Below are 60948 nucleotides of genomic sequence, written 5' to 3' on the forward strand. Positions count from 1 at the left end.
TGCACCACTTTAGGTGCAAATGCCAGAGGATTGCGAGTTTCGATTTGCTGCCGTGTTTCAAGAACTGTATTAACATGTTCGGGTCTGTTTAAACAGCCTTGGCAAGCACAAGGTTCAGCACAATATATCCCAGCAGCAAAGCAATCACAGTAACTGTGAGGCTGAGGAAACAAATTACCAAGATGTCCTGCAGAAGTTACAGAAAAAACTGAAAAATGCTTAATGTACTTACAGCTTTAAGCATTTGCTCTTCTTACAATTGCAGCGTTTACAACCATCACCATCACTGGATTCGTATATTTTTTTCCTAGAAAATAGCAAGAAGATTGATTCTTGTATAATTAAGCAGATTATAACACCAAAAAGACGCATAATAATCATAGGCTTGCCTTTTCTTCTTAGGGCTTGACTTGCTGAACTCTGCTTCAGCCCCATCATTTTCAGTGTTACACTTCCTTTTACTGCCGGGAATTGATCTATCAATTGAATCCAAGACAAGAGAGTTGTTTGAACATTTGACATTGTTATTAGACTGTGAAGATGAAGAACTAGCAAACACCGGTGCATGATTATCAATACTATATCATCAACATCTGCTGTAACACTTTCTGCCACAAGGTTCATCTAGGTACTGTGTTCCTCTCCAAGATGCTAAAATTACCCCTTGAAACTGATTTCACCTTTATTGTTGCACCAGATCCAGCATGTACAGAATTAAAAAGGCTATTTAGGTGCAAGCCAAAACCTGAACGCTTGGGAATTTTTACTGTAGAAATCAAACTACTTCTAGGACGCAAACCAGCCTGTATGGTACCAGCAGGTTTCTGACTGATGGAAGTTTGCGGTATCTCTAAATATAGTGATTCTGGCTTCTCATTATCTAAAGGAATCCGAGTAGGCCTTTTTGTTAACTTGAGCATAGCATCTTCAAACTGGAGACAGCGTCTGAGTATTCCACGGTGATGAAAAACCTACCCAATTTTAGCAAATACATGAGGAAAAGTTCAAACACAGGATAATAATTGAAATTTCTTAACATAATTTTTTAGTTCTAATAATTTATGAGAATGACCTCTTAACATAATTTTTTAATTCTAAGAATTTATGAGAAAATGACCGAAGGTCCAATGACAATCAACTTGAAGATTTTTCCAATGTGAAAAACTTAGTAAGTAGCAATTTTGGCATCCAAGCTATAAAAGTGGATGTCTCTAACCAGCACTGACCTCATTCATGGAATCTCCCTGATCTTTATTGGCAAGAGCATGATTCGCAGACGGCTCAAGTCCAATATGTAGACATTGCTCAGCTAATATACCTTCTTGCTTCACATCTGTTTCTACTGCATTTACATCAGCTGATTCTTCTAGTGTATGTACCTCCTCAGTTGTCCTAGTATTGGAAGAAGGTGCGGCAACAACTATTTCTTCATGTATGGTAGTATCATACTTGTATTCAGGTTTCACAGAATATTCTTCGCCTGCAACATTATCCGGTGATTGATGATTGCATTCAAATTTTTTTACGGGTGAATTGGAAGGATTATTTGGATCAACAGACTCCATGTTTAAGATTCCAGCCAAGAACTGGTCAGTATGTTATGTGAGACTCTCTATTCGATCATTCAAAGTGCTGTTACTATCTATGGATTTCTCGGTGGAAGCTACTAGGCTAGTGCTCATCCGGGATTCAAATCGCTAGAACCATCAGAAACAGTGATACTCTTCTTGCAAACTTCATCCTGCCCAGATATAGCTTTCCAGTTGATGCTTCAAGAAACTTTGTGCTGCTTCACATAAATCACCTCATATAGTAAACTACCATGATTAAAATAATCAAAAGGGAAACAAATATATTATTCAATGTAAAAGAACAAAAGCCAACCTTTTAAGAGAGGTCTGTTGGCCGTGGGGTTTGAGTTGGGGTGACGTGAATACAAGAGGAGGAGAACTGAGCCCCCGAAAGCCTTGTATAGTTGAAGATGCATTGAAAGGCTGTATGGGAGAAAGGTTGCAAATGAAACTAAAAATTGGCGATTCCTGAGATCCAAGGAAGCAACACGTTAAAAGGAAATTGTAAGAAATATCTCAAGATGCTAAAATAGCTTATTCATCATCATTAGTAACGCATTTCTCCGAAAGAGATGGAAACATGTAGTCGTCAAAAAAACATGTCACAAATTAATAAAAGAACTAGTTCTTCCTTTCGCATGCTTACAAAAGGATAATCCAAATATAGAAGAGACACGCAACATCTTACCAAAAATTCTGAACAAAGAATTGCCAACATGAGCAAGATATGAGCATTCATGATTGATCACATAAAAATGGAACAGTTGATCGAAAATATGCCTTTATTTCTAGGATATCTTTGAACATATGACTAAATATAAGTCAAAATACATGCATAGAAGGTCGTGTATCTAAAGGATAATGAATATAAGATTATTTTTCAAACTTTAATCAATGGGATAAGCCGTTAAGAATGAACCTCGACATTATCATCGGATCCTTTCAAGTAAAATCGATGTCCAAAAAAAAAAAAACACATACACACAGTAGGTCAACAAACGACTTTCCTGCAAAATCGCTTAACCAATAACCTCCACTTTAAATAACTACACCAAAACCACTGTTTATGAAATCTAACTTCTACAAACCCCTGAAACATTTTGTCACTCAATTGAAATCCAGGAAACCTAACTACCAACACCCACTAACCAACTCAAATTGCCGAAAAACGGACTCTAAAAACCTTGCCCATAATCCATCCCACTGGAAAAAACAAAGAAGCAGACAGATTTCTTCAGAAACACCAAATGAACTTCCATTCTCCCTGTATATATATATATTCAGTCAACGCAGATGTGAATTTAGCTGATTATGCTAACATAATAACTATATATAGCTATGCATTATTATCTAAACATGGAAATAAGACATAAATTTTTTGTCTGCCAATATGAAAATAGGAAAAAATAAAAAGAAAAAAGAGGGGTTGGAAATTGAGAGCTGTCTGAGCGAGAAAACGCTTATTATTTTTTGAGATTGATTAGGGCTATAACGAAATCGTGTTGGGCCGGAATATTGTATATGGATTAAGCCCATCAATATTATAAAAACATATGATTATTAGCATTTTGAGTTGACCCATTTAAAAGCCCACCATATGCTCAAAACATCTCGGAAAAGTTCATTTCTTATATTCTTTCTTTTTCGGTTATCTATCAACTACATGTTTAATGAAATTGTTGTAATCAAAATAAAAATTATTTGTGTTTCCGGTGTTGCATAAAGTTATAGATTTGTCTTGAGAAAACATGGGCTATGAAATAGCCGTGAGAAAATAGTCGGCATAAAATGAGTACGAAACTCATTTTTCAAACATCCGGAAGTGAGCACAGATCATTTGATGATCACGGGGATATTAGCCATGAGATACCAAAATAAAGAACAATTTGTTCAAAACCCTCATTTGTCTCAATTTTATGTGATAAAACCAGTGTTCTAATAAGTCCGTTTAAGCGCGCTTAAGTTTGAAGCTCGACAAAAACGCCCCGCTTCAGAGAAAAGCGGAAAAAACGGTTAAACTGTAGTTTGACGGAATTAAGTGCAATTAAGACATTTAATTAAGTGTGCTTAAGCACAATTAATCGAATCTATTTATTTTTAGTTTTTTTATTTTGAAGGTTTGTCTTTTTATTTTAAAATAATAAATTAGGTTTATAATTTAGATGTTTATTTTTAAATTTTAATTATGATTAAGCATGTTTGATAATGATTTGACAAATATTTAACAATTTTTAATGTGATCTAGTTGCAAAAACAAATAAAGATCGCAATTTTGAAAATTTTATGCTTTTATAAATATGAGAATTAATGCATCAGACTTAAATGTATCATATTTATTTATTACTTTATATATTTATTGGTTTGAGATAATTACAATTACAATAAAAATAAAAAACGCTTTTTCACACTTAAGCATGTGCTAATATAGCTTAAACTTGAAAATCTTGGAGCTCGGCATCCGCGGTTCGGGACGCTTCACACTTTTTAAAACCTCAGATAAAACTAAGTTAAATTAAAATATATGTATTTTCTCTCTTTAGTGGTACTAGGTCATGAGTCCCAAAATTTCCACACACAAAAAAAGAGAGCCTTACAAATGGCCCATGGGGCCAATTTCTGGGCCATTCTTCGTTCGGATTAGGGGTGTAAACGAACCGAACACGTTCACGAACTTTTCGAGCCGATTCGAATAATATTTAGTTCGAATTCGAAATTATCGAATTCGAGCCGAACTCGAACATGTTCGAATATTTTTCGAATCGAATTCGAGCTAAAATTATATTGTTCGATTGTTCGCGAACTTTAGCATTATATTTAAAAAATAAATAAAATATTATTAAGTATATATATATATATATAATATTATTAAGCATATATATATATAATATATAATATATTATATATAATATTATAATATATAATATATATAATATTATTCGAGTTCGAATCGAATTCGAACTTGAGCCTCAGTTCGAATCGAGTTCGAATCGAATTCGAACTTGAGCCTCAGTTCGAATCGAGTTCGAATCGAAAATAATAAAAGTTCGAGTTTCGAATCGAGGTTCGAATATGTTTATTCGAATTCGAGCTCGAGCTCGAATACTGAAAATTTCATAAAATTCGATTCGATTCGATTCGTTTAAAGCCCTAGTTCGGATGAATGTGGTGCGGCCCGTCTATTTCTTTAGTGGGCTTTCAATACAAAAATGTACGAGGACTCATCTTAAGAGTAATATAATCAGTAACAGAATTTATCGGACGACAATGTTATGTTATAAACATGACAAGTGTAATATCTCAAAAGTCTTATTTATCGAGTGGTTTATAAGAAGTTACTCTTTATTAGGTTTTAGTATTTGATATGAGACATTTATAACATGCATTGTAGACCTCTTGAGAAGTGGACGTTCGTACCGAACCACCTTATATGACTTTCGTACACTTTTTTAGTATTTAGTGCATGCATTATAATGCACCTTAATATAATCTATAATTTTATTTTTTTTACTTATCGAGAACGATCCGATGATAACATTTTTTCAGGATCTTTCACTCCATTACACCGATTCGCAAACAGAATACCGATGTTAGGTTATAAACCAAGAGGTGTGTCATTCCAAAATGTCTGTTTATTAGGTTGTATGACCTTTCTGGTTTATATGCTACTAGTTATTAGTTTTTAATATTTGATGTGTGAATTATGTAATTGGTGAGAAGTTAAACGAAAAGTAATTATTTTGTTGAGAAAACAAAAATTAATTAGATTTTACAAAATAAAAATACAGTTTTTTGTTTATTTTTATAGTTTTTTTAAAGTGAAGAAAAATGAACCTTGATTTTTGTGTGTTCTCTTAAAAGTATAAATTACACGTTCCAAAACATACTAAATAATAATTGATAATAGTTGTTCTAAATAACAGATATTATTTAGAGATGTGGAAAAATATCGAAAATAAATATTGTTTACGTACGTATTTAAAGAAATAAAAAGGCAATTGATTGGCCTGCATGGATGCGTTTTCCCAAAGATAATCGAATCAGTACCACTTTTTTTACGCAGTTTTCTTACACATCTCTTTTCCATTGCCCGATAAAATGGTGGGCATAATTTATAATGAAAATTTACAGGTGTGATGTCATAATTAACTAAATTTATATATATATATTTAGAGTTATGAATTATATATATATATACACACACACACATATATATATATATATATACATGCAATGAACCAAGATTGTTGAGGTCTCACCTACCATAATTAGGCCAATGAATACTTTGCTGATATCATAGACTTTGACATTAATTAGTTCACAAGGATGTTCTTTCATTATCTTTTTATTAGAATTTTTGAACTAATTAGAATCAAGATTTGTAATAATAGGCAGAGTCATATTTTTTTATACATCAAATTTAGTCTAATTCCTTGATAGCCCGGAGACTCAATTTCCAATACCAGCTCAACTTGAGTTTAAAAAATTATATTCTGGATAAAAATGAAAATCTGACTCCGGAATGTAATGGCATGAAAATTTCTAAAAGCTGAAAGTACTATCAGGAAAAGAGGACTTAGAGGAGCCACCACACCTATTTTCGGGTTGAGACTTCCTTAATATAGCTAGGAACACGCACAAGAATTTGTTAGTCATCAGATGCGTAGGTAGGATTTTGGTTTAGTGTAGGCAATAAAATATTATAATTAATAAAGCAAAATAAAAGAGCATTGGTTAATCGACAGTCAAAAATAATGTGTCATAAGATTTGAACACAAGCTATGCACAGTCAGTTGCATATAATAATTGATGGGAAAATGCCAAAAAAATGACGAATAACAGCGTGTACATAATCCGAAATCAAAACAAAATTTGATAGAAAATATAAATTATACATTCGAAAAATGAGCATGAATTCATTCTCGATTGCAAAAAAGATAGAAAATTTTAAAACAATTGAATGATCGACACACATTGAAGGTAAAACTAACCTAAAATTTGGTGAAATTTTGGATTTTGTAGAGAATATGAAAGATTAAACAGCAAGTAATATGAATTGAAATTATTGTTAATCAAAGCGTACGATGCTCGTGACTTGTGAAGAGAAAACATTATACAAAAGGTTAAACACTGTATACTTGGATAGTAATAACATTTAAAAAATTGAGCCTAAAAATCGATCATAAGATAAGAAAAACAAAGACAGGATAATTTTGATTGTATTGTGTAAGAAAAATGACCCATATCAAAGGGAGAATTATTAAACGTGTCGACAATAACGATGACCATTTTCTACATCTGTTGACAAAATATGCGTACGCTGCCTCAATTTTAGATAATTGAAACTCGTATGCTCATCCTTTTTTTGACAATCAAGCTCCCGCAATCACTCATTGATGGTATGAGAGGCCTATAAATACCAAGGATTGAGGTCCTTAAGCACACACATCATATGAACAAAAATACACCATCTACAGAGAGTTGAAATTATTAGAACGCTTCAACTGGAGGAAATCCAAAACTTACAAATTATTCGATGGCTAGAGCTAACCCTCGATCCGCTTCCGCATATTGTTTATCATGTTCATAGTTGTGTAGAAACATGATTTTGTTGAAAAACTATTAACATTTCGTATCAGAATCGTGATATCTCTGTCTTTAAAATATTTGTTTTCATTTTCTGAAAATCGAATATCCATGAAATTTCGGAAAATATTATTTATGGAAGTTTTGCGTAAGAAACTTGAAGTTTGAAGGTCGGACATAATAATATTAAGAAACTTACTTGAGAATTTCTTCTGAATATAATTAGTAGGAAAACTTATGTCTCGGATGAAGTTCTCTATTAAACCTTGAAGTCTTGAAGATGACAATATTCAGTTTTCTGCTTTTTCAAAATTTTTGAGAATTTTTTTTTCAAAACGAAGGTTTCTGAAAATTTATTATGAACACTTTCGGAGAGGTTGTAGACGATGTTCGATATAATGAAACAGACAAATAAGATGTTTTCATATTTGAAACATTTAATATGAATCTAACATATCACATGAAGTCAGAAGATAAATTAAATGGTTTGCAAAGTTTATATTATTTTAATATTTTTTTAAAAAAATGTTATTATAATAATATATGATTACAAAAAGAAAAATATGATATAGAACCCGAAAATTTCAATTATGAATGATGGCATATTTATGAATGTTTATGAGAGCCCAACCATAATATTGAGTATTTGGCCAGAATATTTCGTCAATAAATTTGGCTATATTTACGTTTTGTTCATATTAAATTATATAAAATTGTTTATAATTTTAAATGAATATATTAAGTAAAAATGTGAATATAAAATTATGTAATGAAAAGTTTTGGCTTATAAAGATTTACATAAATGTTGATAATTAAGTTAAATAATAATTATAAGGTGACGTAAGAAAACATGATTTGAAGGAGTTCTTTCTAGATCGGTTTAAACTGTCTTGACTTGTCACTGGTCTCCCTGAGAAACGTTGCTATCTCTAGAGTTAGGTATTTAGAGGGTCTTAGCCCTATCTATCATTCCTTGAAGCACTCTTGAAAAGTGTTGATTGTGTCACTAGATAATTATTATATAAAGCATTAAGTAAAACCAATTTTTTTCAACGAACAGTATAATTTTAAATTGTAATGTCCAAAATTCAATGCACGTAAACTTCATGCAAGCAAATATGTTAAATTGCTTAATTGTTTTATTTAATTGATTTTAAATACTGACTTGATGTATGTTTTATGATTATAGGTGATATTGCATGATTAAATGATTAGATTACATGATATAATGAGAATTGAATATTTTATCCGAATATTCAATAATAGACTGGGGAAAGGAGACCGGAGACGAACAAGATAAAATATTTTTTTCAATAAATATTTTCAAGGCTTATTAATATGATTAATTTTTTCTAAAAATAGTATAGTCGAAATTATTTTACGAGACGAGCTCGATTTTATCCGAGAAGCCGGTTTTGGACAAACGAGTGACTTTTAAAAGACCAAAAGTATTATTTTTAAAAACTAGTTTTTGTAAACTTTTATTTGTTATTGTAACGACCATGGACTATCCCGATCTTGGGCTCCCTCGGGGGCCTTGTCCCATCTAGGGTTTCCACTGGGGCCTTTTCCCTCACGGGCTTTCCACATGCGCCATTACTCATATTACTCTCCACACCAGGTTGGTGGAGTGATACCTCCCCAAGTCTCGAACCCATGACCTCCTGGCATAAGTACATAGTTCAAAGAGACTTGGTACCAGTTGGGCTTTAAATAGGCATTTTTGGGCCTAATTTACCTAAGATTAGAAGGCTCAATTATCCATAAACAAAAAGGTACAAAACTCAAGCCCATTAACATGCAAATTTTAAATATATAAAATAGAAACTCAGGGTCTTCATTAAGCTCATTCAGCCGAAAACACACACACAAAACACACTCCATATTTTCTAAATATTTGAGGAGGAAAAACAAGGAGTCTTCGTCGCCTGTTTGTCTCCCTTCACAACTTACGCCGACGATCGCTTATTCGAGCATTTTAAAATGCAAAGACACGCTTCTAAACTCTTTTGATGCACCATTCAAAACATAATATGCAAGTTTTATGTATTTTAGCATGAAAAATATTTGAATGCGAATGCTTAACGTTTTGATGATTATTTTCAAAGTTTTGATAATTTTATGCTTGTTTGAAACACGTTATAAATTCTAAGGACACGTCACCATTAGGAAGTGTCTAAGGACGGTAAACAGGGACGTTTATGGACTAGATGAAGGCTGGACGTGAACAAGAATGGCCGCACATGGTTAGGGTCAAAAAGCTAGGGTTTCATGGAGTTTTTGGAAAAAAATGGCTCGACTATGGGGGGAGGTGCACCAGGGCTCGGCAAAGGCTGGTTAGGGTCCTATGCGGGCTGGAACCAAGCGATCTAGAGGGCTGATGGTGGTTGGATGTGGTGGCAGCAAGGAGGGAAGAGTCCACAAGCCTTAGGACTCCTCCCATACACGCGAAGGGTTCGGTTTCTGAAGGAGTAGTGCACGGCTCAGTTAGAATGGTATATGCTAGCCCAATAGGGTCTAGGGGAGATGGCTCAGGGTCGAGGATTGGTCTGGTCCAGCCGTGGTCCATGGTGGCTCGGTGGGAGATAGGGGCCACGACCTATGGGATCTAAGGAGAGGAGCACACAGTTGGTCTTGTGGCTAGGGACTGGTGCGCTGGGCTAGGCTAGGTCTGGAAGGGTCCATGAGGGTCTGGCCAGGGGTAGGTCCATGATGACTCGAGGGTGGCTCGGGTTGGGAAAAAGTTGTGGCTTGGTTGAAGAACTAGGGTTCGATTTTAGGCTAGGAAGAATAATGGTTTGAACCGGGGTCCACGGGGGTCGATTCATGGTTCACAAGGGTAGTATAGGTATGAAAAGTTTATGCTTAAAGTTTGGGAAGAAAATATTAAGTTTTGAATTAATTCAGGATTTAAACGCATCACGATTTATTAATTAAGGAATTAAATCATAAAACCCGAGTTTTCGTTAAATAAAAATATTAGAAGTCAAATTTAAGCTTAAATAATTATTTGTGATAGTCTCAAGTCAACAAAAGTGAGAAAATGTCAAAATCGAGAATTTTTTGTTCAAGGGCAAAACGACCATTTTACACCTGGGTAGTACAAAAAGGGTTAGATGTGTCCCGAAGAATCATAACGTACACTAAATGATATTTTAAAATGTTTATGATGAAAATATGAGATTTTACGATTTATGATAAAGCTGTGCAATTTTTACTGTTAAAATGGTATTTTTCGAATGTGAAAAGGACACTGTATTTTATGATTAAAGAGAAAATGAAAAATATTTTGAAGGATGTGAATTGACTGTGACAAAAATGATATAATATATGATTATTGAGAATATCGTCAAGGAGAAGGCTCCAGAGGGAGCCCAACAATCGTTTTTCCATTTACGTCGGTGTCTAGTGCCCGTCCCCATGTGCAATGGTGAGCTAAGACTGATCAGTCAACCACATGATACAGCTAGTCACTTCAAGGATTAAACTTCACCCAAAACGATAAATGATGGAAAGCTTTATGATTTGACGATTTATGATTAAATTATCCTTACAAATTTATGCGCTATTTTGAATAAAAGTATGATTTTTAACGCATGTGTTTGTATATGTATTATTTTTTACTCATGTTTAGAACGTGTTGAGTCGTTAGACTCACTTGGTTTGAATGTTGCAGGTGAAGATGAGATTGAGGGAGGCACTGACACTTCAATAGATTGAGTGCGGCAGTACACTCCCGAGGGACATTACTTTCCACATTAGATTGATAGTCAAAGTTTTAAATATTTTTTTAAAAGTATTTAGAGATTTTCATGCTTTACTTTAAACTTAGTTTTGATCATGTTAATGGTTGATTTAGGATTTTTGTTAATTGACGACTCAGAGATTTTATGCACTTTAAATTTGTATATGTTAAATTATTTTGAATTATGGAAATGTTAGTAGTTTAATTATGAAGTTCGAGTTTGGTGTTAAATTTAAAAATAAAAAAATTTAGTAGTATTTTAAGGTTTAAAAGTAATGGACGTTTCAGTTGGTATCAGAGCGAAGGATCCCTAAAGGGTTGTGTTACTGCCACTCCGAGAAGCTTAAGAAGTCACGCATCAAGTCTGTGAGTTTTTACTACTTTAAATTTTATATTTTGAACTTTAAATGCTTTTATGATACATGATATAGAGGTTAGATGGTGTTACATTTAAAATGTTAAATGCATGTTGGTTACGTGGTATGGACGATTTGTACAAAGATGCCTCCTAGACGGGTTCTTCGTAGTGATAATGAGGATAGGTAGGAGGAGGAGATTCTACATCCTCTACCTAATCAGGATGCTAGTGCTCGTGTACTAGCTGGTATGACTCGTTTACTAGAGCAGCACGTGGGAAATGGTGCGAGGGTCTGACCGAAAGTTGTCTATGAGCGATTTAGGAGTATGGATCCCACAGATTTTTCTGGCACTACCGATCCATTCGTGCTGAGGGATGGATTAGATATTTATAAGTGATCTTTAAGTATATGGATATGGCAGACTCTGACCGAGTTCGTTGTACCATCTATATGCTGAAAGGCGACGCTTCCTTATGGTGGGAGGGAGCGGAGCGAGGGGTGAATCTAGCGTCTCTATCTTGGGAGGATTTCAAGAGGATATTATATGATAAATATTTCACTACCGACGTTTGATCGAGGTTGAAGCGAGATTTATGAGTCTCCGCCAAGGGGACTTTTCTGTTACTGAGTTTGTGCAGAGGTTTGATAGGGCCTGTCATTTTGTGCCCTTGATTGCCAAGATGCTGTGGAGAAGTTATGACACTTCTTGGATGGATTGAGGCCGACGATATGTTGAGACGTGATGCTGACCGATCCTATTGACTATACTACTGTCGTTGCTAAAGTTTTTGTAGCCGAGCAATCTTTGAAGGATATTGACTAGGAGATGTAGCGCAAGAGGAACCGTGCCCAGCAATCAAGTCAGCAGAACAAGAAGCAGTTTACGGACCACCGAAGCGGCCAGGATAGTACAAACCACAAGGACATCCACCTAAAGGAAACGTCCCGGAGACTGCTGAGAAGCCACTTTGCAAGGAGTGCGATCGTTATCACTACGACAAGTGCATGTGGGGCACCTACAAGTGTTTCAAGTGCGGAGGAATGGGGCATAAGGCTGGTGATTGCCCAAAGCTTAAACAACCCACGACTGGAAGGGCTTACGTGATGCATGTTGAGCAAGCGGAGCCATATACTACGCTTATTACAGGTACTCTGACTATTTAAGAATTTTACATTGCTTTCTTGCTTGAGATAAAAGCATGGATGCTAGAATTAAATCGAGATGCATTGAACTTGATGATTTAAAATTGCATGTTTCAAATTCTAAGATATTTGGTATAAATTTTTTGCAAGCATTAGCAATGGGGACCAAATTGTAGAAGATTGAAAACTTAAGGAACTAAATAGCAATTCTCGAAAGTCAATGAGAAAAACTTAGTATAATTCGAAAATCTTTAAGGGGTTAAAATGGAAAAATTCGAAATTCCTTTGGACTAAATTGCAAATTTTCGAAATTTAAGGGGTCAAATAGCAATTTTCAAAATTTAAGGGGTCACTTGGCAATTTTCGAAAATTAAGGGGTTGAAATGCTAATATGGAAAACTAGAAAGGGCCTAGATGATATGAAATTTCTAAATTTTATGGCCTTAATCGAGTATAATGCAAATATTCTCAGGACGAATTTTGTTAGCGGGCGTAGCTACTTACGCTTTGCTAGATTCTAGAGTTACGCATTCTTTCATATCTGAATCTTTCGTGAAGCAATTGAGAACCTTACCAGTGGACGTCGGGATCCAGAGTTACAGTGCATGGTTAAGGATGTGGAACATATGACAAAAGAATGTTATAGGGGCGGACCTTATTGTATTATCAATGCCCGAGTTCGATATTATTTTGGGCATGGTTAAGGATGTGGAACTCAAATGGCAAAAGAATGTTATAGGGGCGAACCTTATTGTTACCAATGCCCGAGTTTGATATTATTTTGGGCATAGATTGACTCACACTGAATGAGGCTACTATTGATTTTCGACGAAGGTCAGTATCTATTATACCGCTCGATAGGAAAGCATTCATCTTTGAGGCTGCACAAAAAATCAAATGTCGCATAACATTTCATGCATTCGTGCAAAGAAGCTTATATGAGAGGCTGTCAAGGTTTTCTTACTATTATTATATATGCACCCACTACTGACAGTCGATCGATCGAAGATGTGGAGGTTGTCAAAGATTTTCCGGACGTGTTCCCTGACGATGTTTCTGGTATCCCACCCGAGCGAGAGGTGGAATTTACCATTGAATTGATGCCCGGTACTGTGCCAAAGGCACCATATCTCCTAGAACCTGCTAAAATGAAAGAATTAAAAGATCAAATTCAAGAGCTGATAGACAAGGGATTTATTCGCCCTAGTTTCTCTCCATTGCGCGAGTACTCTTTGTGAAGAAAAAGGATGAGAGCATGAGACTGTGCATCGATTACAGAGAGTTGAATAGAGTGACAGTGAAGAATAAGAATCCATTACCTCGAATCGAAGATTTGTTTGATCAATTTCAAGGAGTTTCGGTATTTTCAAAGATAGATTTACGGTCTGGACATCACCAGCTGAGAGTAACAGAGACGGATGTGCACAAGACGACTTTTAGAACACGTTATGGGAATTATGAGTTTTTTGTGATGCCTTTTGGATTGACTAATGCTCCGGTGATCTTCATAGATCTCATGAATCACATATTTCAGCCATACCTCGATCAGTTTATTATTTTTTTTCATCGATGACATTTTGATCTATTTCAAGTGCCGAGGGGAGCATGAGCAGCACTTGAAGACGACCTTGCAAGTGTTACGAGATCGAAAATTACATGCAAAGTTCAGCAAGTGCGAGTTTTGGCAAGATAGGGTGGCATTCTTAGGCCACATCGTGTCAAAAGAGGGAGTAGAGGTTGACCTATCTAAGGTCAAGTTAGTCAAGCAGTGGCCAGTGCCTAAGAGTATGACGGAAATCCGCAGTTTCTTGGATTTGGCTGGCTACTATCGTATGTTCATCAAGGGTTTTTTGTCCATTGTAGTATCCTTGACATCATTAACGAAGAAAAATGCAAAATTTGTATGGGGACCGGAGTGTCGAAATAGCTTTGATCAGTTGAAGCAAGAACTCACTATCGCACCAGTTCTAGAGATGCCGACAAAACAAGAGGAATATGTGTTGTACACCGATACTTCGAAGCTAGGATTGAGCGCAGTTCGTATGCAGCATGAGCGAGTCATAGCGTACGCGTCTAGGCAGCTAAAAGTACATGAAATGAATTATCCGGCGCATGATCTTGAGCTTGCAGCAGTCATATTTGCATTGAAAATTTGGAGGAACTACTTGTATGGTGAGAAATGCAAGATCTTTACAGACAACAAAAGCCTCAAGTATTTCTTCACCCAAAAGGAGCTAAACATGAGACAAAGAAGATGTCTAGAACTTGTAAAGGACTACGACAACGACATTAGCTATCATCCTGGCAAAGATAATGTAGTGGCAGACGCTTTGAGTAGGAAATGGTCAGTCTTGGCCCATTTATCAGTACAAAAGCCTCTACAAGTGGAAATTCAGCAGTTTGATCTTGAAGTTTTTGCTAGGAAAAAGGCCCCTAATCTCGCTACGTTGACAGTACATTCCACTCTGCAAGATAAAATTCGAGTCGGACAGTCCAATGATGAGAAATTACATAAATGAAAACAACGAGATGAATAGATGGGCAGCATGTTATATTCAGTCGAGCATGGCATTGTTAAGTATCCAAGTCGACTATGGGTTTCTAGTGGTGATTCACTTGGAGTTGACATTTATGACTGAAGCTCACAGTACCCATTATTCTGTTTATCCCGGAAGTACCAAGATGTACAAAGACTTGCAACTTTTATATTGGTGGCCGATAATGAAACGAGATATTATGCGCTTTGTATCCGAATGCTTAACCTGTCAACAAGCGAAGGCAGATCATCAAAGACAAGCGGGAATGCTTCAACCCTTTCCTATTCCCAAGTACAAGTGAGAGAACATTACTATAGATTTCGTGGTAGAATTGCCAAAGACGGTGAAAGGACTCAATACCATTTAGGTAATAATGGACCGCCTTACTAAGTCATCACATTTCCTACAAGTGAAGACGAATTTTTCCATGACACATTATCCGGAGCTATGTAATCGAGAGATAGCCAGACTGCATGGAATTCCTGTCTCTATAGTGTCGGACAGAGACACACGATTCACTTCATCATTCTGGAAGAGTTTACATGTGGTATTGGGAACCAAACTACTATTCAGTACTGCATTTCATCCTCAGACAGACAGTCAGTCTGAGAGAGTCATACAAATTTTAGAGGATCTACTCCGAGCCTGCGTGATCAATTTCCAAGGGAGTTGGGAACCGAAACTACCTCTAGTGGAGTTCACTTACAACAATAGCTATCAGTCATCTATTGGAATGGCTCCATACGAGGCACTCTATGGAAGGAAATGTAGATCGCCTATCCATTGGGATGAGGTAGGAGAGAGGGCTACGATGGGACCCGAGATAGTTCAGCACACCGCTGAAATGGTCTCCAGTATCCGAGACAGAATGAGAATTGCTCAGAGTTGATAAAAGAGATACGCAGACAAAAGAAGACGAGATCTCGAGTTTGCAATAGGTGATCACGTTTTTATAAAGATAACACCTATGAAGGGTGTTATGAGATTTGGCAAGAAAGGTAAACTTAGTCCAAGATTCATTGGACCATTTGAGATACTTGAAAGAGTGGGAGCATAAGCATATCGAGTGGCGTTGCGACCTAATCTAGCAAGAGTCCACAATGTCTTCCACATATCGATGCTCCGCAAGTACATGTCAAACCCTTCACATGTACTAAACCTTGAGACACTACAACTTACACTAAACCAGTCCTACGAGGAGAAACCTACTCAAATCTTGAGTAGACAAGAGAGAAGGTTGCACAACAAGGTGATAAAAATGGTCTAATTCAAGTGACTGAATCACTCGGAGGAATAAGCCACTTAGGAAGAAGCCACTTGGGAGGCCGAATAGGAGATAAAGAGTCATTACCCCGAATTATTCGGTAAGTCCTAATTTCGAGGAAGAAATTTTATTTAAGTAGGGGAGGATTTGTAACGTCCAAAAGTCAATCCACGTAAACCGCATGCATGCAAATGTGTTAAATTGCTTAATTTTTTTTATTTAATTGATTTAAAATGCATACTTGATATATATATGTTATATGATTATAGGTCTAATTGTATGATTAAATCATTAGATTACATGATTTCATGAGAACTGAAGATTTTATCCGAATATTCGATAATAGACCGGGGAAAAGAGATCGGGGACGACCACGATAAAATATTTTTTTCAATAAATGTTTTCGAGGCTTATTAATATGATTAAATATGATTATTTTTTTAAAAAAAATGGTAGAGTCCAAATTATTTTACGAGACGAGCTCGATTTTATCTGGGAAGTCGGTTTGGGCAGACGAGGGACTTTTAAAGGACCTAAATTATTATTTTTGAAAATTAATTTTTGTAAACTGTTATTTTACAATTAAATAGGAATTATTGGGACTAATTTAACAAAGATTAGAAGTCCCAATTATCCCTAAAAAAAGTCCCAAAACCCAATCTCATTAACATGCAAAATTTAAATCTATAAAATAGAGACCTAGGGTCTTCATTAAGCTCATTCAGCCAAAAAAACACACACACACAACACACTTCATATTTTCGAAATATTTGAGGAGGAAAAAACAAGGAGTCTTCGTCGTCCGTTCGTCTCTCTTCGCAACCTACGACGACGATCACATATTCGAGCGTTATAAAATGCAAAGACACGCATCTAAACTCTTTTGATTCACCATTCAAATCATAATTTGCATGTTTTACGTAATTTAGCATAAAAAATATTTGAATACGAATCACTTAACATTTTGATGATTATTTTCAAAGTTTTGATAATTTAATGCTTGTTTGAAACACGTTATAAATTCTAATGACACATTGCCATTAGGAAGTGTCTAAGGGACAGGAAAAAGGGACGTTTAAGTACTACATGAAGGCTGGACGTGAACAAGAAAGGCCGCGCATGGTTAGGGTAAAAAAGCTAGGGTTTTATGGAGTTTTTGGGAAAAAAGGGCTCGGCTATGGGGGAGGTGCACCAGGGCTCGACTGATAGGCTCATAATAGTTTGTATTTTTGTTGTCATGTCTTTCATTGTTACCACTACCAACGTGCTTAATTGACACATTTTTGTGTGATTTTATTGTAGAAGGAAGTTCTCTGCTCTTGCAATAAATTTGGGCTAAAAAATGTGATTTTATATCACAATTAAAGTTGTCGATATGATCTTAGTGGAAGACTTGAAGCAGGAAAATTCAGAAATGGTTTTTGGACAAGGGGTGATCACGCCTTGTGACTATTTTTCAACTGCCTAGTGAGAATCAATGAATTTTCATATGAGGAATAAATACAATATATAGAGTTTTTCCATAAAAAAAACTCTATATCCTTAGTAGATATTTTCTAATATCTTTTAGATTTTATTTTAGATTTTTGGGTTTTTTATACTGTTGGAGATACTTTTCCTTTTTGGCTACACAAAACTCAAGTGAAGGGGCAGCAAGATAAGATTTACATAACAAACAAAATCTTCCAATCCAAAAAGATAGAGACTCACGTGAAAGAGGCCAAAAAAACAATAATAAAAAAAGAGATCTCAACATATTCTCCCATCAATCATCACGTACAGTACAAGTGAGGCGGCAAGATAAGATGCACAAGAAAGAACTCTCCCAACCTTCTCCAACAACTTACGTTAAGAGCAAAAGAAAGGCGCAAGGATTTTCTCTCAACTTCTCTCCACAACTCTAGGTTAAGTTTTATTTCTGATTCAAGGGATAATTCTACTATTTCAATTTATCACTGTGAGATTTTTTGTGCTTCAATTTAATATTCGTGTTTTATTCAAGTATTTGTTGATGTATATTTAATTATATGAAAGTCGTATCTCGGTTAATCTGACAATTTAATTCGATATATAATTTTCTATTGATATCCATGAATTTAGTGATCCGTAATTATCATGAATGATTGGTACACGAGTAGCATAGATTAGCTATGTTGTGCTATCATAATATATTTAATCTAAATAAATCAATAAAACTGTATTTATCAATTGCAGTTATCTCGGTTATTAGATTTCAGGATTAACTGTTTTCACAAATCTAAAAGCTATCGTTAATTAATATGGAACGTTATCGTGACCAGTTGGTTATTGATAAGTTCTGACAGGATGCTGGGTTCTATCAATTAATTTAGAAAAACACAAGAATTTTAGCGGCTATTCCTATAATTTTAAATTTAATTGTTTGGAACAACTTGAATAAATTGTTTGTTAGCCGATGAACAGTTATATAATTAAATAGTAGAACTCCCTTGAATCAAATTTTTCTCATATTAAATTCTTCATTTTATCTATTTGATTAATTATCATTTTTATTTATTGTTTTAATCCTTTCGTGGATAAATTTAGTTTAGTATTTTATTTAATTCATATACAAAACTCCCCCTTTTAATTGCACTTTGCTTGAAAGAAATCATCTCCCGTTTCCTGTGGATTCGACCATGCTCACCATTACAATAATTTTATCTATAGAGTAGGAATTTAAGTTTTGTGTTAAGACGACAGCACACCAAATTTTGGCGCTGTTGCCGGGGAACGGTGCAAGGTTAGCTTTTCTTTCGAGTTTTGTTATTATTATTAATTTTTATGTCTCATTCTTCTTGTACAGGTGATTCATCAAGAAAAGAAGAATTTGAGAATTTTTTGTTGTGAAATACTTCGAGATGTTTCATCGACAAATATGCACAAGTTTTGCCCAATAAATCGAAGAGCCATTCTACGTAGCATGGGAGAGATTCAATAATTTAGCAACAACATTCAGGAATCATGATTTTTCTAACTATGTTCTTCTTCGACTTTTCCTCAAATGTTTGAATGCAGTTACACGAAGATGGGTATTTAATAGGGTACTAACAACTGGTAGTCCACTACTTAGTCGACCTGAAGATAGTGTGATATATTTGCTAAATGATATGGCCGACTTTGACTACCATCTGTATTGGGATCCCTCACTGTAGAGTTGGAGCCACCAATACCCTCCAGAAATTAGCCACTCTAATTATACGAACCAACCTTTCAAGCATCAAGAAGATGAGGGATATAGTCTTGAAATAATCATAAGTCCATTGAATGATATGGTAAACAAGCGCGTGGCATTGAATGAGGAAACTGTTGAGCCTCAGCCTGAAGAAGTTTTGGAAGAAATATCAAACGAAGATGAGCCATCAATGAAGTTGATATATGAACAAGCTCCTGAGACTATCGATTTGATCTCGTCGATAATATTATCATACATACATCTAGGATATCCTTGTCTTTCTTCATTGCCAATTTCAACAGATTTTGTTCTTCAAGATCCAACGATGATATTCTCATCTCATGCCTATTATTTAAAGTCACGTTTTGTTGAGGAGACGAGCTCACATAGCATACATCAAGCCAAACTTGAGGACACATGGAACCAAGACCCATATGTGGTGTCATATGACACGTACTTTGGGCGTCGACCGCTCTTTGATGAGTGCTTTTGAAGGTCAAGTTGATGACTAAAAATCAAGCGCTTTTGGGAGGCAACCCAAATTTTTTGATCTTATTATTTAAAATTTTTTTTTTCAAATAGTACAAAATTTTTGTTACCTTTGTGCAGAAGATGTCTTCTAACAAGGCGTGATCACGCCTTATAAGAATACCACTTCCGCGCAAAAAAAATAATAAAAAAATAAAAATTTTGAGGCCTTAACGCAGATGAAGTCTTTTAATAAGGCGTGATCACGCCTTGTCTGAAAACATCTTCTGAAAAAAAAAGAATTTACGTTTCTTTTATCTAACACTATTTGTACTCACCTCTTTCACATCTTCTCTCAACAGCTTCCATCATCCATCCATCATTTCCCCCCGCCATAGCAATAGAAAGCTTTGCTCCACGATGCTCAACAATTTTCAGGGGAGTTCTCTAACTTCCCTTGAGTTTTTACTGTATGTGTTGTGTATCTACTTTTTGTGTCATTGAGAACATTACCACATATAGGTGTGGAGGGGGTATATAGTTTTATTTCTATTTTCGATTTCTTTTTTTTCCAATTTTTTTCATGTTTATTCGAAAAAAAGAAAGAAAGAGAGGAGTGAGTACGGTAGAGTGAAGTTTTTTGATCCATAAAGCATTTATTGTTTATTCGTTATCTCTCTCATTTGAATCTTGAATGCCTCTGATGCGAGTCTATGAAAAAATGATGATTTCTTTGTGTGCTACTGATTTTGCATTCTTATTGCTACATTTATGGGAAGTTGCTCTTGATGATGTGTTGAAATGAAAAGTGTACGGGGTCTAGCACACATACTGCTTTCTTTGGTGAGCTTTGAGCCTATGAGCAAACATTATATCATGCTCCATTTTATTTGATTGTGTGTTGGTCATGCATTGTTGATTTTTCTAGAACTTGCATTGTTATATATGTCTTTGTTGACTCCTTGTGATGGATTAGAGGCATAAACAAAGTAAAAGGCATTAGGTTCAAACCGTTTTCTTTCGCATCATCAATGTCATTCTTTTGAGCCTACCCTGATTCATTTACCCCTAGTGAGCCAAGTTCGAGCCTGAGCCTATTAGTTGGATAATAACCACATTACAAGCCATGATAAATCCTTTTTGTCGGTTATCCCTCTATTTGAAACTTGAATTGGAGGATCATACAAACTTTTTTGCATTTAGCATCGCTTTGATCCAAGAAAGTGCAAATTATTAAGATCGAGTTATTCATGCCCGAAGTCGTCGTCTCAAAAAAAAAACTTCTTATGCAAAAAAATGAAAAAATATATATATGAGAAAAAAAGGTGAGTGAGAAGGAAAATAAGAGCAACGAAGAAGAAAAAAATGCTCTTGCATGTTATAATGAGATTGAAGATGTTATTGTTAGCTGGATGCAATTGTTTCTATGGAAAGTGTGTATGTGTTCTTAAATTCCATAAACCGCTGTACTTCTTTCCTACTTGACCTCTAGCGACGGTAGAACCCATTTATAGCCTTTGTTTGTGCATTTTAATTCATACATTTGGTGGAGGATGTGATATATTTGCAAGCTTATGGTAAAAAAACTTCAGTGTTTTGACATGAGAGCTTCTTAGTACATACCTAGACACTTACGAGTGAAATGAGCGAATCCTGTGAGGAGTGTTTGGACCCTGTGCATTTTTATTTCTACACATTCAGATGGAATCAATTGTTAATAATGTTGGTATGTTAGGTGCTTAAAAATTAAATTGCTTTGGTGCATGACAAAATATTTTGCGGATAAGTAAATGAAGCAGAAAGACGATAATGAGTTGAAATAATGCATCAAATTCTTTTATGCTTGAGGACAAACATGGTTTAGGTGTAGGAGATTTGATAGGCTCATAATAGTTTGTATTTTTGTTGTCATGTCTCTCATTGCTACCACTACCAACGTGCTTAATTGACACATCAAGAATAAGTATCCACTGCCTAGAATTGAAGATTTATTTGATCAGTTACAAGGAGCATTGATATTTTCTCAAATCGATCTTCGTTCGGGATACCTTCAATTGAAAGTAAAAGAGATAGATGTTCACAAGACAACGTTTCGTACTAGATATGGGCACTATGAGTTTATGGTCATGCCATTCGGTCTGACTAATGCGCTAGCGGTCTTCATGGATCTCATCAATCGCATATTTCAGCCATATCTGGATCAGTTTATTATAGTCTTCATTGATGATATATTGATCTATTCAAAGAATAAAGAGGAGCATAGTCGTCATTTGAGGACAACACTGCAAGTACTACAAGATAGGAAGTTATATGCAAAATTCAGCAAGTGTGAGTTTTGGCTTGATAGAGTGGCTTTCTTGGGCCACATCATTTTTAGTGATGGCGTTGAAGTTGATCCAAGCAAAGTTGATGCAGTAAAAGAGTGGCCAGTACCAAAAAGTGTTACCGAGATTCGTAGTTTCTTGGGACTAGCTGGCTATTATCGCAAATTTTTTCAAGGATTCTCATTCATTGCAGTACCTTTGACATCCTTGACTAAGAAAAATGCAAAGTTTATTTGGGGATCCGAGTGTCAAGACAGTTTTGACAAGTTGAAGCAAGCCTTGATATCAGCGTCAGTGTTATCTATGCCATCGGGGCAAGGAGAGTATGTTCTGCATACCGACGCTTCTAATCTTGGTTTGGTCGCAGTCCTGATACAAAATGACCGAGTTATAGCCTATGCGTTGAGACAGTTGAAAATTCACGAGAAAAACTACTGGCAAGGAGAGTATGTTCTGCATACCGGCCGCGCTGAAAGTTGCGCGGGTGCGCGTCGCTTGCTGGCCTGCTGCATGCGTCTTCATTGTCTTGTGCGCGGTTGCGCGAAATCTTGTGCTGGGGCGCGCATGCTGCTGCCCTCATGGCTTTTATCACTTGAATGACATTCCAAACACTTCCATTGTTGTGTCCATGTTTCCCAAGCTCTTTTAATTTAGACACCCAATTTGTAGAACTTCCTTTGTAACTCAACATTAATCCTTGAAGTGTTTCTTCTTTTAATTCCTTCAAAAACTTGAATATGTTTGATTCTTCGTTATTAATCACAATCATACTTGAAATTCCAAAACAACAACGCCACTTAAATCTTCCCCCAAACATTTGCACACAGTGCCTAGCCAGATTCATATACGAATCCTCGTACGAATGAAAAGCAAACACGATTATTGAAATCGAGCCATCAATTCAATAACGAACAAGAATCGATTATGTTGTCCCGATCTTTTGAAACAAGTAACGATTTGTGATATTCACCTCTAAGCGATTATAACTTAGCAACAAATATCAACGATAATAACAATCGAATTTAAAACAAACCTTCAAAGAACTTGTTTTGACAATCCGTGCGAAAAACAATCGACAAACGCCACAAAGATACAATCTTTGATAAGTTTGATTTTGTGAAGAACAAAGCAAAATGCCTTGCGAATTTGAGAGAAATCCTCAAGATATTTGATATATGTCTGAATTATTTCGTTCATGTCTATTACAATCATTATATAACCAATAAAATACAAGAAAAGTTGTGTGAAAAGGCTTAATAAAAGTAGATAACAATTTTAACATGGAAGGATGCGCGGTAGAACGAGATCACGCGCAGGGGCGCGCGAAGTTCTACCATGCGCGCGCCACCGTGCGGAGGATGATGCAAACATGGTTGATCAAGCACCAAAGAAAGCATGTGAGTCGTTACAGTTGCCCAAAGAACCTATAACTAGGGGACGTAGCAAGAATTTTAAAGAAGCACTTCAAGGATTCATGTTAAGTTACCAAGGAGGGATTACAAATTGGGTGTCTAAATTAGAGGAGCTTGGTAAACATGGACACAATGATGGAAGTGTTTGGAATGTAATTCAAGTGCAAAATGGCCATGAGGACAGCAGCATGCGCGCACCCGTGCAAGAAGACGCGCAGCCGCGCCCGACGTGGCGCAACCAAGCGCCTGGCGCGCGCCCCCGGGTGTAACGCTCTGACCGGTTTTGATAAAATAGCAGCAAAATACTAAAAATTTTGCTTGAAGGGAGGAAGGATTAAAAATTTCTTGACATAAAAACATTTACAATCAAAAGTATATACATGATCAATGAAATGATACAACAAAATACAAAATATCATTTTTGTGATCATGTCCAAAATGCTAGCAAAAGTAGTCTTCTTCCTTCCCTCTCTTATGCATATGACTCCGGCCCCAATCAACGTCCTGGCCCGTCACTCTTATCTGCATCACATGAAATAACTGGAATGAGTATAAAACTCAGCAAGTGGAACTCTTACATAACGAGCTATACATATCATACTCTGTAAAACATGACTTTGAAATCATTAAATACCATCAACTCTGAAACATGAATAACATAGTATGAATAACAATAACGATGGTATTTCTCTTTTCTCTGTTGGATTGATATCTATATAGTATCTCTGTCTCTGTACCTATATCCCATCGATATACATCGATAACTCTGAGGGATATAAGCCTCTGGTCGTTGATCAACTAATTGCATGCAATCTCTGACTATGTATCTATCAATCCAATAAATCATTTAAACTCTCTCTTTGGCATTAAATCAAACACTTTGAAGACTCTTTTCTCTTGTATTTCCTTTTTCACAATTGAGACATAAAATGCCTCCATAATATACAACAAAGTGTATCAATACATATCACGAATCAAATGAAGGGAATAGCACATTAAAACCATTGAAACACCATACATATATTATCATGTGAGCACAAGGAATGAAATTCCACTTACAACCAATAAAACCCTTGAATATAATCTCTTGGTACACAACCTACAACAATAAACCATGTATTGTACCATTATCATCTCAATAATCACAAACCCATACCATTAAATCCATAAAATCAACACAATCCACAAACCCAATACTTCTCCCAACACCAAACCCAAAAAATAAACAAACCCATAAGCTTACCTTAGCTCTTAGAACCCACAATAACTTTGCTCACACTACAAAACTCCAACAAGATGCAAGAATCAAAGAGATGAAGTGAAAGAAAATGGAACTCTAGCCTTCACTTGAGCTGCAAACCGAGAAATGAGAAGAGAAATGAGGAAATAAGAGTCTACACTTGCATTTAAACACTTAAAATCTCAAAACACGACTTTACTGTTCATCGACCGCGGGTGCGCTGCCTTCTACACCGCGGGTGCGCTATGCCTTCGGCATCTCATCCAAAAATCCAAAAATGACGACCGCGGGTGCGGTAACTCTTACACCGCGGGTGCGGTGTGTCTTCGGCAACTCGATCAAAAATCTGAAATAACGACCGCGGGTGCGGTCTTCTTTTGAGCGCGGGTGCACTCTCCTCTGAACCAACAATACTCTTCGCAACAACCGAATCGCAACGTCACTTCTCTTCATATATTGGAAACACTCCCAACAAGAAAGTTGCACCTCTATAACATATCTAACCACTCCAATTGGCCTCATACCAATCGGCTCAAGATACAAATTACCATGAATTAAATCGCAACGACGCTACAATATAACCACACAATATCTATAATCAACAATACTATAAACCATAGATCACAACTCTTAACATCTAAACCATGCTTAAACTTGACCAAATAGTCCATAAACATACGAAATCTAAAACCTTACCGTTCACCAAGCTTGGATATTACAATTTCCCCTCCTTAAAGGAATTTCGTCCCCGAAATTGACGTCACTGCGAAAACAACTCAGGATACTTTTCTTTCATCTCATCCTCTGGTTCCCACGTGGCTTCTTCAATCAAACGATTCCTCCAAAGGACTTTAACAATGCCGATCTCTTTGTTTCTCAACACTTTAATTTTGCGATTCAGAATCTGGACCGGAATCTCTTGATAAGTCAAATTCGGCGTCAAATCCAATGGCTCGTGGCGAAGAACATGGGAAAGATTCGCAATATACTTCCTGAGCATGGAGACATGAAAAACATTATGAACTCTATCAAGATCTGGCGGTAGGGCTATCTGTAAGCTCGATCACCAACTCTATCCAAGATCTCAAATGGGCCAATAAATCTCGGACTCAACTTTCCCTTCTTGCCAAATCACATCACACCCTTAAGAGGTGCAATCTTCAAAAACACATGGTCTCCAACCTCAAACTGCAACGGCCTTCGCCTGACATCAGCATAACTCTTCTGCCTTGACTGTGCTGTCTTCATCCTCTCTCGAATAACAGCAACAACATCAGCTGTCTGTTGGACCAACTCTGGACCCAACATCTTCCTCTCACCAATCTCATCCCAATACAAAGGAGATCTACACTTCCTGCCATAAAGTGCTTCATACGGTGCCATGCCAATCGTCGCTTTGTAGCTATTATTGTACGTGAACTCAACAAGAGGCAATTTGGAATCCCAGCTACCAGGATAATCGATAGTACAAGCTCTGAGCATATCCTCTAAAATCTGAATAACTCTCTCTGATTGACCGTCGCTCTGGGGGTGATATGCTGTACTAAAAGCTAACCGTGTACCCATAGCTCTGTGCAAACTCTTCCAAAACTCTGAAGTAAATCTAGGGTCACGATCAGACACGATCGACACAGGAACACCATGAAGTCTAACAATCTCTGGTATGTACTCTTCGGCATACTGGTTCATAGAGTACGTCGTTTGACTGGAAGAAAATGTGCTGACTTGGTCAACCGATCAACAATAACCCAAATAGAATTAAAACCTTTCTGCGTTCTTGGAAGACCAGTCACGAAGTCCATCGTAACGTGCTCCCATTTCCATTGAGGAATCGGTAATGATAGCAATGTCCCAGCAGGTCTCTGATGTTCGATCTTCACCTGCTGACAAGTTAGGCACTGAGAAATAAACATGGCAATATCCTTCTTCATACCTGGCCACCAATAGATTCTACGAAGATCCTGATACATCTTAGTGCTACATGGATGTATCGAGTATGGCGCGGTATGTGCCTCTGTCAAGATGTCTCGCTGAATATCATCACCAGCAGGAATACATATACGGCCTTTGAATGTCACCAAACCATCTCCATTCATCTCAAACTCTGAATTACCTCTCTCCTCTGCTCTAGCTCTCATCTCTATCAACTGTGCATCAATGGCTTGCCCTCTACGGATACTGTCTGTCAAAGTAGCCCGAATGATCAACGCTGAAAAACGAGCAATGGTCCCCGGAACCACCAAAGCTATCTTTTCTTGCTGCAAGTCTAACAACAATGGCTTCGGAATCAAAGAACTCAAAGAAGAACTCGACTTACGGCTCAAAGCATCTGCTACAACATTCGCTTTCCCTGGGTGGTAACTAATAGTCACATCATAGTCTTTGACAAGCTGTAACCACCGTCTTTGTCGCATATTGAGTTCTTTCTGAGAAAAAAAATACTTCAAACTCTTGTGGTCCGTGAAAACTTCACACTTTTCGCCATACAAATAATGTCTCCAAATTTTCAGGGCGAAAACCACAGCTGCCAATTCCAGATCATGCGTAGGATAATTCTTCTCGTAGTCCTTCAACTGGCGAGAAGCATAGGCTATAACCTTTCCACGTTGCATCAGCACTGCACCGAGGCCCTTCTTCGACGCATCAGTGTAAACAACAAAGTCCTCTGAACCACTGGGCAATGCAAGTACAGGAGCTGACGTCGACTTATCTTTCAACTCTTGGAATCCACTCTGGCATTCATTGGACCACTCAAACTTCACAGTCTTCCTCGTCAGATTGGTTAACGGCAGGGCAATCTTGGAGAAATCTGAAATAAAACGACGATAATAACCCGCCAAACCAAGAAAACTGCGTACCTCTAATACAGTGGTAGGAATAGGCCACTTCTGAATCGCCTCAATTTTTTCACTGGATCAACAGCTATACCATCCTTCGAGACAACATGGCCTAAGAAAGAAATCTGCTCCAACCAGAACTCACATTTCTTCAACTTAGCATACAACCTCTTCTCTCTCAACAACTGAAGAACAACTCTGAGGTGCTCTGAATGAAGCTCTCCGGTCTTGGAATAAATCAATATGTCATCGATGAAAACAATGACAAAGATATCCAAATACGGCTTGAACACTCGGTTCATCAGATCCATGAAGACTGAAGGAGCATTATTCAGACCAAACGACATAACAAGAAATTCATAATGACCATACCTGGTCCGAAACGCTGTCTTAGGGATATCAGACTCCCTAACCTTCAACTGATAATAGCCAGATCGCAGATCAATCTTCAAAAACACTGTAGCCCCTTGCAGTTGGTCAAAAAGATCGTCTATCCGTGGCAACGGATACTTATTCTTGATAGTCACTTTGTTGATCTCTCTGTAATCAATGCAAAGCCGCAAAGACCCATCTTTTTTTTTAACAAAATGAACCGGAGCTCCTCAAGGCAAAGAACTCGGCCGAATGAAACCTTTATCCAAAAGATCCTGCAAATGCGTCTTCAACTCTTTTATCTCTGTTGGGGCCATTCTATACGGAGCCTTAGAAATAGGAACCGTACCTGGAACTAGATCAATCACAAACTCTACCTCTGTCCGGCGGTAAACCCGGCACATCATCCTCAAATACCTCGGGAAACTCTCTCACAACATCAATATCATCAATATTCAACTTCACAATTCTATCCATATCAACAATTGAAGCCAAAAACCCATCACAACCTCTAAACAACAACTTTTTAGCCTCAAGACACGAAATAAAAGGAAGGACCAGCGAAGTACCTGCACTGGCGAGCATACCTTCCTTATTGCCATCATCTGCAAATTTCACCATCTTAGCAACGCAATCAATCACTGCACGATAGGTTGATAGCCAATCCATGCCAAGTATAATATCAAACGCAACCATCGGAATAACAATCAAATCGGCAAAAACCACTCGCTCATCAATTTGAACAGAGCACGCATACACAATAGATGTCGGGCACAACACATCCCCCGAAGGCAAAAAACAACATTAAACTGGAGGGGAATAACAGAAGGAACTATACCCAAAGATCTCAAAAATAGTTCAGACATAAAAGAATGAGTAGCACCTGTATCAATCAATGTCGTAGCTACTCTGCCTGAAATTAAAATAGTGCCAGAGATCACAGAAGAATCATGGTTTATACCTTCCTTTGTCATGGTGAAGATGCGACCCTGCACCTTCTCTTTACTCGCTCCTCTTGGACAATCCTTGGCAATATGGCCTGCAGTGCCACATCGATAACAAGTATGAGTACCAAATCTGCACTCTCCCCGATGATGCCTACTGCACTTGGGACACAATGGCTTCTCTGGATCAAATGGAACTGTCGGTGCTTTCGAACTCGACTCTATCTTGCCATTCCCCTTGAAATTGCCCTTACCTCTTTGGTTCAAACCCTGGCCTCTTTGAGCAATTGCCTGCTGCCTCACATGTCTCTCTCTAGCAATATCTTTCTCATCTTGCTCGGCCAACAAAGCCTTAGCCACAATCTCTTTGAATGTCACCGCCTTCGACATATTGATGTCCCTTCTGATCTCTGCTCTAAGGCCTCTAATGAAATGAGCACCCTTGTCTTTGTCGTTGGAAGCAATATATGGGGCAAACAGACAGCCCTCCACGAATTTCAGAATATACTCATCAACATTCATACCTCCCCGTCGAAGCTCCAAAAACTCAGTCACCTTCCGAGCTCGAAGTGCATCAGGGAAGTACTTGTCATAGAAAAGATCAGTGAAATTTTGCCACTTTAATGCCGGAACATCAACACCTACCTTGGTAGCATTCCACCAAATGCGTGCAGCTTTGACACTACACAATCAATTCTGTCTTTGTCTTCATACTTGAGATGATCAAATATAGCATCAAGTGCTGTAACCCACTCTACAGCCACCAATGGATCGGTGCTTCCTGCAAACTCAGGCGGATCCATCCTCTTGAAAGCAGTAAATATCCTATCGGTTCCAACTGCTTGAACCACTTGACCTCTCCCTTGACCTCTACCTTGGCATGTACCTTGCAAACGTAGCAACTGTTGGATCTGCTCACTGTGGACCATGGCTTGTTCTTTCAGTAATTTGCCGAACTCGTCGACAACTCTCGATGAGGAGCTATCCTCCCCCTCTGCAGCCTTTCTCTTAGGAGGCATACTCCTACAATGTGCTCAAAAAATACATATTAATAGATAACAATGAATAGATGTAGAAGAAGACATACCCGGACTGTTGAAAGTAGACGAAGTCATATGCATTGGTCCGAAGAACGGTGCTCTGATACCGCTAAATGTAACGCTCTGACCGGTTTTGATAAAATAGCAGCGGAATACTAAAAATTTTGCTTGAAGGGAGGAATGATTAAAAATTTCTTGACATAAAAACATTTACAATCAAAAGTATATACATGATCAATGAAATGATACAACAAAATACAAAATATCATTTTTGTGATCATGTCCAAAATGCTAGCAAAAGTAGTCTTCTTCCTTCCCTTTCTTATGCATATGACTCCGGCCCCAATCAACGTCCTGGCCCGTCACTCTTATCTGCATCACATTAAATAACTGGAATGAGTATAAAACTCAGCAAGTGGAACTCTTACATAACGAGCTATACATATCATACTCGGTAAAACATGACTTTGAAATCATTAAATACCATCAACTCTGAAACATGAATAACATAGTATGAATAACAATAACGATGGTATTTCTCTTTTCTCTGTTGGATTGATATCTATATAGTATCTCTGTCTCTGTACCTATATCCCATCGATATACATCGATAACTCTGAGGGATATAAGCCTCTGGTCGTTGATCAACTAATTGCATGCAATCTCTGACTATGTATCTATCAATCCAATAAATCATTTAAACTCTCTCTTTGGCATTAAATCAAACACTTTGAAGACTCTTTTCTCTTGTATTCTCTTTTTCACAATTGAGACATAAAATGCCTCCATAATATACAACAAAGTGTATCAATACATATCACGAATCAAATGAAGGGAATAGCACATTAAAACCATTGAAACACCATACATATATTATCATGTGAGCACAAGGAATGAAATTCCACTTACAACCAATAGAACCCTTGAATATAATCTCTTGGTACACAACCTACAACAATAAACCATGTATTGTACCATTATCATCTCAATAATCACAAACCCATACCATTAAATCCATAAAATCAACACAATCCACAAACCCAATACTTCTCCCAACACCAAAACCAAGAAATAAACAAACCCATAAGCTTACCTTAGCTCTTAGAACCCACAATAACTTTGCTCACACTACAAAACTCCAACAAGATGCAAGAATCAAAGAGATGAAGTGAAAGGAAATGGAACCCTAGCCTTCACTTGAGCTGCAAACCGAGAAATGAGAAGAAAAATGAGGAAATAAGAGTCTACACTTGCATTTAAACACTTAAAATCTCAAAACACGACTTTACTGTTCATCGACCGCGGGTGCGCTGCCTTCTACACCGCGGGTGCGCTATGCCTTCGGCATCTCATCCAAAAATCCAAAAATGACGACCGCGGGTGCGGTAACTCTTACACCGCGGGTGCGGTGTGTCTTCGGCAACTCGATCAAAAATCTGAAATAACGACCGCGGGTGCGGTCTTCTTTTGAGCGCGGGTGCACTCTCCTCTGAACCAACAATACTCTTCGCAACAACCGAATCGCAACGTCACTTCTCTTCATATATTGGAAACACTCCCAACAAGAAAGTTGCACCTCTATAACATATCTAACCACTCCAATTGGCCTCATACCAATCGGCTCAAGATACAAATTACCATGAATTAAATCGCAACGACGCTACAATATAACCACACAATATCTATAATCAACAATACTATAAACCATAGATCACAACTCTTAACATCTAAACCATGCTTAAACTTGACCAAATAGTTCATAAACATACGAAATCTAAAACCTTACCGTTCACCAATCTTGGATATTACACAGCGCATGAATTGGCGCAACCGCGCGCTCCGGAGCTGGATCAAGACAGTAGTTAGCGCGCCATCGCTCGTGTTTGCGCGGTGGCGCTCGTGTTTGCGCGCCACCGCGCATGATTTGGTGCTACCGCGCGCTCCGGGCGGGACTAAGGCAATATGGTGCGCATTATGGCGCGAGATCACGCGCTACCGCGCGCAGTTCTGTGTATAATTTTGTTGCCAACTCTTTTGATGACTTTTTGCACTACTTTTTATTATTTTATTGTATTTATATGCATTGTATCAACCAAAAACGTGATAATTCAGATTGATAAAAAATATCTTGAGATTTCTCTCAAATTTACAAGGCAAAAGCTCTGTCTTCAAAATCAAATCAAACTTATCAAAGATTGCATCTTTGTGGCGTTTGTCGATTGTTTTTCACACGGATTGTCAAAACAAATTCTTTGAAGGTTCGTATGAAATTCGATTGTTTTTTTATCGTTGATATTTGTTGCTAAGTTATAATCGCTTAGAGGTGAATATCACAAATCGTTACTTGTTTCAAAAGATCGGGACAACATAATTGATTCTTGTTCGTTATTGAATTGAGGGCTTGATTTCAATATTCGCGTTTGCTTTTCATTCGTACGAGGATTCGTATCAAAGGTTGTTAATGAAAACGAGTTATAATATGTTTATGACTACACAAGGAAAGCATAATAAATAAGTCAAAGTCAAGGAAAAAGAGAAAAGAATAATTCAACCTCAACCTGACATCAAGAAAGAATTTAAATGTTTCTTCTATAAAAAGACGGGACACATGAAGAAGGATTGCAATAAATTTAAGGATTGACTTGAAAAATAAGGTATTCCTATTTCATTTGTCTGTTATGAATCTAATATGGTTGATATGATTTATAATCCATTATAGATTGATTATGGTTCTACAATCTATGTTACAAATACCTTGTAAGATATGCAAAGCCTAAGGAAACATCTTGTTTCCTGAATAGATGTTCCGCTCAGTTCTTAGATGTTTCCTTATATTTGAAAGTAGTTTTATTTTAAAAATTGGAAAATACATTTTATGTTCATAGTTTTTCTAGGTATTTAATTTTCAGTTTCAAATCTTGTACCCCTTGGTTATTCCTTTCAGTTTTTGGATAAGTCAATAAATTTATTTTATAAATCAAATATTGTTGGAAATGATACAATGATTGATGATCTTTTCTCTATTTCTTTAGAAAATAATAACACCACTATGCATATTCAATGAGGTATTAAAAATGTGTTATAAATGAAGATTCCTCTATATTATGGGACCATAGATTGAGATTCATCTCCATAGAGAGGATTAAGTGATTAGTGAATGATGAAATACTTAGTATTCTAGATTTTACTGATTTTTAGACATGTGTTGACTACATACAGGGAAAGGAGACCAATAACTTTAAAAAGGGTGCCAAGAGGAGTGCAGAAATATTAGAAATCATACATTCAGATATTTGTTGTCCATATATGGACATGTAAAGTTCGAAATACTTCATCTCCTTCATTGATGATTCCTCACGATATATGTATATTTACATGCTTCATAACAAAAACGAAGCACTTGAAGCCTTTAAAGTTTTCAACGCTGAAGTGAAAGAGCAATGTGAAAAACAAATTAAGATCATAAAACTGATAGTAGTGGAGAATATCACGGTAGATATACTGAGAATGGATAGGCACCTGGTTCGTTTGCGAAGTTTCTCTAAGAGCATGGGATTATTGCCCAATATACTATGTCTGGTTTTCTGGACCAAAAAATAGCGTAGCTGAGAGGAGAAACAAAACATTATTGGACATGGTGAGAAACATGTTTAGTAGCTCCAAACTTCCTAAATCCTTGTAGAATGAAGCTCTTAAGACAACTATGTATATATTAAATCGAGTTCCAACTAAGGTTGTCCCAAAGACGCCATTTGAATTACTTAAAGGTTGAAAACCGAGCTTACAACATATACGCATTTGGGGTTGTTTTTCAGAAATAAGAGTTTACAACCCACATGAAAAAAAACTGGACCAAAAAACTATAAGTTGGTATTTCATCGGTTATGCAGAAAAATCCAAAAGGTACAGATTATATTATCCATCTCGCAACACTAGAATTGTGAAATCAAGAAATGCAAAATTTTTTGAGAATGCCTTGATTAGTGGGAGTGATCATTCGAATGACATAGCTTTTGAGAAAGATCGCATTAATTGACAACCCTCTTATTCAAATGATAGATTGGTCGTTATTCACACCCTTCAAGACCAAACGGGTGTTAGACAATCGATTACTGAATTTCCACAAATCGTTGATGAAAAATCAATAGATCAAGATGTTAATGAAGAACAACAAGAAATTGTTGATCAACCAAACAACATAAGGAGATCTAGTAGAATAAGAAGATAAGATATATCTAGTGATTATGCTATGTATTTACAAGAATCATATTTTAACATATGATCCCAAAACGTTTTTACAAGCCATGAGTTGTAATGAGTCAAAAATATAGTTTAATGCTATGAAGGAAAAGATGAATTCTTTGTAATTTAATGGAGTCTGAGATCTTGTTCAGTTTCCTGATGGTGTAAAATTCATTGGATGTAAATGGGTCTTCAAAACAAAGAAAAACTCATTAGGCAACATTGAAAGATATAAGGCAAGACTTGTAGCTAAATGATTCACTCAGCAGGAAGGAATCGATTATAAGGAGACTTTTTCTCCTGTATCCAAGAAAGATTCTCTTTGTATCATTCTAACATTAGTTGCACACTTTGACTTGGATTTACAACAAATGGATATGAAAACAGCTTTCCTGAATGGAGAACTAGAGGAAGATGTTTATATGAAACTACTTGAAAGATTCTTCTCTAGTAACGGTAAGCACTTGGTATGTAAGCTTAAGAAATATATATATGGATTGAAACAAGCTTCCCGTCAATGATAATTAAAATTTCATGATGTTATCTCTTCATTCGGATTCGTAGAGAACCCCATGGATCAATGTATATACCAGAATATCAGTGATAGTAAGATTTGTTTATTTATTCTATATGTGGATGATATATTACTTGCAATCAATGACAATGGTTTTTATAAAAAGGTGAAACAATTTCTCTCTAAAAACTTTGATATAAAGGATATGAGTGATGCATCTTATCTCATTGACATTAAGATACATAGAGACCAAATTAGAGATATTTTAGTTCTGTCTCAAGAATCATATATCAACAAAGTTTTAAAGAGATATCAGATGAAATATGGTTGACCAAGTATAGCTCCCATTGTGAAAAGAGAAAAGTTCAATTTAAGCCAATGCACAAAGAATGATGGAACAAATGAAAAACATTCCTTATGCTTCTGCTGTCGGAAGCTTGATGTATGCTTAAGTTTGCACTAGACTTAACACTGCATTTGTTGTTGGAATGTTGCGAGATATCATAGTAATCCAGGTTTAGAACACTGGAAAGCTGCAAAGAAAGCGATGAGGTACCTTCAAGGGACCAAATATTATATGCTTATATTAAGACGAACTGAGAATTTGGAAGTAATTGGCTAGTCTGATTCATACTACACTAGCTGCATTGAGTAAAGAAAATCCACTTCAGGATATATTTTCGTGCTAGCTGGTGCAGTTGTATCTTGGAGAAGTGCAAAGCAGACATTGACTGCTACTTTCACTGTGGAAGCTGAGTTCGTATCTTGTTTTGAGGCAACCTCACAAGGTGTATAGTTGAAGAGTTTCATTTCAAAGTTTAGAATTATGGATTACATATTGTGATGACAATTCACCTGCTGTTTTTATGGCTAAAAATAACAAAAGTGGTAGTCAAAGCAAGCACATCGACATTAAGTATTTAGCCGTACAAGAACGTGTTAAAGATAAGAAATTAATTATCGATCACATTAGCACTGAATTGATGATTACAGATCCTTTGACAAAAGGCATACCACCATTGAAATTTAATGATCGTTCAGAAAGAATGAAACTCGGTTCCTTTATGTAATTTTGTTGTAAGAAAAAATTAATAAAACTTTGATGCGATATTTTATCATATTTGTTGTGCACACATTAATTGATTAGAGAAATATCAATAAAGTTAGATCTCGAATAAACATAAGTGTTTTATACATTAAATTATACATATTTGATATACATAATGAATTGTAATATACAGAAGATAATACTCGCTTTTAGAGGACATATCGCTATGATTCATGTGTTTTATTTTCTCCTATGGTAAATGAGATGTGTATGGCTCAAGTGGGAGAATGTTAGAAAAATGGCCCATATCAAAAGGAGAATTATTAAACGTGTCGACAATGGCGGCGGCCATTGCCTAATTTTTTTTACAAAATATGCGTACGCCGCCTTAACTTTAGAAAATTGAGATACGCATGATCATCCTCTTTTTGACAATCAAGCTCCCGCACTCACTCATTGATAGTGTGAGAGACCAATAAATACCAGTGATTGAGGCCCCTAAGCACACACATCATAAGAACAAAAGTACACCATCTACATAGAGTTGGAGTGCTTAGAAGACTTCGATCGGAGGAAAATCAAAAACTTACAAATCATTCGATGGCCGGAGATAACACTCGATCCGCTTCCGCATATTGTTTATCATGTTTATAGTTGTGTAGAAATATGATTTTGTTGAAAAACTCTAACATTCTGAACTTAAATAATTCCTTATTGTAATCTGAGACATCTTGGCCAATATTCATATCATCGATCAACGTCAGCGGAGAACTTGTATAAAATCTTTTTGGGTTTCGGATGATTTTCGTGCTGCACACTCGACAGAGATATACATTAATTATTTTATAATGTATTTATATATATTTGTATCCTCATCCCGTTTGGCAGTACCAGTCGAGGAACTTGGGGACAGTTGGAGAAAAGTCAGTCAGTTAGTCACGTAGGCTACCGAACAAGCTAGATTTCAGGTTTTTGTGTTTAGCCTCGAGATGTATTCAAACAACTCGGAGGACAGCAAACCGGCATGCATGTTTTTTTACATTTTGTATGTATCAACAAACTTTGTTACAGTTGATGGACAACATAACAAAACTATTAATATATATATAGTTGTAAGCATAAAAAACCTTGAACTTTACTTCCGTATTTTATCCATGGAAAGATCATATAATGAAAATATCACATCAGAATATATACCTCATGACAGCTTAGTGATTAAGTAATTGTTTCATTATTTATAACAAATTAACATAACAGTTGTAAAATCAAATGTTGTTCCGAGATAAGATGTTTCAGAAATATTTTGAAATTTGACAAAAGACAAGAATCATTTAAGCCTATTAATTGTCGATTCCTGTTCCAACAAATGATGAAATTGAAATCGATTAGAAAACAAAACAAAATAAAAAAGATCGAAATTTTGTTAAACGGCTTGAATGAAATCATGGTGGAATATAGATTCATTCAAAAGGGGTGTAGGAAAAAAAGATGGGTAGGGAAAAAAGTTAACGTGACAGCAAAAAAGCCATGGCGGTGTAGATTGGAAAAAAGAAAAGATATTTCATTATTAAAGAAAAGATGGTCAAATTGAACCTCGAAGACTCACTTCTTTATCGAAATTCCACCATTTTCACTTTATTTTATTTTTGAATCGTCAGGCCTTAAATTGTGAACTAAGTATCCCCTTTATTATAGTATAATAATAATAATAATAATAAGACAAATTTAAATAAATATATATATATATATATAATAGAATAATGTATATTTGATAAAAACGAGAATTCGAACTGAGAGATCGTTTTTGGGAGTTTCTGGCAATGCAATTCAGGATATAAGACTGACACACACGAATGCAAGCCTATATTATTATACGTACATACATACATTAATATATATACATATATAATATATACATATATAATCGATTCAATTTCTAGCTGTATTTATGTCTCAATATATATATATATATATGTCTCAAGTTTTGATGATTTTTGAGATTTCGTAGATTTGAGATTCCCCTCGAATAAAACTTAAAAGCATTTGACTTATTACAGTGCCTTAACGTTCAAACTTCAAGTACAAAACATGAATATTCAAAAGAAATCACATTTTTTCCAACCACATAGTGACTGGTGGAGGGGTACGTAGGGTATGTGGGATATTACTGAAACTGAGGCATACATATATATATATATATATAAGTTTGATATCATGTCCATCAATCGTGCTCATCGCTGAGATGCCACTCACATTGTAGTATACAATTTTAATATATTTCATCAAATACAAAGTTTCACTTTAATTTTGAACACATAAGTATATATATCTTGTTGGGAAAAACTCATAAACCACAGAATTCATCATGTTAAATAATTAAGAATTTGACTGAAAACTTAAGCGGAAGCGTACCTGAAGCCATAAATCTGAATTTTTTGGAACGTGTCTTGATTTTCCAGATCTACGCGCTCTTTCCTTGAGAGAATTATTTAGTTTTCTCTTCTAAACTATTTTCTTAATAAGGAAGAGAATAGAAAACATGATAGAGCATGATATGGGGATCATGACCCATATATATAGATAATGTGTATCATTATCTTCTGATGTTTTTGTTTTAACTCATCATAAAAACAGAAATTACACTTATGTCTCTACACATTAAAGGCACACAACCTATTAGATACATTAAAACCCAATAACCTGAAACCTTAGTTGATCACTTTATTTTGGACTTAACTTAATATACAACCAACAACGCATAATTATTTACATATAAGCCCATATAAATAAAATTGATCCAACAAATTTTCACTTGGGCTATATGTGCAACCTTATAATTATGTTTGTGAAAATAACCTTATGAGGTCAAAATAGTTGTCATTCCGATATGTATCTATAACCAATCCGATCGATCAATCACATCAACATAGGATCAAAGCAGCCTTCATTACATTGAAGGTAGTTGGATCCATCAATGATCACATATGCCAACGCAACTAAATGACATGGATCATGAAGTGGATGTGTAGCATGAAAATTTCATGCAATGTGACCGTAGCATCCTTTATTCCAACAGGTCCTCTCTTAACTTTACTGGGATCAAACTTTCAATCATAATCATAGTGTAACTTAACTTGAAATTTATTTTTGCAGAAAATAAATTTACATAACTATAACTGAAAATGTCTACAACTGAAAAACATTTAAAATAACAAGCTCCAACTAAAACTGAATTTCCTCAATTGACATAACACCCATACTAGCAGTGTGCTCTTGAAAATGTTCGGATAGTAGTCCTTTAGTAAGCGTATTTGCAATCACGAAGTTTGTACTGATATGCCTAATTTTTTTTAACAACAGAAACTTGATGTCAATATGTTTTGACTTCGTCGAGCTCCTGTTGTTATTGGAATACATAACTACTGATTTATTATCACAATGTATTCTTAGTGGCCTTTCAATGCCATCAACAACGAGTAGTCTTGTGACAAAATTTTGCGGCAATATTCCATGATTGAATGCCTCATAACACGCTACAAAATCAGCTGTCATGGTGGAAGAGGCTATAAGTGACTATTTAGCACTCTTCCAGGAAATGGCACCTCCAGCAAGGAGATTGATGTAGCCCGATGTAGATTTCATACTATCTTACATCCAACAAAATTGGAGTCAGTATACCCAATGATCTCAAACTGATCCAACCTCCGATATATGAGCATGTAAATTTTTGTTCTCTTTAGGTACTGTAAAATCCTTTTGACTGCTTTCCAATGTTCCACTCCTAGGTTACTTAAAAATCGTCCCAAAATTCATGTCACGTACGCAATATCTGGACGTATACAAATCTGAGCATACATCAGACTCCCTACTACATATGCATAGAGAATATTCTGCATTTTCTTTTCCTCAAAATCATTTTTTGAGCATTGTTTGATACTAAATTTGTCTCTCTTAGCCACAGGGGTATCTGTTGGTTTACAATCTTGCCCATATCTCTTGAGAACTTTCTCGATATAGCCTTTCTGAGAATCCAAGAATACCTCGAGAACGATTCTGATATATCTGAATACCCAGTACAAAAGATGCATCACCAAGATCTTTCATCTCAAAATTCTTAGATAGAAATTTCTTGGTGTCATGCATCAATTCTATATCATTGCTAGCGATCAAAATGTCATCAACATATAAAACCAGAAAAATATGCATACTACCACTGAACTTTTGGTACACACAATCATCGACCAAATTCATCTCAAAACCAAACAAGATGATCACTTGATGAAATTTGAAATACCATTGTCGAGATGCCTTTTTGAGCCCATAGATGGATTTTTTTAATTTTCAAACCATATTATTTGTGTCTTTGGACATAAAATTTTCTGACCACCATATAATTTGTTCATCAAGTTCACCATTTAGAAACGCAGTTTTTACATCCAATTGATGAAGCTCAAGATTGAAATGCACCACCAAAGTCATTATAATCCTTAAAGAGTCTTTCGAAGAAACCAGAGAGAAAGAGAGAAAGTCTCTTCATAGTCAATGCCTTCTTTCTGTGTAAACCCTTTAGCGACAAGACGAGCCTTATATATTTTCATATTGCCTTTCGAATCCCTCTTGGTTAAATATTCATTTGCAACCGATGAGTTTCATACCTTTAGGCAATAGTATAAGATCCGATACGTCATTGTCCTTCATGGACTTTATCCCCTCATTCATGACATCATTTCACTTTTGAGAGTTAGAACTTTCCATGTCTTGACGGAAGTTAATAGGATCATCCTCCATCAGGCCAATGTCTGCCTCATGTTCTTGAACAAATTCAATGTAATCATATAGCATTGCATTTCTCCGCTCTCTGGTGGATCTCCTTAATGGCATAGGTTCTAGAAGTGCTTGATTTTGTTTATCTGAATGGAAGGATTTCTAATATTGTCTTCCTGTATTGTGTCTTTGTCAAAGTGAAGAATGTGGTCCTGATCAGTGTCCAAGACACTTGGGGGAATATTTACATATTCATCTTCAAAGACAATATTCCTTACTTTATCTCTCCCTGGAAACTCTTCATCCTCAAAGAATGGGGCATTTCCTGACTCAAAAATCGACTTACGTGTGGGATCATAAAACTTGTACCGCCTGAATCTTTCAGAGTATCAAATAAAATAACAGCTGACCATCCTTGAATCCAGTTTCTTTTCATTAGGCCTATAAGGCCTTGTCTTAGCTGGACATCCCCAAACGTGCAGATGCTTAAGACTAGGCTTTTTACTCGTCCAAAGTTCATAAGGGGTTTTGATCGCTGCCTTAGTTGGAACTCTGTAAGGATATACATTGCGGTCTTTAGTACTTCTCCCCAGAATGATTCTGGTAAGGTAGAATGACTGATCATACTCCTCATCATGTCCTTAAATGTTCTCTTTTGTCTTCCGGCAACACCATTCATAGTGGGCGAACCCGGCATAGTATACTGTGGGACGATATCACATTCCTCTAGGAATTTAGCAAAAAGTCCTGGACGTTGTTCACCCGAACCGTCATATATACCATAGTATTCATCACCATGGTCAGATCTAATGCTTTTAATCTTTAAACCAAGTTGATTTTCAACTTCAACTTTATAGATTTTTAACACATTCAATGACCGTGCCTTTTCATGAATGAGATAAATAAATTCATATCTTAAAAAATCGTATGTGAACATTATAAAAAATTGTTGACCTTTCCAAGAAGCCGAAGGGAATGGTTCACAAATATCAGTATGTACAAGTTCTAAGATGCCTGAACACCTGTTGGCTTTAAATCTCTTTTTGTTGGTTTGTTTTCCCTTTGTACTATTAACACAATTATTAAAATCTATGTAATCTAAAGGTTTGAGAATTTCATCTGACACAAGTCTCCTTATTCTCTTTTCAGATATATGACCCAATCTCTTATGTCATAACGCAACTGAATTCTCATTGATTAATTTTCTTTTAGTGTCTCTACTTGTTTGTAGGGATTTATTAAATGATGCAATAACATCCAAAGAATAAAAATTATCGTATCCTGATAAAGAACAAGAACCAACCAATTCGGAATCGAGAAACAAACTGAATAGTCCATTTCCAAAAGAACAAGAATAACCAAATTTGTACAATACAGAAATGGAAATAAAATTCCGTCTAAAAGACGATACAACAAATGTTTCATAAAGATCAAAATATATTCTTGTCTTTAACAATAACCTAAATTTTCCTATTGCCTCAACTTCAACTTTGTTGTCATCGCCAACGTAGATGAATCTTTCAGCATCACTTGGTTTTGGGCAATCCAGGCAACCCTGCAGGGACACACTGATGTGAGTTGTTGCACCAAAATCTATCCACCACATGTGCCTAGGCATTAAAGTTAAATTAACCTCAGAACAAATTATATTTAGAAACATACCTTTCTTAGCACGCCAAACGTGATAATTACTGCATTGCTTCTTCATATGCCTATCACTGCCACACAAAAAAAAAACCAGAACTTTGAGAATCACTTGGATTCTTCTGTTGTTTCATCGGAGGCTGTGTATCCCTAGCTTCTTTGTCCTTCCGTTTCTTTTCTTTATCTCCTTCATTGATGAGTCTTGATGTACGGACATAAAGCCACTTTAAATACAAGATCAAGACCATTAACGAAAAAGTGTGTGAAGATCAGAAAAAGAAGAGAAAAATAGGGCATGCCAACTGCTTAGTCTAGAAGCAAAATTCTCAGTGTGTGAGAACACTTTCGTGTTGTATTCATAGATCAGTTCTCACACACTCACACACCATCACTCACACATACATAAAATTGAGCGTACTGATAAGTTGAGTGAGTTTTGCGCAAAGACGTTAAACTTGTGTATGTAGTCGTTAACACATAGACGTTAAACAAGTGTTGGCTGGAAGGTTCTGTCTTCAGTCTAGGCTAGGAGTTCAGTTAGGCAATAGTGTAAGTCCTAAGCTGAGTGAGTTTGTACAAGTTGTTGTATAAATCAAAATCTTCTAGTGGATCCTATCCGAGGTAGTAAAAGGGCTGACGTAGAGCAGTTGAAGTCTCCGTACATCTATAAACATATCTTGTGTTTTTAACTGTTTAACTATTTTTTTAAAATTTATTTGATCAGTTCAGCAGATATAAGTTCAATTCTCACCTGTTTGCACCGATACAAGCCCAAACTGACCCCCCTTTACATCAGTTAATCAGTTCACAAAATTTAAAAGGCTTTCAAACTAGTTAGCTTTATTAACGAAGGATTACTTCGAGTATTTTTCGCTTGGTTTAAAAATCAAATTCAATCTACTTCATTGTTGTTTACATTCTTAAAATACGAGCTATTGAAGCTCATGTAGAATATTGTGTTTGAAGCACCCTCGCAGGTGTCAAAAACGATCCTTCAAAATAAAATTAATTTTCATAAAAGATGTCACTTTGGCGACATTTTATTTCAATTAGTATTTTTAAAAATACATATAACCTTATCATTATATGAAAAATTGAATATTTAACCTTAAACTGAATAAACCTGAATCGAAAAAAATTGTTTTTTTTTTAATTTTTGAAATTTCATTACGGGTCGACCCAAATCCGTACGGCCCAACCCGGATCCGCACGGGTCGACCTTATGTATTTTTTAAACCCAAATTTTCAATTTCCTCAAAAATATTTTTGTCGAACAAAACTGGACGGAAAAGCGAAATCTTATATCAAATCTTTAAGAAAGTTCAACCAACATTTTTTTCAGATCTGAAACCATATCAAATTATTTTCCAGATCGAAACCATATCAAAAAGTTTTAAACAAAATTTTTTTTCCAGATCTAGATCCAAATAATATCCAAAACTTTAAACAAATCTTAATAATTCAAGCATGAGTGGCTCTGATACCACTTGTTGGGGAAAACCCATAAACTGCAGAATCCATCATGTTAAATCATTAAGAATTTGACTGAAAACTTAAACGGAAGCGTACCTAAAGTCATAATTCTGAATTTTTCAGAACATGTCTTGATCTTTCAGATCTACGCGCTCTTTTCTTGAGAGAATCACTTAGTTTTCTCTTCTAAGAAAACTAAATGATTCTCTTAATGATGAAGAGAATAGGAAACGTAATAGAGCGTGATCTGGGGATCATGACCCCTATATAGATAATGTGTATCATTATCTTCTTATATTTTTGTTTTAGCTCATCATAAAAATAGAAATTATACTTATATATCTACACATTAAAGGCACAAAACCTATTAGATATATTAAAGGCCAATAACCCGAAATTGTAATTGATCACTTTATTTTGAACTTAACTTAACAGACAATCCATAATATATATATAATTATTCACATATAAATTATATAAATAAAATTGATCTAACTATCTATCACCCAAGTACAATTTTTAAAAGAAAATTGATAACAAGTGGGCTCACTTTGAATGATTTAAAAATTAATGGAATATTCAATTTGTCTGGCAAAAATAGAAATATTTGTTCTTACTTATCCAATCATGATTCAATCCTGTGGGCTTTGAATTTTTGCCAACTCGGAATTTAATGTATATGTTTATAGCGTGATTTATCTGGTTGACTTAATATCCAGACTACTGTGTTCAGTCTAAATATTTACTCAATACACATTTACAAATAGCAGTTTGTGGATTTCCAGTTACCAAAATAATAATAATAATAATAATAATAATAATAATAATAATAATAATAAAAGGGCTCTCTTCTCTTTGAATGCAATTTCCACAGTGTTCAAGCAATTCCCAACTCCAAAAAAATCCCTTAAAAGCAACTATGGCTGCAACAACTTTATTAAATCTCACATTAATATTTCCTCTTTTTATAGAAAAAAAATTAATTGGATGTTTCTTTTTTGTATACAATCTTAATTACAATCCCACTGTTTTTTTTTTAATCTTTAATTTAGTATTTTTATGTGATTCCCCTCTGTTCAACAAGAGAGGCGAGTCAGGACAGGAGAATATATTTGCTTAGGAAAAAGAACCCACCTACCTCCCTCGTTTCTCTCCATTTTCGAGGCAGCTTTATTAATATATAAACAACGTCACTCCACACCAACATTTCTTACCACAACTTATATTGAGCTTGTCTTCCGATCCCAGCCTCGTGTTGCCAGTTTTTTTGCGATTCATTTCGTAGGGTAAGTGTATATATTATTCACACACACACACACACACACACACACACACATATATATATGTGTGAATATATTATGAGCATCCATGCATGGGAAGCTAGCCAGCCATAAAAACTTCGGCCATGCAGTTTTGATATTGCCAAAGAAGGCATAATTGTGAGAGAGCATCGTGTTGATTGGTCACATGCAACTTGAATTTTTTTTAAAAATAAAATAAAATGATTGCTCCAATTTTATCAAATTTAAATTTCACGTTTGAGATAGAAAGGTGCTTCACTTCTTGTTCAATGAATTGCAATTTAGTTTAACTCGAACAATTAGATGAAAATAAAATAATTATTTATTCTTATATATGTTTTTACAAATATACTTATAGTTTGACGCTTGGAATTTTATGCATGTTAATTCAATTTTGATTACTATAAAAAATTCTCGACTCTAAAATGTGATTTTTGTTTTAGTAGAATATAATGCAATTATGGAATGAAAGGGATTTTGTTTTTGAACCACGTGATTGATTCTAGGAATAATGAACCGGCCCGGAGATTGGAACTGCAGATCATGCCACCATCTCAACTTCCAAAGGAGGGACTCCTGCCAGCGCTGCGGAGACCCGAGGCCGGGAGAAAGAGGTGATTATGGCGGCTTTGGTGGGAGAGGCGGGCAGTCATACGGGTTCACGGGACCCGACGTGAGGCCCGGCGACTGGTACTGCTCCGTTGGCAACTGCGGAGCTCACAACTTCGCCAGCCGCTCCAGCTGCTTCAAGTGTGGCGCGGTCAAGGATGAAGCCTCCGGAGGCGGCTTCGCTTTTGATGGAGACTATCCACGGCGTGGCTTCGGCTTTGGCGGCAGCCGGTCTGGTTGGAAATCTGGCGATTGGATGTGCACCAGGTACACTTTTTTTTGTTTACTTGATTAAACCTGCATGTACCAAAAAAATAACAAACAAACAAATTCGAAGTATAATTATCTTATACCAAAGTTTTACTTTAATCTTTAAAAATTAATTTTAAAATTCATTAGAAAAACAGTTATTGAAAAATCATAGAGTGAAATGTTGCTAAATAATAATTATTTATATAATTGGGAATATATATATATATATATATTTAGGTTGGGTTGCAACGAGCACAACTTTGCGAATAGGATGGAATGCTTCAAGTGCAATGCTCCGAAGGAAGCCAGTAGCAAATCTTCGTTCTAAATGCATGCAAGATTCTCTATTTTTTGGGTAAATTAATTAGTTAATTATTAAATTAAATTTTTTTATTTCATTTCTATTTTTCTATATATTGGATACAATTTTCAGGTCCACATATTAAAGTTGAAAAGAGAGAATCGAAAACAAAAGAAGCGCATGCACGTTTTCGGCCTCCACGACAAGCGATTTTCAATTTTCTTTAGAATTTATATTTTTGTCATGTTCATTTTAGGGATCATTAATCAGTTTAAAATATGTTACCTAGGTTTTAATCTTAATTCCATTTGTGAGCTTAAGAATGTTAGATAGCCTTGTATTTCTTGTTTTTGTTTTCATTTATATTAATGTGTGCTAATTTATTTTTATTTTATTTTATGAGTATTAAGATAAAACGTTTGCAAAAATATAAATCATTTATATATATATATATATATATATTTATATATATATATATATAGAGTGATAAAAAAAAGTAAAGCAATTATCGACGTATTTCACACCTACTCTTAACGCAAACAAATCACTACAAAAAAATTGCAACCAGCGACAGTTTTGAATTTCGTTGCTACAACATAAATCATTAAAAAATAAGCAATGGTTTTAAATTGTCGATAAGTTTGCGACGGTTTTGGAAAGAACACGGTCATCAAACCGATTTATGTTTGCTTAATGTCTGGTTGATTTGTGATTTATCCTTAGGAGATGAATCGATTATATTTTAAACCGATTTATGTTAGCCATATGTTTTCATAGCTTCTCTTTATTACTTATTTGAATTATTATTATTATTTTAAAAATTAATTCATCCAATAATTTTCAATTTCGAACATAAAACTTACATTAACAAGTCGTGACCGCTTATCAATGAATGATCTTTCTGTGTGTCTATGTGCGTGCATATAGAGCTCCCATGATGTAGGATCTTGCCCACGCCTGCTGACACTATATTGAATATTGAATAGCAATAACAATAACAATAACAATAACAATAACGATAACGATAATAATATTACTTACCATTGTAAGTTTGATTGTAACAATTACATACCATAAAAACATTGCTAATAAATAAGTTAGCTACCATAGTAGCTATAATAGTACACATACTATCGATATTTGTAGGACCAAATGCTTGCCGTTTTACCAAAAGTTATAGACGATGGTAATAGTGCAACTTAAATGTTTTATATCATACAACAACTCAAGCACCACGTTTCTATTGTTATACACAACAGAGATAATTATTGCACTCAACAATTTTCTTCTCAATAATTTCACTCCTTGCAATCAATGAGAATTGAACACGTGACCTTAACTCTGATACCAATTATTAGGAGCGAACGCTTGCCACTTTACCAAAAGTTAATGAAACTCAAATCTTGTAAATCGTACAGTAGCTCAAGCACCACGTTTCGATTGCTCTACCTAAAAGAGAAATTAACAATATTTTTCTCAATAATTGCAATCTTTGTAATAAATGAGAATCGAACCCCGTGACATTAGCTTTGATATCGATTGTAGGACCAAGCGTTTGTCGCTTTACCAAAAGTTATAGGTGGTAGTAATAGTGCAACTTAAATATTTTAACTGTACAACATCTCAAGTATCACGTTTCAAATTTTTATACCCAACAAAGACAATTATTGCATTTAATGATAATAATTTATAATAAAATATCTAAGTAAATGAAACACGATAATATTAATGTTATATATTTATATTTAAAAATAAGTTTTTATAAAAAATTGTTCAAAATATTATAATACTTAATATTAATATATACAATACTTAAAATTTAAATTAATAAAAATATTTATATAAATAATTATACATAGTTTGCTACATAGTAAATGTATTTATATAATTATTATCAATTAACATACATAAATAAATATACTATAGCATATGCATCTGTTTATATATATTAGTTATATATAACATAAAATAAACTATAGTACAAAAAATTAAATAATATGACATACAACAATTTCATATCAAAATCTATTGGTTAAAAATAAGACTGTGTATATATAAGACATGCAATTTATGCACTACATGTGTGCATCTAATATATAATTACAAATATATAATGTGCGCACAATTCTATACAAAATCTACCTATAACAGTAAATTATATTTCTATATAAAAAAAAAAAAAAAACACACACACACACACATGGAAATATATGAGGAAAAAAACTTGGTTTAAATGTGAACTTATTAACTTGAAGTCGTGAACCAGATCTGCATCATTAAACAAAAACAAAAATTAAAATAATTAAAATGCATGAAATTCGACAAAAAAGACAAAAACTCATCTATACCAGATGAGAAAGATGAAAATCAATGAAAAAATTAAAGAGGATATATAGGCCACTAGGGATGATTTTTAAAAAAACCATCACAAACGAAAGTCAGTTTTCAAATTTCAAAATATCGAAGAAATTTATGTTTGAAATAGAGACAAAATTTATACATAAATCTTCACTATGTATTTAAGTGCGACGATTTTATAAATTTTATCGCTAATTGTGGCAATAGAAATGTTCGGATGACGATGGTATTATCTCTAAATTAGCGACGATTTACATTAATATGTTGCTAATAAGATAACCGTAGACAAATTACGTCGCTAAAACAAATTTTTTTTTTTTTTTTTGTGAATGTTGATACACCTGATTTATATGGAAATCAACAATCACACATTGCATGTTCACTAGTACTAAGCATTTTGAAGGTAATATTAGTCAATACTCCATTCCTAGCATGATAAGAAGCTCTTTCGATCTAATATAATTTCTAAATTTGAGATAATATAAAAACAAATGATTACAAATATCCAAGTTAACATTGGATTCCCGAGCTTTTGAGTTCTTTTCATTGACCTCTTTAATGGGGCATGCTTAGGCAAAGGGATAAGTGGTCAAAAAGTAAACGCAAATTGATTCATGTCTATTACTACACTCCATTATTTAGCTTTTATGGAGATTCTTGTCTCGCTTTAAGATGGCTTTACATTCCCTCATGTGGTTTCTTGATACAAGTCAATTGAGGCCTAGGGAATAATTAAAAATAAATATCATCTCACTTGGACGGTACACCATATTGATACATTAAATATGATTTATTCAATGAGTGGAATAGATAGATAGATAGATAGATAGATAGATAGACTATGTGCCCAAGTAGTGTTGCTTGAGATTTATTGAATCTTATGTAAAAAAAAAAAAAAAAACAATCTTTATTTTAATAATATTTTACGATTTCATCCAATTATGACATTTAATTTATTTGTATACTCGTGCAAGCTGCATAGATAAAGTCCTTGAATATATTATAGGCACCATGAGGTCTGCCTCGCAACATAACACCATGAAACTCATTAGGAAGTGCACCGTAAATTCTAAACATGTTCCTAATCGAATCGACCGCCTAAAATAATGATAAATACCGTTTGAGCTTGAGACTAGCATCTATGATGTAAAAGTCATGTTTAATTAGTAAGGAAATGGATATGTCCATTCATACATATGAGTGATCAGATGATGATGCGCTGAACAACCCTCCCTCAGGCTGTCCAATTGGTTATCACTTATCGAGTGGAATAGTCTGCGGTTCTGATTGTACACTATTAGTCCTTAGATCCTGGACAACGTAGAAGCTCTATATACTAGCATGCACTTTGATCCGTTTGCCGACTCTATTAAGGGTTATCAGGTAACGAGGTTGAGTGTAGTTTCGAAATACGTAGAGCAAATAGATTGTAGTCAGAGATTCACCAATTTCCTATGGGTTAGGATATCATATGTGATCTGATGAGTTAATAATGCAAGGAGTCTCTAGCCAAAACAAAACATGTGCTTAAGGGAAAGGTGTATTTTCTAGTTGCACATACCATGAAACTATTGTTACTCAAATTTACATCACATCTTTATTGTATTCATTTGCAACTCTCGATATACCAATAGTTGCAGATTCAACCAGGATATATGTAAGGCCCGAGAATTTTATCCTATTAATCTGAAATGATTTGGGGATAATTGATATGATTATAGACGGAAAGGATCGGACCGGGAAAGACGAGATAATGCATGAAAATGTGCGAGGAACAGTAGCCCTCGCGCATATGCGCGAGCCTGTACAAGCGAAGTCCATAGGACCTCGCGCATATGCGCGGAGATGAGTCGCGCATATGCGCGAGCTGGCGAGAAGCCGAGCACCGAGACCAGTAGGTCTCGCGCATATGCGCCGATGATGTCGCGCATATGCGCGAGACGTGTAATAGGCGGAATGAGCCACTCGTCCTCTTGCATGTACGAGGATGTATATATATATATACACGAATCCTTTCCCCTTCAGAAGAGAAGAATGGAGAAAAAGGTTTCTGAAAAAGGGTTGAAAATCCTTACGCCTTTTGTGAGAAATCCGTCTATCTGATTTTGAATCCGACTTCGGTATTGAGTTCCTATCGACGTAGGCTACAACTGAACGTAAGTTTTGCTACGTTTTGATATGTTTTGAAATTATGGTATTGTCAGAATCTGATAGGATTCATATATGATGTTCTTGACATGTTAGACATCGTATAATCGAAACCGGACCGAAGAATAGATACCATATGGAATTGTTATGATTTTCAGAGTTGAGTTGATTGAGATTTGATATCAGAATTGAATTGTTATCAAATATGAGATGTTAGTATTGATATCTGACTGAGATGATATTGCTGGGTATATTGAGACTATGACGTTATATTGTTGAAACAGAATTTGATTGAATTCTGATTATATCCAGTATTGTTTGAGTGGTGTATTGATACCGTACCCTCGATATTGTTATTGTCAGATTGAGTATTGACAGGCTTTGTGTTCGAGACTTCGACAGAGTCAGAGTATCAGAAAGAAATGTATAAATTAATGCTGAGTTGGGATTGCACAACTCGAGTGAGGTTTGACTCGAGTTTCCCTAAATCACATACTTAGTTTATTGCATTGATATTTGTAATTGATGAGATTGATGTTTGTAGTCTATTGATTTATAGCCACTGCATGTATTGACTACTGATTGTTTAGTCATTGGCTGATTCGCCTAGTCACCGGCTGATTCGTCTGGTTATTGGCTGATTCGTCTAGTTATCGACTGATTCGTCTAAACTTTGGCTGATTCGCTTAATTACTGGCTGATTCGTCTAGTTATTGGATGATTCGCTTAATTCTTGACTGATTCGTCAATTCTGTGACTGTTTCGCCCAGACACTGGATATATGAATTATATCGATGCCGTTTAGGGTTGATTCATTCCTATCGACTGAGATTCGATATAATTATCAATATCCAGACATTGGGATCCCTAGGTCAGAGTTGAGTCGAGTCTGAGACGACGCGTTGTTTGAGTCGAGTTTGTAATGACTAGTTGATTTACAGTTGTGATATCATACATGTTGTTGATTGGCTGCATGTGAATAATATTTGTTATATGCTTTTGTATATGTTTTTATATGATTGCATGTTTACATTGTTTATACTGGGATTTATTCTTACCGGAGTTATCCGGCTGTTGTCTTGTTTTGTACGTGTGCATGACAACAGGTGGGACATGTTCAGGGTTGAGAAGATGAATAGAGATCGTGATTAGAGTGGAGGCTCCGGACTTGGATTAGAGATAGGGTTAGACCCATGATATTAGCTGTTAAACCTTAGTTGAATAAATGTATGTGGTACAGGACTTGTACTTTTATACTGAGATGTATATACGTTTTATTTCACTACGTTCCGCATTTAAAAAAAATTTTGACCCTGTTTTATAATTGATTAATTAGTCCCAATGATGATTAAGAACATGATTAGCGTCCGGGTCCCCACAATATATGAGTTGAAGGTGTCATAATATATGCTAACTATAGCTTAAGGTTCTTGCTGGCACTATCAGTGAAACTTAGGGGATCATGGGGTGATGTTACTAGACGCTCCTACTATTATCCGTTGGGTGTAATCAAACTTGAGTTCTGACATTTCTGATCAAAGGATCGATAAAAAGAATGTGGCTAATTAGGGTAAGCCCGAATAAGAATAAATGTTATTTTGAATCACGTGAAATTATGAAACCACAACTAACTATATCCCTGAACTATTAAGGGTTACACAAGTTCTATGTTCCCGTTGAGATAGTCAGGTTCAAAATGTTGAATATGGCGATTGTAGTTTGATAGAGATCAAACATCTTAAAAAGATGTTTTTATGGTGATTTCATATGATAGAAGATGTGGTTGTTAGCTTAATTGTCAATTAATTGAAGAGAGTGGAAACGTCTATTTTGGTGAAATAGTTCAAAAAACTGTCACCTACCAAAAATGGATCAGTTAAAATTTTGATGTTCGAAATTTTCAATTTTCATTATATGAACAATATTATAAATATTGTTACATCGGCGCTGTCTGATCTTTGATTAGGGTTATAATGAGTTCACAATCTTTTATTTAATAAATTTAGAAACTACTAATTAAATAAAAAAATATTAGTAACTTTATGTACATGATTCTCATGAAGTATTCTATAAGGTCTAGAATTAGTTTATTAATTAACAATTAATTAATAAATTAAATAATGATCATTTAATTTTACATATATGTCTTTACATATATATATATGTATATAGATGTATAAATATAAATATATATATATATATATATACAACATGTGAATTTTAATTAATTAATGAAAATAGGAATTCTAGTGAGATTAAGATTATGAATTCTAATATGAGCTAGATTTTTGTTGTGATCAGGAATCAAAGCTTATAAATATTTCATTGAGAGTCACATGAAATAACACGCGTTTTACACACAGATTTTGGCTGACAAAACTTTGTCCACCATAATTTTTCTTCTTCTCTTCCCTCACAAAATTCGGCCACCCAATTTTCACAAAGAAAATTCCGGCCACTTCTACGGCTACATTGCCGCCTGATTTCTGGAATGCATCCGATCCAAACTTAACGTCAAATTCGTGTAAGATTTCTACTGCAATCTACATGAGGAACAAAGTCTCCGATTGTATACTTGATTAGGCGATTAAAGGAGGGGGATACATTCATAGGGATTTATAAATAAGGACCAACTCCGCTAATCTCGCACTGGTTTGGTGTCCGACGTTAAGTACACAAATATAAACAAATCTAAACGCCTGTGAATGTTTTTAAACATACAACGCCCAATGAATGTTTTGAACATGAAAGCTAAAAATTTTAAACTTCCGCTGAGATATGAGAAAACGGTGCTCCAACAATATATAGATTACCTTTAAGGTTCAAACGATAAATTTTATACTACCCTTAGGATAATATTACAATAATTCATTTAAAGGTGCATATTTGATCTTCTAACATGTGAGATCCAATGAAAAAGCATGAATCACACATATATTAATAAATAATCATCTTTTGATACACTTTTAAGACAATGTCTTAAGAGTAATATCTCATTTTTCAAGCCCAAACAGTCTTCTTTTTTTTAAAAGTAAACTCGTAATTTTATTGATTAAAATCATCCATTACAAGATTAACCAACCAAAAATAAAATTCACCATTCATCCAAACAAAAGGTGAAGGCGAAAAACAAGTAAAACGAGCAATATTATGAGCAACATTATTCAACGATCGACAGACATAAATGCATTCAGAGATCGCAGGTATATTTAAGCGCTCCCTGATGTCCGTCGGACAAAATCCAATATAGCCCAAACAGTCATTTTAGACGTACTTATTTTGTGCGAGTGCATGCATGTTATTATTTAATTTATTCCGTTAGTGGATTGGACAAGTTGTTCCTTGATAAAATTATTAATGATTAATTAATTGTAAATCACTCATTTTTAGAAGAGAATCTTATGAACAGATCTTGTATTGTACAATAAGGGAATTGAGAAAAGCTTTTCTTTTCTTTTGATAGATTTTTTTCAACATGTTGATAGCAATTTTTACAGGGGTTTCATGTTAGTTTAAATATGATATATTTAGTGATATGAAATAGACACTGTTTTCTATTTTGCAACTCGATCGATTAGGCTGAGGTCATTTTTTGATTCCCCCAACATAATTGACGGAAAAAAAATTGTGGGAAAAGAATCAAAGAGGAGATGAATTTGGGCAGAGAGTAAATAGATGTCAATTTATATTTAGTTCATTTGTTGAAAAAAGGTTCACTAGGTTATTTCTTTTCATTGTAACGGACCGTTTTGAGTTTAATATATATTGCCAATTTTGTCCATCTCTGGGCAGAGAAAGTATAATTTTAAGATCATTCTAACTTGAAAAATGGTTTTTTTTTTTTTAATTCGATCATCTGATTTTCAGTCAAATACAGAAACAACGCCAGACATCTTAATATCAAACGTCAATTCAATAACGTGTAATATCATATCAGTTTCATGACGATTATAGAGATTCATCTTGATTTATTGTGCTAAAGCCAAGTTTGACAAATGAGATAATCAAAATCATATCTAGACCTACTTACATGAAGCTATTTGAAATGTTCTTCTATAATTTTGGGCAGCTTAATTATTTTGTTCCACTAAATAACTTCTTTTTAACTTTAATGTCCTCTGTTTATATATATATATATGTGTGAGAGAGAGAGAGAGAGCACTTGCGTTCTCTCTCGGATGCTTGTTCGATTGAGAGAGTATATTAATTGTGCTAAATTTTATTTCCACACATTTCACCAAGTTAGTTTGAGTCTAATTAAATGAAGTGCGTGCTAAGATTAGTAAAGGACAAATATTGAGCTATAATAGCTCGGTTCTTGAAACACTGAGTATTGATAAATTAAATTGAGTTTGATTTAAAAAACCAAGCGGAAAATATTCAAAATAATTCCTCTAAAACTTCTTTAAATATTTTTTAAAAACATTAACAAGATATGCCAGTTGAATGTATAAAAACATTTTGGTTGGAACATTTTATCAAACACTTTGTGTGTGATATTTTGGTAGTTGAAGTATACATAAAATTCTTCAACTATAACAACCAAAATAGCAAGAATGATTAAATGAAATAAAATAAAGAGACACAAATTTGTTTATATGGATGTTAGGAGATTAACGACTCCTACGTCATCCATTCTTCCACCAATAAATGTATCACTAGAAAATTTTGATTTATATAAATTCTTGTAAAAAATCATTTCGGATTAGGATTTATCAATTGCTTAATCAAAACTCCTAGCACACTTTCTATTGTAGAACACAATCTCACAATCAGCATAATTTTTATTATCTCTTATTTCAACAGTGCAAATACAATCTTTTACGTCTTTGTGTAAAGATTATCACTCAAATATTCTATCAATATCATCTTTCTTTTGTGTGAGTGATTTGTGTGTACGAGGATTTAATCATTTACTGTGTGTGTGTGTATATATATATGTATGTATCTTCACACTTGGGCTTACTCTCATTTTAGCTAATTTTCTTCATATAAGCTGCTCATGCTTTGAATCTCCTTCAAAAGTGTGCATTTGATTCAAGATGTTATATTTATATGCTCCATGAATGATTTATACATTAGATACAATAATATGACCATTTTGGAAGGTTTTGGAAATTTTTTGAGATTAAAATGGTCAAATCTGTCTTGTTAGACGTTTTTCCCGAGCCCTAATGATTTTAAGCCTTGTTGCTAGTTATTCTCGTCAGCTAGGCTCGTTTCAGTTAGGCTAAGCCTTGATGATTTGATGTCCAAGTCTTACTGATTTCATCATGTGCAGAACCAACAACATTTTAGCAGTTTATTAGCTTCTTAAACTCCGATTCAGACTTCGACTTGTGAAGATTATTTTCAAATCATCGTCTTAGATTCACAAATTATATCGAATCGTTCCATTCCGATAACCGATCTGATCAGGCTGACAAAAATACCATAACCGTTTATGTCCAACCGATTAATGTTTTCATTACAATCAATTGTGGTCTTCCAAACATCATTTTGTTCAGATAACATTCGATTTAGTATAACTGAACAAAAATAAGACATATCAAATTGAGTATTCTAATAAATTGTTTTGTCAGCTGGTTATTTGTATTATCGAGCTATGAGATATCATTGATACATTGTAGCTCACCATTTTAAATCGAGCTAATAACATCACACTTAGTAAATTGTTATTGTCTCTGCAATAAAGTGTGATACGATTTTAAATATATAGCTGTAATTCGTGGGTTAATCAATTTTAATTATCGCTAAACTTCAATTCACTGGTGTCACTATGTCATTGCTAATAATAATTTCGTAAAGGCTGATGATTTGACTCTTCATTCGTATGAAACAATAACTCGAGTATCTTTAGTGAAAGCAGACTGCGAGCCTATCGGGGTAATCATTGTCTATCAAATAAAGAATGTTCAATATTTTCATTTTTAACTAAATAATATTAGCAAAAAAATCATTTAAATATATATTATTTGATTTTTTACTAATATTATTTAGTTAAAAAAATGAAAATGTTTAATTAAAATTTTTGGACATTCTTTACTTGAGAGACGATGATAAACATATATTATCATAAAATTTTAAATTTAATTGACTGAAATATATGGAAATCGACATGCTTGTTTATTGGCATTTTTTATAACAAGTAGGATTAAGTTACCCCAGGTAAAATCATAATTTTAAATTTAATTACTCGTATTTTTCTAAATTATCACTATTAATATTGATATTACGAATTTACTATGTAGACAAAGCTGGGCCAAATTTGTTTATTATAAAGTTCAGCTCCTGATTTTAAAATTTTTCTTAATAAATTTTAATCTTTTCTTGCTTAATATTGTGGAACTAACCCAATTTTTTTAATACTTCAGCCCACAGTTTTTTTATGGTCCCAAATATATATTAAATTATTTGAGCCTAATATTAAGGAAACTAATCGATTTTCTCTTTTCTTACGAATATGCAATTTCTTCTTATGTACTAAATATTTTAGAAGAATGATTTCCATAAAAAATTAGTATTAATTATTAAAATAAAATTAAAGAAATCGGATGATACTGAGATGACACTCACATATTTTTATGTACATCAATAGTACATATTTATGTGATTATCGATCAAACAACATTCACCTATTTGATGTAAAATTTTCCATGTTTCATTACATCCATATATATAATACGTGAGTACCTCGTAAATATTTTTTTGTAAAAGACTTTCATAATTCAAAATATTAATCGGTTAATGAATAGTAATCATTTTAAAATAAATAGATATATTTTAAAATGATATAATATATATATATATATATATATTATATATATATATATATATATATATTAAAGTCAGCTTGGCCCGCCAACTCTTTAATGTTAGCTTTTTTGCCATGTAAAAAGAAGCAATAACAAAGCGATCTTTTAATCCCACTAAAAACCACATAAAAACCTTTCCTAGTTTTCGCCATCATTGACCTTCACAGTAATTGAAAGAATTTTGTTTTAACGTTATAGTAAGGATTGTGTGAATTTTGTTTAAGATTATAGTAAGGATTGTGCGTATCAGATATAATTGTTATCTCGAATGTTGTAACATCTCGTGACAACATTCAGCAAAATAATATAACACACAAATAAATAACTTAATTAAAAATAACATAAAGATAATTATATACAATTATACCTAAAGACAAAATAATCACTAGAAAAAAAAATTAAGTTTACAAAATCAATATTAGTGAAGAAACAAAAAACTATCTTACTTAACAAGTTAAGAAAATAAATTGCATAATAAAATATCAATAACAAAATAATTAAAACACAAGAATAGAAATCTGTGTGGCCTAAATTTAGACCAACAAAAACATTCTTCAATCAACAATTTGTACGAGTATTGTCTTCAAGTATCTTCAACATATAACGACAACACGGTGAAACAGTGAGCTTCATCTTTGTGAGCTCTATAGAAAATTCTCCCAAAATTTATATATTCTCTCTTTCTTATCTTGTATCTGGTCCATACATTGTGCATCAACTATTATTAAATATATAGAGACTTGTGTTGATTTGGATATGATTCCTTAAATAGATTCCTGTAAGATAAGAAAAACAGTCTTTCATTAAGACACTCTTTTAAATATTAGGGAACAAATATAGAGTTTAAAAAACTCAATATTCTAGAAAGGTAATGCTCTTAATGTACTATCTCATTTAAAAAGATTTTTCAAAAAAAAGAATTATGTATTGCAATAGAAGTCATGATTTCTTTCAATTTTTTTTATTTTTTTTTGCTTTATGAACTAAATAAGTACAAACAAGTTTACTATGTTAATGAAACTCTAAGCAACTCCATTTATTCCCCCTTAATTTGATCATGTTAGTTTGAATGTTGTTATCAGTGTTGATAACATAGGTGCATGAACATTTATCACTTGATACTAAATCAGAGCATGACATTAAAAGCAGCTTAACACCTAATGAATAAACAAGAATTTAAGAAACATAGAAGTATCTTAAAACTAAACAAATTCAGATAATATAAAATAATATCACTGATCGCTATCAATGTTAGTAGCTTCTTCTTCAGTGTTATCACTTTCTTTTGTTCCTGATGGTCATGTTTCCAAAGTTTGTGCATCACTTCTATCTCCTTTTTTTGTCTAGAATGGACAAACAGATTCAAAAATAAGCGATATTCTACCACTTGGGCTTCATAATGAACCCTTAACTCTTTGGTCTGAACAATTTGTTTGAGGGAAATCTTCAGTAGATCACTTATGTCAGACAACTCCTCATCAATGTCTCTTAAGAATAATTGAGACTCAAGGATCCCATAACTCAGTGAGAGAAAAGAATTTTGGATGATTTGAAACCTCCTCTGCAAATTGGAAGACTGTTTGGAAACCATTTTTCCAAAATTGAAGGAACTGTCAGTACCAATGGAAAACATGTGGCCTCTCACCACTGTAGAATTGGTTGAAGCAGTCCAATTGCGTATAGCAGTTTTGTGAAGAACTTAAAATATGTCATGTTGGCTGCAGAAAGACGTCTTGTATGAACTGGAAATTGAGTGAACAAGCCCCCAGTCAATACTGAAGTAACCTCATGAGTTTCCAGTTGAAGGCCTTCTTCTGCATCGGCAGGAGTATGGTAGAGGTTGTTAACGATTGCGGGACTGGAATTGTACAATTTATCACGAAAAAAAACTTTTCCAAACTTACTTGACCTCTCATCACCTACAATGTTTGAGAGATTGATGTAGAACTCGATAACGGACTTGCCACATTATGGGGTCATAGCATAAACTGTAGAAAATATATCACGAATTTTGAGGAAAACCACCAGAGTCTGCCTTGCAAAAGCATCGATATCCAAGTTCTTCTCATCAATGAACTCTCTGTTGGAGACCACTGAGCCACCAGAGTTTTTCAGTGTAGAACTTCTTAGAAAAGGCTTTTCTCAATTCATAGTCCTCATGATCAATATTGTCACCCTCAACATCTTCACTATGAATAACAGCAAGATCAATGTTGCGACTTTGATTGTTGCACTCCCAAGAGCAGGTTGTCAACAAGTAGTATAATTCGATGAGTCCGAATATCGTATCCACAGGGAAGCTAAGGTAATTACAAGTCCACTACAATGTCTTTTTGTTTTTGTTTTTGTTTTTTTTTCTTTTAATGGTTTGAATATTTAATTGTTAATTTTTAATTGTTCAAATTTTAATTTAAGTAGTTGAGATTAAAGGATCCACTTTTGGTATTTTAATAAAGTTAACATTAATGAACATTATTGAAATCCACTTAATAAAATGGTTCCAATATATATTAAATAATCATATTTTTATTATGTTATATATTATTATCTTATAAATATATAATATATACCAAAACTTGTAAATGTTGTCAAGTATTTATTGTGCTATATATATATTTGTAAACACTAAATCAAGGTTCCCACTTTAAATGGTTGGTAAAACCAAACAAACATTTAAATGGTACCAAGAAATTAATATTATGATATTAATATATAATAAATCAAGGCATCCACTTTAAATGGTTGGTAAAATCAAACTAACATTTAAATGGTTCCAAGAAATTAATATTATGATATAATCATATAATAAATCAAGGCATCCACTTTAAATGGTTGGTAAAACCAAACAAACATTTAAATGGTACCAATAAATTAATATTATGATATATTCATATATAATAAATCAAGGCATCCACTTTAAATGGTTGGTAACACCAAACTAACATTTAAATGGTTCCAAAAATTTAGTGTAACATATAGCAACAATAAATCAAAACTCCCACTTATAAGTAGGGTATAATAATACGTAAAGAAATAAATATAACATAAACAATAAATAATGATTAAATAATATAAAACATAGATCCTTATCTTTTAATAACCTTATTATCATGCCAAGAGTTTCATATTTTCATCTCAACTTTGGGAAGTTAGCTATTCATTATTCAAAGTGTAAAACTTTGAATATGAATTTAACATGCTAATTATATTTAAATGAAGAAATAAAGGAAAAACAAAGAGAGAAATATTGTGAACTCAAAGATTTGTTCATAAAATGAGGGATATCTCAATACATTACAATTCACCCTATTTACAGCCAAATTTGGGGAGACAACCACAAATAAAATATTATTTTTTTACACATAAGTCTTCATTGGTGTTCCAAGAAATTAATATTTTAATACACATCACTTTTGAAAATCTTCCCATCTGAATTTTCTTCTCCAC

The 60948-nt window shown here is 34.6% G+C and overlaps 2 protein-coding genes across 4 annotated transcripts in view; one reads left to right on the forward strand and one right to left on the reverse strand.

Moving 5' to 3' along the window:
• Window positions 1–1565, reverse strand: part of LOC142523908 (uncharacterized) — a 15861-nt gene extending 14296 nt beyond the window's left edge. Inside the window, exons 1-6 of the mRNA XM_075627641.1 lie at window positions 1227–1565; window positions 800–971; window positions 662–680; window positions 390–578; window positions 233–307; window positions 1–153 (exon numbers count right to left, since the gene is read on the reverse strand). The exon at window positions 1–153 is cut by the window's left edge and continues 34 nt beyond it. Of these exons, the coding sequence (XP_075483756.1) occupies window positions 1–153; window positions 233–307; window positions 390–578; window positions 662–680; window positions 800–971; window positions 1227–1565 (947 nt within the window). The remainder of the gene's footprint in view (window positions 154–232; window positions 308–389; window positions 579–661; window positions 681–799; window positions 972–1226) is intronic.
• Window positions 1566–44813: 43248 nt separating this feature from the next.
• Window positions 44814–46543, forward strand: LOC142524699 (RNA-binding protein involved in heterochromatin assembly dri1-like). Of its 3 annotated transcripts, XM_075628763.1 has the most exons (5): window positions 44815–45011; window positions 45069–45156; window positions 45525–45894; window positions 46117–46234; window positions 46313–46543. In XM_075628763.1, the coding sequence occupies exons 3-4, from the start codon at window positions 45530–45532 to the stop codon at window positions 46205–46207; spliced, it is 456 nt and encodes a 151-aa protein (XP_075484878.1). In that variant the 5' UTR covers window positions 44815–45011; window positions 45069–45156; window positions 45525–45529; the 3' UTR covers window positions 46208–46234; window positions 46313–46543. The 3 variants fall into 3 exon arrangements, with proteins under 3 accessions (XP_075484880.1, XP_075484878.1, XP_075484879.1); XM_075628765.1 differs by having other exon boundaries at window positions 44814–45011; window positions 46117–46543; XM_075628764.1 differs by lacking the exon at window positions 45069–45156 and having other exon boundaries at window positions 44815–45003.
• Window positions 46544–60948: the final 14405 nt, after the last annotated feature.

Source organism: Primulina tabacum, chromosome 14 (assembly GCF_025594145.1).
Source record: "Primulina tabacum isolate GXHZ01 chromosome 14, ASM2559414v2, whole genome shotgun sequence".
Taxonomy (NCBI): Eukaryota; Viridiplantae; Streptophyta; class Magnoliopsida; order Lamiales; family Gesneriaceae; genus Primulina; species Primulina tabacum.

What these genes read in the sequence shown, in the direction of transcription:
- LOC142524699 (XM_075628765.1), top strand. Translation starts at nt 45,530, where the DNA reads ATGAACCGGCCCGGAGATTGGAACTGCAGATCATGCCACCATCTCAAC. An exon ending in GGCGATTGGATGTGCACCAG is followed by an intron (nt 45,895 to 46,116) that starts GTACACTTTTTT and finishes ATATATATTTAG; the next exon opens with GTTGGGTTGCAACGAGCACA.